This window comes from Arachis hypogaea, chromosome 19, assembly GCF_003086295.3.
Source record: "Arachis hypogaea cultivar Tifrunner chromosome 19, arahy.Tifrunner.gnm2.J5K5, whole genome shotgun sequence".
NCBI lineage: Eukaryota > Viridiplantae > Streptophyta > Magnoliopsida > Fabales > Fabaceae > Arachis > Arachis hypogaea.
In genome coordinates, this window is record NC_092054.1 from 73,798,629 (window position 1) to 73,870,717 (window position 72,089).

Sequence of the window (72,089 nt, forward strand, 5' to 3'; positions counted from 1 at the left end):
CTTATTTCTCTTCTAAGATATCCATTCGCACCCAAGAACGTGATGAAGGTGATGATTATGTGTGACGCTCATCATCCTTCTCCCTTATGAACGCGTGCCTGACAAACACTTCTGTTCTATATGAAATAAGCTAGAATGAGTATCTCTTAGATCTCCTAACCGGAATCTTCGTGGTGTAAGCTAGAATGATGGCGGCATTCAAGAGAATCCGGAAGGTCTAAACCTTGTCTGTGGTATTCCGAGTAGGATTCAATGATTGAATGACTGTGACGAGCTCCTAACTCGCGATTGCAGGGCGTTAGTGACAGACGCAAAAGGATAGTAAATCCTATTCCAGCATGATCGAGAACCGACAGATGAATAGCCGTGCTGTGACAGGGTGCTGAGCATATTATTCACTGAGAGGATAAGATGAAGCCATTGACAAGGGTGATGCCTCCAGACGATTAGCCGTGCCGTGACAGGGCATTGGATCATTTTCCCGTGAGATGACCGAAAGTAGCCATTGACAGTGGTGATGTATCACATAAAGCCAGCCATGGAAAGGAGTAAGACTGATTGGATGAAGATAGCAGGAAAGCAGAGGTTCAGAGGAACGAAATGCATCTCCATTCGCTTATCTGAAATTCCTACCAATGATTTACATAAGTACCTCTATCCCTATTCTTTTATTTATTATTCGAAAACTCCATAATTATTTTATATCCGCCTGACTGAGATTTACAAGGTGACCATAGCTTGCTTCATACCAACAATCTCCGTGGGATTCGACCCTTACTCACGTAAGGTATTACTTGGACGACCCAGTGCACTTGCTGGTTAGTTGTATCGAAGTTGTGACAAATTATGAGTGTGTAATCACGATTACGCGCACCAAGTTGCTCACGTTGCCAGGGATTGTTCTAGCCTGGACATCACAATTTCGTGCACCAAGTTTTTGGCGCCGTTGCCGAGGATTGTTTGAGTTTTCGGCAAGCTTTTGGTCCGGTAACATCAGTGCCAGATTCCCTTTTGATCCGGCAACAGCACAAGTTTTTGGCGCCGTTGCCGGGGATTGTTCGTGTTTGGACAACTGACGGTTCATCTTGTTGCTCAGATCAGGTAATTTTATTTTTGTTTTCTTTTCAAAAATTTTTCAAAAATATTTTCAAAAATCTCTCATCTGTTTTCGAAAAAAAAAAATATAAATAAAAATGTTTTCAAATATCTATTCAAAATTTTTAAGAATGAATTCTAGTGTTTCATGAAGCATGTGAAGCCTGGCTGGCTGTAAAGCCATGTCTAAATTCTTTTGGACTGAGGCTTCCAACCATCAGCTCTTACACGACTGTAGGGTATGTCAGGCGTGTCATGTCTGAATTACATGCTGAAGCTTGGCTGGCCATTGGCCATGTCTAGTGTTTTGGACTGGAGCTTTCATTGAAAGCTTGGCTGGCTAGTGAGCCATGTCTAATTCCTGGACTGAAGCTTTAGACTAACATGGCAAGATTCCTGGAATTCATATTAAAAATTTTGGAATCCTTATTTTCCTTTTTCAATTAATTTTCGAAAAATAACAAAAAAAAAAATTAGAAAATCATAAAAATCAAAAATATTTTTCTGTTTCTTGTTTGAGTCTTGAGTCATGTTATAAGTTTGGTGTCACTTGCATATGCATCTTGCATTTTTCGAAAATATCATGCATTCATAGTGTTCTTCATGATCTTCAAGTTGTTCTTGGTAAGTCTTCTTGTTTGATCTTGATGATTTTTTGTTTTGTGTCTTTTCATGTTTATCATATGCATTCTTGAATTCTTAGTGCTTAAGCATTAAAGAATTCTAAGTTTGGTGTCTTGCATGTTTTCTTTGCATTAAAAATTTTTCAAAAATATGTTCTTGATGTTCATCATGACATTCATAGTGTTCTTGGTGTTCATCTTAACATTCATAGCATTCTTGCATGCATCACATGTTTTGATCTAAAAATTTCATGCATTGCATTTTTTTGTGTTTTTCTCTCTCATCATAAAAATTCAAAAATCAAAAAAAAAAAATATCTTTCCCTTTTTCTCTCATCAAATTCGAAAATTTGGATTGACTTTTTCAAAAATTTTTAAAATCAAGTTGTTTCTTATGAGTCAAATCAAATTTTCAATTTGAAAATCTTATCTTTTTCAAAATCTTTTTCAAAAATCAAATCTTTTTCAAAATTCTTAGTTATTTTCGAAAATTCCAAAAATATTTTTCAAAAATCTTTTTCTTATTTTTTTATAAAATTTTCGAAAATAACTAATCAATTAATGTTTTGATTCAAAAATTTCAAGTTTGTTACTTACTTGTTAAGAAAGATTCAAACTTTAAGTTCTAGAATCATATCTTGTGATTTCTTATGAATCAAGTCATTAATTGTGATTTTAAAAATCAAATCTTTTTCAAAAACTAATTTCTATCATATCTTTTCAAAAATATCTTCTAATCTTATCTTTTTCAAAATTTGATTTCAAAATATCTTTTCTAACTTCCTAACTTCCTATCTTTTCAAAATTTGTTTCAACTAACTAACTAACTTTTTGTTTGTTTCTTAACTTTTTCAAAACCACCTAACTAACTCTCTCTCTCTCATTTTCGAAAATATCTCTCCCCTTTTTCAAAATTTCTTTTTAATTTATTAATTATTTTAATTTTTAAAACTTAATTTTCGAAAATTACTAACAATTTTTCAAAAACCATTTTCAAAAATCACTAACTCCTTTTCAAAAATAATTTTCGAAAATTATACCTCCCCCATCCTATTCTATTTATTCATTCATATCCTAACATCTCATCTCACATCTCTTCCATTCGTACAGTTGCATTTCTTCTTTTACATCACGTGCTTTGTCTCCCCCTCTTTTCTTCCACTCACAAAGGGATCCCTATACTGTGGTATAAAGGATCTCTATTATTATTATTATTTTTCTGTCCATTCTTCCTTGTCATATGAGCAGGAGCAAGGATAACAACATTCTTGTGGAAGCAGATCCAGAACCTAAAAGGACTCTGAAGAGAAAATTAAGAGAAGCTAAAATACAACAATCCAGAGATAACCTTTCAGAAATTTTCGAACAGGCAGAGGAGATGGCAGCCGAAAATAATAATAATGTAAGGAAGATGCTTGGTGACTTTACTGCACCTAATTCCAATTTACATGGAAGAAGCATCTCCATTCCTGCCATTGGAGCAAACAACTTTGAGCTGAAACCTCAATTAGTTTCTCTGATGCAGCAGAACTGCAAGTTTCATGGACTTCCATCTGAAGATCCTTTTCAGTTCTTAACTGAATTCTTGCAGATATGTGATACTGTTAAGACTAATGGAATAGATCCTGAAGTCTACAGGCTCATGCTTTTCCCTTTTGCTGTAAGAGACAGAGCTAGATTATGGTTGGATTCTCAACCTAAAGACAGCCTGAACTCTTGGGATAAGCTGGTCACGGCTTTCTTAGCCAAGTACTTTCCTCCTCAAAAGCTGAGCAAGCTTAGAGCTGATGTTCAAACCTTCAGGCAGAAAGAAGGTGAATCTCTCTATGAAGCTTGGGAAAGATACAAACAGTTGACCAAAAAGTGTCCTTCTGACATGCTTTCAGAATGGACCATCCTGGATATATTCTATGATGGTCTGTCTGAGTTATCTAAGATGTCATTGGATACTTCTGCAGGTGGATCCATTCACCTAAAGAAAACGCCTGCAGAAGCTCAAGAACTCATTGACATGGTTGCTAATAACCAGTTCATGTACACTTCTGAAAGGAATCCTGTGAGCAATGGGACGCCTATGAAGAAGGGAGTTCTTGAGGTCGATACTCTGAATGCCATATTGGCTCAGAATAAAATATTGACTCAGCAAGTCAATATGATCTCTCAGAGTCTGCATGGAATGCAAGCTGCATCCAACAGTACTCAAGAGGCATCTTCTGAAGAAGAAGCTTATGATCCTGAGAACCCTGCAATAGCAGAGGTAAATTACTTAGGTGAACCTTATGGAAACACCTATAACTCAACATGGAGAAATCATCCAAATTTCTCATGGAAGGATCAAAAGCCCCAACAAGGCTTTAATAATGGTGGAAGAAACAGGTTTAGCAATAGCAAACCTTTTCCATCATCAACTCAGCAACAGACAGAGAACTCTGAACAAAATGCTTCTAATTTAGCAAATCTAGTCTCTGATCTATCTAAGGCCACTGTAAGTTTCATGAATGAAACAAGGTCTTCCATTAGAAATCTGGAAGCACAAGTGGGCCAGCTGAGTAAAAGGATCACTGAAATCCCTCCTAGTACTCTCCCAAGCAATACAGAAGAGAATCCAAAAGGAGAGTGCAAGGCCATTGACATAAGCACCATGGCCGAACCTGTGAGGAGAGGAGAAGACGTGAATCCCAAGGAGGAAGACCTCCTGGGATGTCCAGTGATCAATAAGGAGCTTCCCTCTGAGGAACCAAAGGACTCTGAGGCTCATCTAGAGACCATAGAGATTCCATTGAACCTCCTTATGCCCTTCATGAGCTCTGATGAGTATTCCTCTTCTGAAGAGAATGAGGATGTTACTGAAGAGCAAACTGCCAAGTTTCTTGGTGCAATCATGAAACTGAATGCCAAATTATCTGGCATTGATGCTTGGGAAGTTGAACCTCCCTTGTTCATCAATGAACTAAGTGATCTGGATCAACTGACATTGCCTCAGAAGAGACAGGATCCTGGAAAGTTCATAATCCCTTGTACCATAGGCACCATGATCTTTAAGGCTCTGTGTGACCTTGGTTCAGGTATAAACCTCATGCCCCTCTCTGTAATAGAGAAACTAGGAATCTATGCAGTGCAAGCTGCTAAAATCTCACTAGAGATGGCAGACAGCTCAAGAAGACATGCTTATGGACAAGTAGAAGATGTATTAGTAAAGGTTGAGGGCCTTTACATACCTACTGATTTCATAGTCCTGGATACTGGAAAGGAAGAGGATGAATCCATCATCCTAGGAAGACCTTTCCTGGCCACAGCAAGAGCTGTGATTGATGTTGACAGAGGTGAAATAGTCCTTCAATGGAATGAGAACTCCCTTGTATTCAAAACTCAAGGATCTCCCTCTGCAACCATGGAGAGGAAGCTTGAAAAGCTTCTCTCAAAGCAGAGTCAACCAGAGCCCCCACAGTCAAACTCTAAGTTTGGTGTTGGGAGGCCACAACCAAACTCTAAGTTTGGTGTTGGAAAGTCTCAACAAAGCTCTGCACATCTGTGAGGCTCCATGAGAGCCCACTGTCAAGCTATTGACATTAAAGAAGCGCTTGTTGGGAGGCAACCCAATGTGTATCTAATTCTTATTTTTATTGTTTTTCATGTTTTCTTAGGTTCATGATAATGTGGAGTCACAAAATAAATAGAAAAATTGAAAACGGAATCAAAAACAGCAGAAGAAAAATCACACCCTGGAGGAGCATCTGTCTGGCGTTCAGCGCCAGAACAGAGCATGGTTCTGGCGCTGAACGCCCAAAATGGGCAGCTTCTGGGCGCTGAACACCAGAACAGGCATGGTTCTGGCGTTCAACGCCAGAAATGGCACACAAATGGGCGTTGAACGCCCAGAGTTGGATACAAAGGCATTTTTACATGCCTAATGGTGCAGGGATGTAAATGCCTTGACACCTCAGGATTTGTGGACCCCACAGGATCCCCACATACCTCCACTCACTTCTTCTCACCACTCTCTTTCACACAACCCCATAAACACTCTTCCCTAAAAGCCCTTCACCAATCACCTCAAACTCTCTTCCCAATCACCTATTCACCACTCACATCCATCCACTCTTCCCTATAAACCTACCTCATAAACTCCACCTACCTTCAAAATTCAAAACCAATTTCCCACCCAAACCCACCCATATGGCCGAACCAATACCCCCCTCCCTTCCCTATATAAAGCCCTCCATTCTTCATCAAATTCACACAACACACCCCTCTACACTCCTCTTGGCCGAAACCTCATCTCCCCCTCCCTCTCCATATTTCTTCTTCTTCTTCTATCCTTTTGTTTATTGCTCGAGGGCGAGCAATATTCTAAGTTTGGTGTGGTAAAAGCATAGCTTTTTTGTTTTTCCATTACCATTGATGGCATCAAAGACCGGAGAATCCTCTAGAAGAGGGAAAGGGAAGATAAAAGCTTCCACATCCGAGTCATGGGAGATGGAAAGGTTCATCTCCAAAGCACATCAAGACCACTTCTATGATGTTGTGGCCAAGAAGAAGGTGATCCCTGAGGTCCCTTTTTTACTCAAAAGAAATGAGTATCCGGAGATCCGACATGAAATTCAAAGAAGAGGTTGGGAAGTTCTAACAAACCCCATCCAACAAGTCGGCATCCTAATGGTTCAAGAGTTCTATGCCAATGCATGGATCACCAAGAACCATGATCAAAGTAAGAACCCGGATCCAAAGAACTATGTTACAATGGTTCGGGGGAAATACTTAGATTTTAGTTCGGAAAATGTGAGGTTGGCGTTCAACTTGCCATACATGGAAGAGAACGCACGCCCCTACACAAGGAGAGTCAACTTTGATCAAAGGTTGGACCAAGTCCTTATGGACATATGTGTAGAAAGAGCTCAATGGAAGATTGACTCCAAAGGCAAGCTGGTTCAACTAAGAAGATTGGACCTCAAGCCTATAGCTAGAGGATGGTTGGAGTTCATTCAATGCTCAATCATTCCCACTAGCAACCGGTCTGAAGTTACTATAGACCGGGCCATCATGATCCATAGCATCATGATTGGAGAAGAGGTGGAAGTTCATGAGATTATACCTCAAGAACTCTACAAGGTGGCTGACAAGTCCTCCACCATGGCAAGGTTAGCCTTTCCTCACCTCATTTTCCACCTATGCAATTCAGCTAGAATTGACATAGAGAGAGATATCCTCATTAAAGAGGAAAAGCCCATCACTAAGAAAAAGATGGAGCAAGCAAGAGAGCCCACTCATGGAGCTCAAGAGGCGTATGAAGCTCATCACCATGAGATTCCGGAAATGCCTCAAATGCACTTTCCTCCACAAAACTATTGGGAGCACATCAACACCTCCCTAGGAGAATTGAGTTCCAATATGGGACAACTAAGGGTGGAACATCAAGAGCACTCCATCATGCTTCATGAAATAAGAGAAGATCAAAAAGCAATGAGGGAGGAGCAACAAAGACAAGGAAGAGACATAGAAGAGCTCAAGGACATCATTGGTTCCTCAAGAAGGAAACGCCACCATCACTAAGGTGGATTCATTCCTTGTTTTTGCTTTCTCTGTTTTTCGTTTTCTATGTTATGTGCTTATCTATGTTTGTGCCTTCATTACATGATCATTAGTAGTTAGTAACTTTGTCTTAAAGATATGAATGTCCTATGAATCCATCACCTCTCTTAAATGAAAAATGTTTTAATTCAAAAGAACAAGAAGTACATGAGTTTCGAATTTATCCTTGAACTTAGTTTAATTATATTGATGTGGTGACAATGCTTCTTGTTTTCTGAATGTATGCTTGAACAGTGCATATGTCTTTTGAAGTTGTTGTTTAAGAATGTTAAATATGTTGGCTCTTGAAAGAATGATGACTAGGAGACATGTTATTTGATAATCTGAAAAATCATAAAAATGATTCTTGAAGCAAGAAAAAGCAGCAAAGAACAAAGCTTGCAGAAAAAAAAAAAAGGGCGAAAAAAAAAAAAGTTTAGAAGAAAAAAAAAAGAAAAAGCAAGCAGAAAAAGCCAATAACCCTTAAAACCAAAAGGCAAGGGCAAATAAAAAGGATCCCAAGGCTTTGAGCATCAGTGGATAGGAGGGCCTAAAGGAATAAAATCCTGGTCTAAGCGGCTAAACCAAGCTGTCCCTAACCATGTGCTTGTGGCGTGTAGGTGTCAAGTGAAAACTTGAGACTGAGCGGTTAAAGTCAAGGTCCAAATCAAAAACAAAGAGTGTGCTTAAGAACCCTGGACACCTCTAATTGGGGACTTTAGCAAAGCTGAGTCACAATCTGAAAAGGTTCACCCAATTATGTGTCTGTGGCATTTATGTATCCGGTGGTAATACTGGAAAACAAAGTGCTTAGGGCCACGGCCAAGACTCATAAAGAAGCTGTGTTCAAGAATCATCATACTGAACTAGCTGAGTCAATAACACTATTCGAAATCTGAAGTTCCTATAGATGCCAATCATTCTGAACCTCAATGGATAAAGTGAGATGCCAAAACTATTCAAGAGGCAAAAAGCTATAAGTCCCGCTCATATGATTGAAGCTCTGTTTCATTGATAGTTTAGAATTTATAGTATATTCTCTTCTTTTTATCCTATTTGATTTTCAGTTGCTTGGGGACAAGCAACAATTTAAGTTTGGTGTTGTGATGAGCGGATAATTTATACGCTTTTTGGCATTGTTTTTAGTATATTTTTAGTAGGATCTAGTTACTTTTAGGGATGTTTTCATTAGTTTTTATGTTAAATTCACATTTCTGGACTTTACTATGAGTTTGTGTGTTTTTCTGTGATTTCAGGTATTTTCTGGCTGAAATTGAGGGACTTGAGCAAAAATCAGATTCAGAGGTTGAAGAAGGACTGCTGATGCTGTTGGATTCTGACCTCCCTGCACTCAAAGTGGCTTTTCTGGAGCTACATAACTCGAAATGGCGCGCTTCCAATTGCGTTGGAAATTAGACATCCAGGGCTTTCCAGCAATATATAATAGTCCATACTTTGGCCAAAAATTGACGACGTAAACTGGCGTTCAACGCCAGCCTTCTGCCCAAATCTGGCATCCAGCGCCAGAAAAGGATCCAAAACCAGAGTTGAACGCCCAAACTGGCACAGAAACTGGCGTTCAACTCCAGAAATGGCTTCTGCACGTGCTACACTTAAGCTCAGCCCAAACACACACCATGTGGGCCCCGGAAGTGGATTTATGCATCAATTACTTACTCATGTAAACCCTAGTAGCTAGTTTATTATAAATAGGACCTTTTACTATTGTATTAGGCATCTTTTGATCATCTCAGGATCTTAGGATCATCTTTGAACGCATTGTTCTTAGACCATAGGGGCTGGCCATACGGCCATGCCTGGACCTTCACTTATGTATTTTCATACGGTAGAGTTTCTACACTCCATAGATTAAGGTGTGGAGCTCTGCTGTTTCTCAAAGAATTAATGCAAAGTACTACTGTTTTCTATTCAATTCTCCTTATTTCTCTTCTAAGATATCCATTCGCACCCAAGAACGTGATGAAGGTGATGATTATGTGTGACGCTCATCATCCTTCTCCCTTATGAACGCGTGCCTGACAAACACTTCTGTTCTATATGAAATAAGCTAGAATGAGTATCTCTTAGATCTCCTAACCGGAATCTTCGTGGCGTAAGCTAGAATGATGGCGGCATTCAAGAGAATCCGGAAGGTCTAAACCTTGTCTGTGGTATTCCGAGTAGGATTCAATGATTGAATGACTGTGACGAGCTCCTAACTCGCGATTGCAGGGCGTTAGTGACAGACGCAAAAGGATAGTAAATCCTATTCCAGCATGATCGAGAACCGACAGATGAATAGCCGTGCCGTGACAGGGTGCTGAGCATATTATTCACTGAGAGGATAAGATGAAGCCATTGACAAGGGTGATGCCTCCAGACGATTAGCCGTGCCGTGACAGGGCATTGGATCATTTTCCCGTGAGATGACCGAAAGTAGCCATTGACAGTGGTGATGTATCACATAAAGCTAGCCATGGAAAGGAGTAAGACTGATTGGATGAAGATAGCAGGAAAGCAGAGGTTCAGAGGAACGAAAAGCATTTCCATTCGCTTATCTAAAATTCCTACCAATGATTTACATAAGTACCTCTATCCCTATTCTTTTATTTATTATTCGAAAACTCCATAATTATTTTATATCCGCCTGACTGAGATTTACAAGGTGACCATATCTTGCTTCATACCAACAATCTCCGTGGGATTCGACCCTTACTCACGTAAGGTATTACTTGGACGACCCAGTGCACTTGCTGGTTAGTTGTATCGAAGTTGTGACAAATTATGAGTGTGTAATCACGATTACGCGCACCAAGTTGCTCACGTTGCCAGGGATTGTTCGAGCCTGGACATCACAATTTCGTGCACCAACTTCCACGTTAACTAAGTTAACGTGGGAGTTAACGTGGCTTATTAGGGCTTGTGTGGCTTCCTTCCAACGTTAGTGACAATGTTTGGTGTCACTAACGTTGTCGAACACTTTGTCTTCTCACGTTAGCTTCCACGTTAACTAGGTTAACGTGGGAGTTAACGTGGCTCAATGTGACTTGGCCAACGTTAGTGATAATGTTGAATGTCACTAACGTTGGCTTCCCCCCTTTTTTCTTAACGTTAGAGGCCACGTTAACTAAGTTAACGTGGTGACTAACGTGGCCACTTATGAGCTTGGTCCAACGTTAGTGATAATGTTTAGTGTCACTAACGTTGGCTCGATTTCCTTTCTTCCACGTTAGAGTTGACGTTAACTTAGTTAACGTGACTCTTAACGTGGGCAATGATGGCTTCGAGAGCGTTATTGGCAATCACTTTTTCTCATTATCTTTGAAAGTTACTCCCATTCCACGTTAGTGTTAACGTTAGTGTAACTAACATAGCCACTAATGTGGTTCTTCTTTGCTTCCTTTGTCCCAAAATCAAGCAATAAAGTGCATCAAAGTTCTAGTCCAAGTCATGAGAAATGCAACATCCAATTTGTCCTTAAATTCATGCAAAATCCTCATGAAATCATGTAAAGTGCACAATGTATGCTTGTATCAAGATGTAAGTGAATATCTACCCAAAACTAGCTTATTTCTTAAGGAAATACATTAAACTACCCTAAAAACAGTAAAAAAAAGGTCAGTGAAACTGGCCAAAATGCCTTGGCATCACAACACCAAACTTAAAGCTTGCTTGTCCCTAAGCAAGTACTGGAACAAGAGAATGATGAATGGAATGCCAAGAGAAATGAGTCATTCTTGTGGAAGTCATGTCCCTGGTTTTACGGTGGTTTCATGCATAGCAACTTAGGTTCATTCCTGGCTTTCAGACCTTTATCATGTCCTAGAATACTCACTGTGATTGCATCCCATGAGACTTTTATTCATTGATCCTTTTGTTGTCATTTCAGGGCTTATTTTTGTTCTTAAGCTAGGTGCTCTGTAAGGGGGCAACTCTTTAAAATAAGCTTTTAGCCAACACTCCCGAACCAGTTGGTTCAAGGTGCTAGGTGTTGAAGCACCCCTAAGGACTTACTTGCTCAAGTCTCTCCCCCATACATACACACCACAGGAATAAAGTTTATTTATTTTCTTTTCTTGAGACCTTGGTGTCCAGCACCTCTTTGGGTTACTAAATGCTCTGTATTGAGGGTTACTCTTGATAGTGGACTTTCAGCTGATAATCCGAAGTTAGTTAACCCAAGTTACCAAGTGATAAGGCACCCCTAAGAGCTTATTCATCCAAGTAGATCCCTCACACAGGAGCACCACAGACATATGCCTCAAGATTAAAAACCATTGGTGCCTAGCCTTATTGCTTGTTCTTTTTCTTTTATTCCTCAACTTTGATTGTTCTTTCCCTTTTTCTTATTAGGATCTTCTTAGGGTAAAGTATACTTTTTATCCCTGAAGTTTGACAAAAATTTCAAAAATATCCCTAAGTTTTATTTTGTTTCAATTTTGTCCCAAAAATTTTCGATTTGTATCAAATATACCCTTGACGGCTAATTTTTCAAAAAATTTAAGACCAATTCAACAACAATTTCATAAGAACAACCCTACAACATAAGCAAATCAAGCATCATTTTCATACATTATTGTTAGATTGGTCTTAAATTTTTTGAAAATTTAGCCGTCGGGGGTATATTTGATGCAAATCGAAAACTTCTAGGACAAAATTGAAACAAAATAAAACTTAAGGGTATTTTTGAAACTTTTGCCAAACTTCAGGGACAAAAAATATACTTTACCCGATCTTCTTATTTAGCTAGTCTCATGGGGTGTGTCTCAAGCATAGTATTCATGACAGATAGTTGTCCTCCCACCTTATGGTTGAACCAACTTAGCTAACTTATGACTATACCATAAACTCATGAACTTATTCCATAGTATGAACTCCTCTCTGGTCTTTAAAAACACTCATTCTCTTTTCATTTAATTTAAAGGGACAAGCATACAAGTAAGCAAAGTAAGGATGCGGTGACATAAAGACCAGCACACAGAGACCTCTTCAACACAAAAACTTAAGAGACAGAATTGAAAAAGGTTCCAACTACGAGTAACTATTAACCAAAAGTGCATTCGGACTTCCAATTTTCAACAATTCTGAGTATAATGGAATTAAGTAACAATGCAACCTTCGGGTGATGATTTCTAGTTGCCCTCTTTCTTTGTCATCATCCTAGTCCTTGCTACTTCACTTTCTTGGGTGAAGGTGCACCATTTCCTCATAAGATTCCTGCAAAGTTATTGAAAGTTGCTTGTTCCCAAAGCACTTGAGACATAGTTAGCTTGCATGTATGCTTCTGGCTTTTGAACTTAATTTGGTGTGTGAACACCAAACTTAGTTCCTTGCCCATTACAAACATTGCATATATGCAGAGAACCTCATATCTTGTTGTTAACAAAACAATTATTACTAAAGTCTAACTACATCTAAGTGGTTTCCCTTGATTGGTTGGAGCTAGCAATGTGTTTTGGGAGTGGGGTGTAATTCTAACTAATGTCTTTGGTGGAACACCAAACTTAGAATCACACTTTCACTCTTAAATTGTTTTGGTGTGGAACACCAAACTTAGCTCCTCGCAATACAGGGGAAAGAACTTGTGATCCTTATTGAAATAAAGACGAAAAGGAAACTACCTGAGGTTGGGTTGCCTCCCAACAGAGCGCTCTTTTATCGTCGCTATCTCGACGGTTCCTCCTTTACTTGAGATGGTAATTTACTCTGGGGTTTTCCCCCATGTTGCCTAGATAATGCTTGAGTCTTTGTCTTTTCACTGTAAAAGTCCTCTCTGAACCTTCATCCATGATTTCGATGTGTCCATATGGCGAAACTTTTGTGACAAGAAAAGGTCCGGACCACCTTGATTTGAGTTTTCCTGGGAATAGTCTCAATTTGGAATTGTAAAGGAGTACTCGCTGCCCCTTTTCGAAACTCCTGGTGCAAGATGCAGGTCATGTCTTCTTTTTGCTTTCTCTTTATACATCTTGGTATTTTCATAGGCTTGTGACCTGAATTCCTCCATCTCTTGCAGCTGCAATATCCTCTTTGCACCAGCAGCAATGCTGTCAAAATTTAGTATCTTGATAGCCCAGAGAGCTTTGTGTTCCAGCTCCAATGGTAAATGACAAGCTTTCCCATACACTAGTTGATATGGGGACATTCCAAGTGGTGTTTTGAATGCTGTTCTGTATGCCCAAAGAGCATCATCCAGCTTCTTCGACCAATCCTTTCTTGATGCACCCACAGTCTTTTCCAGAATCCTCTTTAGCTCTCTGTTGGATATCTCAGTTTGTCCACTTGTTTGGGGATGGTAAGGTGTGGCTACCTTGTGTTTTACCCCATATCGTAGGAGAAGAGCTTCTAGTGGTCTGTTACAAAAATGGCTCCCTCCATCACTGATGAGTGCTCGTGGGACTCCAAACTGGCTAAAGATATTCTTCCTGAGGAAGTTCATGACTACCCTGTTATCATTCGTTGGGGTTGCAATAGCCTCTACCCACTTGGAAACATAATCCACTGCTACCAAGATGTACTTGTTTGCATATGAGGTTGGGAATGGTCCCATGAAATCGATTCCCCACACATCAAACAATTCCAGTTCCAAGATAAAATTTTGTGGCATCTCATTTCTTTTGGGCAAGTTTCCAGATCTTTGGCATTCATTGCAGCTCTTTATTAGTTCTTTGGCATCCTTGAAAAGGGTGGGCCAAAAGAATCCGCTTTGTAACACCTTAGCTACAGTTCTATCCCCTCCAAAGTGGCCTCCATAGCATGAGCCGTGGCAATTCCATAGGACCTCTCGTCCTTCTTCTTCCGAAACACATCTTCTAAGGATTCCATCTGAATACTTCTTGAATAGATATGGCTCATCCCAGACAAAGTACTTTGCATCATTCATGAGATTCCTTTTTTGATGTTTATTGGTCTCTGGAGGCAATGCCCCAGTTGCCTTGAAGTTGGCAATGTCTGCGAACCATAGTGCTTTGTGAACTATCATCAACTGCTCATCAGGGAAGAACTCGTTCACACTTGTATCAGGTGTTCCATCTTTATCATGCGGAATCCTGGATAGGTGATCTGCTACCTTGTTCTCCACTCCTTTCTTGTCTCTGACTTCAATATTGAATTTCTGCAGCAATAAGATCCATCTTATTAGTCTTGGTTTTGATTCTTGCTTGGCAAACAAATATTTAAGTGCTGTGTGATTTGTAAAAACAATCACTTTAGCACTAATGAGGTATGATCTAAATTTGTCAAATGCAAAAACTATTGCTAGTAACTCCTTTTCGATAGTGGTATAATTTCTTTGAGTATCATTAAGGACTTTGCTAGCATAGTATATCACATGGACTAAGTTGTCTTTCCTCTGTCCTAACACTGCCCCAACTGCAAAATCAGATGCATCACACATCAATTCAAACGGTAAATTCCAATCAGGTGGGGAAATGATAAGAGCAGAAGACAACCTCATTTTTAAATTTTCAAAGGCTAACATGCATGTTTCATCAAAGATAAATGGTGTATCATATACAAGGAGATTGCTTAAGGGCATGGCTATCTTTGAAAAATCTTTAATAAACCTTCTGTAAAAACCAGCATGCCCCAAAAAGCTCCTAATTGCCTTGACATCACTGGGTGGAGGCAGTTTTTCAATAAGTTCTACTTTAGCTCTGTCAACCTCAATGCCTTGGTTAGAAACTTTGTGACCAAGGACTATTCCTCCTGTCACCATAAAGTGACATTTCTCCCAGTTCGAGACCAAATTGGTTTCTTGGCATCTTTTCAATACCAAGGCGAGGTGATGTAGGCAACTAGAGAAGGAATCTTCGAATACCGAGAAATCATCCATAAAAACTTCAATGAATTTTTCTATCATATCTGAAAAGATAGAAAGCATGCAGCGTTGGAAAGTCGCTGGTGCATTACATAGCCCAAATGGCATGCGCCTGTAGGCAAACACTCCATATGGGCAAGTGAATGAGGTTTTCTCTTGATCTCTGGGATCAACCACTATTTGGTTATATCTTGAATAACCGTCGAGAAAACAATAATATGCGTGCCCTGCAAGTCTTTCCAACATCTGATCCATGAATGGAAGGGGGAAATGATCTTTTCGTGTAGCTTCGTTGAGCTTCTTGTAGTCTATGCACATCCGCCATCCTGTAACTGTCCTTGTAGGAATTAGTTCGTTTTTCTCATTGGGAACCACGGTAATTCCTCCCTTTTTTGGGACGACATACACTGGGCTAACCCAGGGGCTGTCTGAGATTGGGTAAATTACCCCCCTTGCCATAACTTCATAACTTCCTTCTGTACCACTTCCTTCATGATTGGGTTCAGCCTCCTTTGGGATTGAATGGATGGTTTGGCATCATCTTCCAACAGTATCTTGTACATGCATATGGCCGAACTTATCCCCTTCAGGTCAGCAAGTGTCCAACCAATGGCATCCTTGTGTTGTCGCAGTACTTTGATCAGTTTATCCTCTTGATCTTTGCTGAGGTATGAGCTTATGATCACTGGGTAATTTTCATTTTCTCCTAAGTATGCATAATTGAGAGTGGGTGGCAGTGCTTTAAGTTCAAGTTTAGGTGCTTCTGACTTTTCGTTCTCTTCCTTTGGTGCACCTGGTGTGCCAATTTCTGTTGTTGCAACCTCTTCACTTGATGTACACTGTTCTTTTATTATTCTTTCGGGTTCTTCACACTCTTTTTCTTCAAAACTTTCTTGCACCTCCTCTTCAAGTGAGTCCAACCTCATACATTCCCCCAGTTGTTCTTGTGGGTAACTCATGGCTTTGAACACATTGATCGTCATCTTTTCATTGTGTAATCTCAGGGTGAGATCTCCTTTTTGTACATCAATGACAGCTCTACCAGTGGCCAAGATTGGCCTTCCCAGGATGATGGAAGCCTTGGCTTCCTCCTGCATGTCCATCACTACAAAGTCTGCTGGGAAGATAAAATCTCCCACTTTCACCAGCAAATCTTCTACGACGCCATGCAGGAACTTGAACTATCGGTCTGCCAATTATAAGGCCATCTTTGTTGGTTTAGCTTCCTCAATCTTCATCTTTCTCATCATAGCTACCGACATCAAATTGATGCTGGCTCCTAAGTCACAAAGAGCCTTTTCCACTGTGATTTTCCCTATAATACAAGGGATCTGAAAACTCCCGGGATGCTTCAATTTCTGGGGTAGTTTGTGCTGAATGATAGCACTACATTCTTCGGTTAATATCACAGTCTCGTTGTCCTTCCAGCTTCTTTTCTTAGTCATTAGCTCCTTTAAAAACTTGGCGTAGAGTGGCATTTGTTCTATTGCTTCAGCAAAGGGTATGTTGATTTGTAGTTTCTTGAAGATTTCCAAAAATCTCGAAAACTGGTTGTCATCCCCCTTCTTCTTTAATTGCTGAGGATATGGGACTCTTGGTATGTCTGGCTTCAGTACTCCTTTCCCTTTTTGTGAACTCAGATAAGGAACTTGAGCTCCATCCTGCTCTTCTTCCTCTTTATCTGAGTCCTTTTCTTGTGGTTTCTGGGGGGTTTTCTTCAGTTCCTTCCCACTCCTAAGGGTGATAGCCTGACACTCCTCCCTTTGTGTTGAGCTAGTCTTGCTGCGAAGGTTGTGGCTTGGAATTTGCTTGAATAAGTAGCCAATTTGTGTCTCCAGTTTCTTGATGGCAGCATCCTGATTCTGTATATTGGACATTATTTCTTCTCGGAACGCTTTACTATCTTGAATCTCCTTGCCTATGCCTTCAAGTAGATTCTCAATCTTTGAGAGTCTGTCATCCAAAGATTGTAGATTGGGATCAGAGGTGGAAGAATGAGGTAAGTTATTTTGGTTTTGATGTGGATGTGGAGAGGTGTTGTTATGGGAGTGTTGATATGGCCTAGATGTGAAATGTTGGTGAGCTGCATTGTTGGGATTTTGGCGTCTTTGATCAAGGCTTTGGTCTTGTTGATTTCCCCACCCAAAGTTTGGGTGATTCCTCCATCCAGGGTTGTAGGTCTTGGAGTATGGATCATGGTTTTGCCTAGGTGAATTCCCAATGTAGTTGACTTGCTCCTGACTTCCCTCTGCTTCTTCATTCACTCCTTCTTGGGTTGTTGATGAAGTGGTGATTGCTGCTACTTGCTTCCTCACCATCTTCTTGGTGAGGTCAGCCAGCTGCTGGGTAATGAGCTTGTTCTGAGCCAGCAGAGCATTTACATTGTTTAGCTTTATCACTCCTCTTGTGTTCCCTCTTTCGGAAGCATAGAAGTAGTTGTTCTCTACTACTGTTTCAATGACATCTATGGCCTCCTCAATGGTCTTCTTCTTGTTCAAAGATCTTTCGGATGAATGGTCTACGGCCTTCTTTGACTCATAAGAGAGCCCTTCATAGAAAATGTGCAGCTGCACCCATTCATTGAACATATCTGGTGGACACCTCCTTGTTAGGTCCTTAAACCTCTCCCATGCTTCATATAGAGTCTCACCATCTTGTTGCCTGAAAGTTTGGACCTCAGCTTTCAGCCTATTGATTCGTTGAGGGGGTAAAATCTTGCTAAGAATTTGTTCACCACATATTCCCAAGTTGTCAAGCTCTCCTTCGGGAAAGACTCCAGCCACTTGGCTGCCTTATCCTTGGGTGAGAATGGAAATAAGAGCAGTCTATAGGCGTCAGGATGAACACCATTAGACTTCACTGTGTCACATATTCTCAGGAAGGTGGTTAAATATTGATTGGGGTCTTCTTGGACACTTCCTCCGAACGAACAGTTGTTCTGAACAAGGGTGATGAGCTGTGGTTTTAGTTCAAAATTGTTGGCATGGATGGTTAGCTTTTGAATGCTACTTCCACAGTTTCCTGGGTTTGGATTGATGTAAGAGCCTAAAACTCTTCTATCCTCCCCAGCATGATTTGCTCGTCCTCTTCCGCCATGGTTGTGAGCTTCTTCTTCACGATGGTTTTCCATGTTTTCTTCCATGTTTGGTTCAAAGTATTCCTCAAGGTGTTCCTCCTCTTCTTCAGCACCAACTACACATTCTTGTCTTGCCTCTCTCCTTAGTCTAAGGAAGGTTCTCTCAGGTTCAGAATCAAAGGAAGTTGAAGCCCCGCTTCTTCTCCCTGTCATACAACCAAAGAGAATAGGTGCAGAAAGTATATCTGTTAGAATTACTGTTAGTGTGAGTGATGCAATATATCAAACAGTTAGTGGGTTAGTGAAATGAATGGTAAATAACAAAGAAAAAGTAGAGGGAAGGGAAGAAATTAACTAAAACAGAAAGTAAATGACTCTAACAGAAAATTAAATCAAACAAAAAATAAAATGCTCAATCTAGTTATCCTTCAATTTAATCATTGTTGATGCACAATCAATCTCCGGCAACGGCGCCATAAAGTTGATGCACGAAAAACTTGTCTCATAATAAATTTCCTTCGGGAAGTGTACCGAATTTGTCGTCAAGTAAGAACTCACAATAGAGTGAGGTCGAATCCCACAAGGATTGATTGATCAAGCCACTTTAATTAGAGGAATGTTCTAGTTGAGCGAATCAGAATTTGAGTTGAGAATTGTAGAAAATTAAATGGCGGGAAAGTAAATAACAGAAAAGTAAATGCTAGAAATAGAGCTGAACGTAAATGACGGAAAGTAAATTGCAGAATCTTAAATGGGTAATTGCTCATAAAAGTAAATGACAGATATTAAAGAGAATGGGTAAGATCAGAAATGGGGAGTTCATTGGGCTTAGGAGTTGTTGCATTCTCCGGATCAATTTCATTTTCATCTCTTCCTCAATCAATGCACTCATTGATCTCCTTGGCAATCTTAAGTAATTGAATTACAATTTCTTGTAATTCAATCTCTCAAATCTTGATCAATAGCTAATTCCTTGGTCAATTGCTCATGAGAAGAGATGAAGTATGGTCACTGATTATACCACATGCATTTCCCAAATCAAGTGTTGAGAGGATTATAGTCATATATCCATCCAAACCCAATTTGGTCCAGCATGAGAAAGCATTTCTAGCATTATCTCTTCATTCCTCTTTCAAGGTTCAGAAGAGATCCAAGTATGAATAGCTTTTTTTCCAAGATAACTACCCAATTGGATGAAGATCGAAAGCTTTCAAGTAAAATCAAGAGAAAATATAGAAGAAGAATAATGAAAACTAGTATTGATCTATCAAATTACAACAGAGCTCCCTAACCCAACGAAAGGGGTTTAGTTGTTCATAGCTCTGGAAAATGAAAACAAAGATGGAGAATACATGATGAAACTAGAAGTGCAGAGAAAGTAAATATAGAGAGTAATTCTATGCTCAGAGGCTCCCTATAATTTCCAACTCCCTTTTTAATTCAAAGCTACTCCTATATATACTACCCTTCTATTCTTCTAGTTGGCTCTTCAAGTCTTGGGTATGGGCCGTTGGATCTTGAGTTTGAAGCAGTTCTCTTCTTCATTAGGCTTGGCTTTACTTGCAGAGAGAAAGTGTGAAGTGGGCAGAGACTTTAGCTCCGGGCGTTAGTGGTGTTAAAGTTCAGTGAAAATATAGGTTCGAGAACGTTAGTGACAATCACCTTTTTCACTAACGTTCCTCACCCATGTAAGAGCCACGTTAACTTCAATATTAGTGGCACAAACGTTGCCACTAACATTGCCTCTATACCCTTCGCACACGTTACTAGGACTTACCTTTCCCAGTAACGTTGAGAAGTCTCCCCCCTTCCCTACGTTAGAGTCCACGTTAACTTAGTTAACGTGGCTCTTTTAACGTAGGCTTGCCAATCTTCGAGAGCGTTAGTGACACTTACCATTGTCACTAACGTTCCAATGTCCCCCTATTTCTTACGTTAGAGTCCACGTTAACTAGGTTAACGTGGCTTCTAACGTGGCCATGCTAGCCATCTCCAACGTTAGTGACAAAGTTGAGTGTCACTAACGTTGGCTCATCATTCCCTTATCCACGTTAGCTTCCACGTTAACTAAGTTAACGTGGCTCATGGTGGCATGTGTGGGCTCCTTCCAACGTTAGTGACAATGTTGGGTGTCACTAACGTTGGCGTCACCTCCCTTCTTCACGTTAACTTCCACGTTAACTAAGTTAACGTGGGAGTTAACGTGGCTTATTGGGGCTTGTGTGGGTTCCTTCCAACGTTAGTGACAATGTTTGGTGTCACTAACGTTGTCAAACACTTTGTCTTCTCACGTTAGCTTCCACGTTAACTAGGTTAACGTAGGAGTTAACGTGGCTTAATGTGACTTGGCCAACGTTAGTGATAATGTTGAATGTCACTAACGTTGGCTTCCCCCCTTTCTTCTTAACATTAGAGGCCACGTTAACTAAGTTAACGTGGTGACTAACGTGGCCACTTATGAGCTTGGTCCAACGTTAGTGATAATGTTAAGTGTCACTAACGTTGGCTCCATTTCCTTTCTTCCACGCTAGAGTTCACGTTAACTTAGTTAACGTGACTCTTAACGTGAGCAATGATGGCTTCAAGAGCGTTATTGGCAATCACTTTTTCTCATTAACTTTGCAAGTTACTCCCATTCCACGTTAGTTTTAACGTTAGTGTAACTAACATAGCCACTAACGTGGTTCTTCTTTGTTTCCTTTGTCCTGAAATCAAGCAATAAAGTGCATCAAAGTTCTAGTCCAAGTCATGGGAAATGCAACATCCAATTTGTCTTTAAATTTATGCAAAATTCTCATGAAATCATGTAAAATACACAATGTATGCTTGAATCAAGATGTAAGTGAATATCTACCCAAAACTAGCTTATTTCCTAAGGAAATGCATTAAACTACCCTAAAAATAGTAAAGAAAAGGTCAGCAAAACTGGCCAAAATTCCCTGGCATCACTTCTCTCTTGAAATTGAAACTAAAACCCATTAGTAATGACAAAAGAACCCCTTCACATTTCTTCTCATCAAGAGTAGTTTGGATTGCAACTGATGGGTGTCCCTTGGACACCAAACTTAATCATTTGGCATCTTAATAAATTGGTTCCATCATTGTGTATTTAACGTGTTCATAAGAATGGAATAACACCAATCTTTTCATTTTCTTTTGATTCCAATTCCTCTGAACTCATTAGACCACGTTCATGTTCTTACCCAAAACATTAAGTGCTTTCAAATTGGGTAACTTGCGCTTGCTAGGTGATCTTTGGTGGTGGCCACACCAAACTTAACCTCTTGACTTACTCTTCAAAATCATGCTACTAATTGGTTGTAAGCCTAGATTAAGTGGGTGAATGGCCACACCAAACTTAGCAATTTAGCAAGTTCTCAGCCCATTTACTCATCATTGGTCATGCCTTCATCAAGTTGCAATTCCAGAATAGAGAGAAATAGAAGAGTGTAAGAATATTCTAACTACTAAAGCTAATATCAAACTTTCTAACCTACTATTGCAATCTAATCCTAATTTGGTAATGTAACATAAATGTGAGACTGAAAATTAAACTATCTAAAGCAATAGATTTTAAACTACTTCTAAGAAAAGCAATAATTCAAAAAGGATAAGGTGTTGGGGTGCCTCCCAACTAACGCTTCTTTATTGTCACTAGCTTGACATTCCTTCATCTTTAGTTGAGCTTGTAGCTTACTCTCTGCTCCTCTAAGGAGCCTCCCAAGTAGTGTTTGAGTCTATAGCCATTGATAGTAAAAATTCTCTGAGTCTTGTCCTCCATGAGCTCTACATGACCATAGGAAAACACCTTGAGTATGGTGAAAGGTCCTGACCATCGAGACTTAAGTTTCCCCGGGAAGAACTTGAGTCTTGAGTTATAGAGTAGCACCTTCTGTCCTTCAGAGAACTCCTTTCTTGCTATCTTTTGGTCATCCCACCTTTTTGTGTTCTCTTTGTAGATTTTTGCATTCTCATATGCTTGATTTCTACACTCCTCCAACTCATTGAGTTGCATTAATCTCTTTTCTGTAGCAGCTTGCTCATCATAGTTTAACATTTTTAGAGCCCAAAATGCTCTATGCTCAAGTTCAACTGGTAAGTGATAAGCCTTGCCATATACCTGTTGGTATGGAGACATCCCAATGGGATTCTTATAGGCTATCCTGTAGGCCCATAGTGCATCATCTATCTTCTTAGACCAATCTTTTCTTGAGCTTCCAACAGTTTTTTCAAGGATTCGTTTTAGCTCTCTGTTAGAAATTTCAGCTTGCCCGTTGGTCTATAGGTGGTATGGAGTTACCACTTTGTGCTTGACTCCATATTTGAGAAGGAGTGTCTCAAGTTGTTTGTTATAGAAGTGTATCCCTCCATCACTAATGAGAGCTCTGGAAACTCCAAATCTGCTGAAGTTGTTCCTTCTCAAGAAGCTTATCACAATTTTGTTGTCATTTGTTGCAGTGGCTATGGCTTCTACCCACCTTGAGACATAATCAACAGCCACCAATATGTAGCTATTTGAGTAGGAGGTTGGGAAGGATCCCATGAACTCAATCCCCCATACATCAAATAATTTCAGCTCTAGTATGAATTGCTGTGGCATTTCATTTCTCTTGGTTAGATTACCAGCTCTTTGGCATTCATCATACCTTGACACCAATTCCTTAGCATCCTTAAACATTGTTGGCCAGTAAAATCCAGATTGAAGCACTTTTGTTGCTGTTCTTTCTCCACTGAAATGACCTCCATATGCAGATCCATGGCACTGCCATAATACTTCCTGCCCTTCTTCATAGGATATACACCTTCTTAGGATTCTATCAACACACTTCTTGAACAAATAGGGGTCATCCCAGATGTAGTGTTTGGCATCCTTGATTAGCTTCCTCCTCATGTGCTTATTGATGTTAGTTGGTAGTTCTCCAATAGCCTTGAAGTTAGCTATGTCTGCAAACCAAGGGGCTACTCGAATCATCATCAATTGTTCATCAGGAAAGCTCTCATTTACTGCTACTTGATGCATTTCTTCTTCTTGTGGGATCCTTGAGAGGTGGTCAGCTACCTTGTTCTCTGCTCCGCTTCTATCTTTAATCTCAATGTCAAATTCTTGGAGCAGCAGAATCTATCTTATTAGTCTGGGCTTAGATTCTTGTTTGGTAAGCAAGTTTTTGAGTGCTGCATGATCAGTGAACACAATTACTTTTGAGCCAATAAGATATGATCTAAACTTATCAAAAACAAAAACTATGGCTAAAAGTTCTTTCTCCGTGGTGGTATAGTTCCTTTGATTCTCATTAAGGACCTTGCTAGCATAGTAAATAACATGTACTAGCTTGTCTTTCCTCTGTCCTAGAACAGCACCAACAACAAAATCAGATGCATCACACATTAGTTCAAAGGGAAGATCCCAGTTTTGTGGTGCTATAATAGGTGCAGAGGAGAGTTTCTTCTTAAGTTCAGCAAAGGCTACCATGCATTCTCTATCAAAAACAAAGGGAGTATTTGAGACAAGTAGGTTACTAAGGGGTTTTGCAATCCTTGAAAAATCTTTGATAAACCTCCTATAGAACCCAGCGTGTCCCAAAAAACTTCTGATTGCTTTGACATTGCAAAGTGGAGGTAATTTCTCAATTACTTCCACTTTTTCCTTGTTCACTTCTATGCCATCTTTTGAGATCTTGTGACCAAGAACCACCCCTTCAGTTACCATAAAATGGCACTTCTCCCAGTTCGAAACCGGGTTGATTTCTTGGCACCTTTTTAGCACAAGAGCAAGATGGAATAGGCAATCAAAATATGAGTTCCCAAATACAGAAAAGTCGTCCATGAATATTTCTATGAACTTCTCAATCATGTCTGAAAAAATGGAGAGCATGCACCTTTGCAATGTTGCAGGTGCATTGCACAATCTAAAGGGCATTCTCCTATAAGCAAAGACACCATATGGACAAATAAATGAAGTTTTTTCTTGATCCTTGGTGTCTACAACAATTTGATTGTAGCCCGAATACCCATCCAGGAAGCAATAATACTCATGTCCTGCCAATCTTTCAAGCATCTGGTCCATGAAAGGTAGGGGAAAGTGATCTTTCCGGGTGGCTTCATTGAGTTTCCGGTAGTTGATGCACATACACCATCCAGTCACTATCCTTGTGGGTATCAATTCATTCTTCTCATTTACCACAACAATGATCCCTCCCTTCTTTGGGACTACTTACACCGGGCTTACCCAAGGGCTGTCTGAGATGGGGTAGATCACCCCTGCTTGCCACAATTTCAACACTTCTTTCTGAACCACTTCATTCATAGTTGGGTTCAGCCTCCTTTTTTACTACCTTGAAGGTTTGGCATCTTCTTCAAGTAGGATTTTGTGCATGCACATTAAAGGGTTGATCATTTTTAAATCTGCAAGTGTCTAGCCTATGGCATCCTTGTGTTGTCTCAGCACTTGGATAAGCTCCTCTTCCTGTTCCTTACTCAAACTTGAATTTATGATCACTGGGTGAGTGTTGTTGGCACCCAAATATGCATATTTTAAACTGGGTGGTAAGGGTTTCAGCTCTAGTTTTGGTGCCTCTGCATCTTTGTTGTCTATGGTAGTTGGCATGATTGAATATCTCATGGTTTCTTGTGGTGGTTCTCCATCTGGTGCTTGTTCCATCTCAATGGTTCCTTCACATTGTTCTTCTTCCAAGACTCCTTGAACTATCTGTTCCATGGTGTCTACCAGCATGCATTCTCCTATGGATTATTTGGGGTAACTCATTGCTTTAAAGACGTTGAAGACCATTTTCTCTTCATGCAATTTCAAGACTAGTTCTCCTTTTTGCACATCAATGATGGCTTCAGCAGTAGCTAGAAATGGCCTTCCTAGGATGATTGACGTGTTGGCCTCTTCTTCCATGTCCAGCACAACGAAATCAGCAGGGAAAATGAAATTCCCCACTTTCACTAGCAAGTCTTCCACCACCCCATGTAGAAACTTAAATGTTCTGTCAGCCAATTGAAGTGCCATTCTTGTTGGCTTAACTTCCTCAATCTTCATCCTTCTCATCATGGTTAGGGACATGAGATTTATACTAGCTCCCAAGTCACACAAAGCTTTCTCAGTAGTGATATCCACTATGATGTAGGGGATTTGAAAGCTCCCTGGGTCTTTCAGCTTTTGAGGCAGCTTCTTCTGTATGATGACGCTGCATTTCTCAGTCAATACTATGGTCTCTTTTGCCTCCCAGTTCCTCTTTCTTGTTATAAGCTCCTTCAAAAATTTGGCACAGAGTGGTATTTGTTCTAATGCCTCAGCAAATGGTATGTTGATTTGGAGCTTCTTGAAGATCTCTAGGAACTTAGAGAATTGGCCATCCTTCCCACCTTTTCCCAGTCTTTGTGGGTATGGTGCTTTTGGCACATAAGGCTTCAAGACTAGTTTTGGTGGAGGTGGAGCAGGGATCTCTTCTTCATCCTTATTCCCATACTTTTCAGCAACTTCTTCTTCATGGTTGTCTTTGTTTGGGGTTCCTTCCTCCACAACCTTTCCACTTCTTAGTGTAATGGCCTTGCATTCCCCTCTTGGATTAGCCATGGTGTCACTGGGAAATGTGTGTGTGGAAAGTGGGATTTGCTTGGATAAAATCCCACTTGTGCTTCCAACTTTGAGATTGCTACGCCTTGATTTTTCAGATTTGACCTGTATTCTTCTAGATTAGCATCTATCGTTCTTTCAGTTTGTGCTTGTCTGTCCATGAGGGTGGAGACTGCCCCTGTAATCTATGATGATAGTTGTGCTATTGCGGCCTCCATCCTTTCAAAGTTGCTCTTGATTTCACAAGGTTGCATAGTTGAGGGTGGTGTGTCTTGATTGAGGTTGTTGTGTATGGGTTGGTTGCTATGGTATGATGTGTTTTGTGAGTTAGTAGGGTTTATGGTTCCCTGTTTGATGGTTGGGATTGTGGGTGGAATGCTGATTTGATGGATAAGTTTTGTTGTGGTCCTGGTTGTGGTTTTGTTGGTTTTCCCACCCAAAATTTTGGTGGTTCTTCCAACCTGGGTTGTATGTCTTAGAGTGTGGGTCATATGGTGGTCTGGATGAGTTATTCACATAATTAGCTTGTTCCCAGTCACCTTTAGATTCTGGTGCATTCCCTTCTTGTTGAGGAGTTTGGTCTTGAAAGACTGAGGCTTGATTGGCCTCCATCCTCTTGGTTAAGGCTGCTATTTGAGCTGCAATTGCCTTGTTCTGAGCTAACAAGGAATCTACAGAGTTTAGTTCTAGCACTCCTTTCTTCTGAGTCCTTTCTGAAGCATAGAAATACTAATATTCAGCTATAGTCTCAATGACATCTATGGCTTCTTCAATGATTTTTTTTTTGTTGAGTGAGCCTCCTGAAGAATGATCCACGGCCTTCTTTGATTCATAGGATACCCCTCATAGAAGATATGTAGTTGTACCCACTCATTGAACATTTCTGGTGGGCATCTTCTTGTCAGATCTTTGAATCTCTCCCATGCCTCATAGAGTGTTTCTCCATCTTGTTGTTTGAAGGTTTACACCTCAGCTCTCAGCCTGTTGATTCTTTGTAGAGGGTAAAATCTTGCAAGGAATTTGTTCACGACCTCCTCCCATGTAGTTAGGCTATCCTTGAGAAATGATTTCAACCACTTTGCTGCCTTATCTCTGAGTGAGAAAGGGAACAAGAGTAGTTTGTAGATGTCAGGGGGTACCCCATTGGACTTTACAGTATCACATATCCTCAAGAATGTGTTGAGATGTTGATTAGGGTCTTCTTGGGCACTTTCTCCATATGAGCAATTATTCTGAACAAGTGTGATGAGTTGAGGCTTCAGGTCAAAATTATTAGCATGAATTGTTGGCTTTAAGATACTGCTGCCACAATTTCCTAGGTTTGGGTTGATGTAGGAGCCTAAGACTCTCCTTTCTTACCCAACATGATTGCCAGCTTCCTCTTCAACATGGTTATGTGCTTCTTCTTCCATGGTGGTTTCTAGATTTTTCTCCACTAGTTCCTCTCCAATTATGCCTTTGCCTCTTGCTTCTCTTCTTCGCCTAAGGAGGGTCATCTCAATTTCACTATCAAAGGGAGATGAAGTCTCTCCTCTTCTATCTGTCATACAATTGGCAAATAACCAGCAGAGAATAAGTGCAGTATGAAAAATCTTGTTGAGATTAGTGGTTAGCTTTGTTGATGCAATTAATCGAACAGTTAGAAGATTGAAAATATGGATGATGAATAACTAAAATAATCAAAGAAGAAAGAAATAAAACTCTGAGTAGAGATAGAAGAAAAGAATAAAAGATGCTAAATAAAAGAAAATAAAATAACAAGGAATTTAAATTGCTTAATCTAGTTCTCCAATCAATTTAATCACTGTCAAATTTAAGCCAATCTCCGGCAACGGCGCCATAAAACTTGAGGAGTCGACTTCACACCCCATTCGAAAAATTGGTAAATCCGTTCTTTGGCAAGCGCACCAAATATTATCTTCAAGTAATAACCCACAGTGGAGTGGGATCGTATCCACAGAGATTGGCAAATTCAAGCAGTTTTAATTGATTGATGAATTAGTCAAGCGGAACAAATAGATTGTGAATTTATAGAATTATAAATGACATAAACGTAAATGGCTAGAATATAAAGAAAAGCAATAAAGTGCAGAAATGGAAATGGCAGAATGTAAAGTGCAGAATCATAATTGACTTGAATGTAAATGGGAATGGAGAATTGCTGAATGTAAAATTAAGCTATAAAGAAAAGGGATAGATAAGAATGGGGAAATTCATTGAGATCAGGAGATGTTGTCTCTTTGGATCAAATCTAGCCTATATCCTCTTCAATCATGCAACTCATTGACCTCTTGGCAATCATGATTGATTGAGCCCCAATCCCTTGGTGACCTAATCTCTCAGATCTTGATCAACAGCCAATTCCTTGGTCTAATTGCTCATGAAGAGAGATATGCTTGGTCCCTGATTATACCACACACCATCATAGGTCCAAGTAGAGGGAGGATTATATGTCACATATCCAAACACCAAAACCCAGATTCTACTCAAGTGTGAGAAGGGATTTCAAGCATGGTTTCATGTTTCCTTTCCCAAGGTTCCCATGAAACCCATTTTGCATTTAATCTCTTTTCGAAGATAATTGAACACTAAGCATTAAGAACAAAATTCTTTCTAGCAAATCAAAGAGAAGATGAAGAGAAGAAGAATTTCACTATTATCAATCCATCAAGTACAACAGAGATCCCTCTCTCAATGAGAGGGAAGTTAGCTACTCATAGCTCAAAGAAAAGTACTCAAAAGTGAAGTGTAAAAGTAGATCTAAAACTAACTGCTTAACCCCCTCTTTAGTACTCCTTGGGGGTATTTATACTACTCCTAATAAAAATAAAAGAATTAAAAAATGAAAAAGGAAAATTACATTTTGGAGGGAAAAGAAGCTCAATAAGCGTGACTTCCCAGCTGGCGTGTGGTTGGCGCTCCAGTGGTGTGTCACGTGCTCTTCAATTCTAGCTTGGCATGCCACGCCCACCCCTTCAAGTGGCACGCTCGTCTTCACTAACAACCTTGGCGTGCCACGCCTTCGAGCTCAAGTGGCACACCCTAGCCTTTTTTTATTTCTCTTTGCCTCTGGAAACTTGAACTAGCGTGGCATGCCCAGGGTCTGGCGTGCCACGCCCTTGCTGTATGCTTGGCCAAGCTTCTCTGGAAAGTTGAACTAGCGTGGTGCGCCCAGGGTCTGGCGTGCCACGCCCCTTTGTGAATAAATGGTCCTCTGTTTGGCGTGCCACGCCACGAACTCAAGTGGCAGGCCCCAATGCTTCTTTGCTCTCTGAATGACACTGGCGTGCCACGCCTGCGATCCAAGTGGCACGTCCAAGTGAGGAATAGTGGATGGCGTGCCATGCCTTCGACACCAAGTGGCACGCCTCATGTATTTGGCCTTCTTCACCCTCTCTGGAAATTTATACCAGCGTGCCACGCCTAGAGGCTGGCATGCCACGCCCGTGATTTTGCCTTGGTTCCAGCAGCTGGCGTGCTACGCCTCAGCCTTCAAGTGGCACGCCATGTGAGATGCTTGGGTTGGTGTGCCACGCATTCGACACCAAGTAGCACACCCAGCCCTTGCTTTGGTCTCTTTGTTCACTGGCGTGCCACGCCTGGTTGCTCAAGTGGCACACCTAAGTGAGATTGAGAGGTTATCGTGCCACGCCTTCGACCTCAGGTGGCACGCCCAGTCCTCAATTGCCTTCAGCCCCTTCTCTGGATTATTGTACTAGCGTGCCACGCCATGCTGCTCAAGTGGCACGCCCATACATTTGTGAACTCCTCAAGCATGGCATGCAACGCCTGGGTTCTTGAGTGGCATGCCTAAGTGACTTCTTGGAGCTAGCGTGCCACGCCTTCGATACCAAGTGGCATGCCATAGTGAAGTTTCTTCCTGGAGTGGTCAGTTGGCGTGCCACGCCCCTTTACTCAAGTGGCACGCCCATAGTGGCTGATGGGTTAGGCGTGCCACGCCCAACCTGGCGTGCCATGCCCAATCCCTGGCATGCCACGCCCACATGCATGCTTAGAGTTTTCCCCTGAATTCAATACTGGCATGCCACGCCTAGCTCCTGGCGTACCACGCCAGTGCATTTTTGTGGCGTTTTCTCCCAAGTGGCATGCCAGTTTCACACGCCCAGCTTCTGGTTGTCTTCTACCCATTTTTTATGCCTGTTTCACCTGAAATTCAGCACAACTCATCTCAAAGTAATGTATCATAATATCCATCAAATAATGCATGAATTGTACTGAGCAAATGAGATTTATGCTCTTTTATGGTCTTTTTTATGCAAGAAAGAAGGGTAGATGATGCAAGTCATCAAAGACCTGGCGTTAAACGCCACCAGGGAGGTACCCTGGGGGTTCAATGCCGAATGAGGAATAGAGTCCTGGCATTGAACGCCACCAAGGGAGCACCCTGAGTGTTCAACGCCCAATGAAGGGCAAGGAGCTGGCGTTGAACACCACCAAGGGGGTTCCTGATTAGGGAAAATTGATTCCACACAAACTAACAGAAAGTGAGGTCGATCCCACAAGTAGTAAAACTCACGAAAGTGAGGTCGATCCCACCGGGATTGATGGATTAAGAAACTTTAGTATGGTGATGAATTTAGTTAAGCTAATATTGATGAATTGACTGAAATTTGGCTTAACAGAAAGTAAATTACAAGAAATCTAAATGCCGATTGTAAAGAACTTGGAAGGTAATTGGCAGGAAGCTTAAATAACTGAAACTTAAAGTGCAAGAAATTTAAAAGGACTAAATCTTAAATTGCAAGGAATGTAAATAGCTGAATCTTAAAGTACAGAAAAGTAAAAGTGCAGAAACTTAAATGGCAAGGAAGCTTAAACTTCGTGAATTATAAAGGGAATTGGGTGTTGGGACTCAAAACAGAAATGAACAACGTAAATTGCAGTGAAATTAGAGAGATCTAAGTTGAAGAAATTCAAAGAAAGTGATTCATCAGGGATTGGAGATATCATAATCCTTCATAAATCAAATAGATCTCAACTCCTTTCTCAATCATATGGGTAGATCTATAGCAGATTAAAATTGATTGGATCCCAATTCCTTGGTAATCCAATCTCTCTAATCACAATCAATCTTGCCAATTTCTTGATCTAATTGTCATGAGAAGAGGTTGAGTGCATGTCTTTCATCCATAAGCCACACTAACTCTCAGGATCTCAATTCCTCCCGAATGGTGTTGATCAAGAGAGTAGTGAAGGATAGAGCTCCAATTCTAATACAAGTGATTCCTCTTGCAAGGCTCACACAAGTATTCAATGGAATTTAACCCCCTTCCGGAGTGAGAAATTCACAATCAAAATAGAAGTTATCCTATAGCTACACAAATAAATTGAGAAGAAGAAGAATTTCATTGATTCATTGGAATTATAATAGAGCTCCTCCTCCTAATGAAGTTGGGGTTTAGTTCATCATTGCTCTAGTACAAAACAAAAAAGAAAAAAAATGCAGAACATGAAGAACAGAAGGAAAATGAAAATGAAATTCAGTGCAGAGTTTCCCGATCTGCTAGCTAACCCGCTAATTAAAATCAAATTCTCCTCTATCTATACACTTTCCTATTTAGTCTTCAAGTTCTTGGATTGGGCTTTTTGACCTTGATGCACGGAAAACTTGTCTCTCAACAAATCTCCTTTTGGCAAGTGTACCGAATTTGTCGTCAAGTAAAAACTCACAATAGAGTGATGTCGAATCCCACAGGGATTGATTGATCAAGCAACTTTAATTAGAAGAATGTTCTAGTTGAACGAATCAAGAATTTGGGTTGAGAGTTACAGAAAATAAAATGGCGGGAATGTAAATAACATAAAAGTAAATGCTAGAATTAAAGGACTGGAAGTAAATGACTGAAAATAAATTGCAGAATTGTAAATGGGAATGGGGGATTTGCTCATAAAAGTAAATGGCAGAAATTAAAGAGAATGGGTAAGATCAGAGATGGGGAGTTCATTGGGCTTAGGAGATGTTGCAATTCTCCGGATCAAGTTCATTTTCATCTCTTCCTCAATCAATGCACTCATTGATCTCCTTGGCAATCTTAAGTGATTGAATTACAATTTCTTGCAATTCAATCTCTCAAATCTTGATCAATAGCCAATTCCTTGGTCAATTGCTCATGAGAAGAGATGAAGTATGGTCACTGATTATACCACATGCATTTCCCAAATCAAGTATTGAGAGGGTTATAGTCACATACCCATCCAAACCCAATTTGGTCCAGCATGAGAAAGCATTTCTAGCTTGATCTCTTCATTCCTCTTTCAAGGTTCAAAAGAGATCCAAGTTTGAATAGCTTCTCTTCCAAGATAACTACTCAATGGGATGAAGATCGAAAGCTTTCAAGTAAAATCAAGAGAAAAGATAGAAGAAGAATAATGAAAATTAGTATTGATCCATCAAATTACAACAGAGCTCCCTAACCCAATGAAAGGGGTTTAGTTGTTCATAGCTCTTGAAACTGAAAATAAAGATGGAGAATACATGATAGAACTAGAAATTGCAGAGAAAGTAAAATACAGAGAGTAATTCTCTTTTTCCAACTTTCCGAACTCCCTTTAACAATTCAAAGCTACTCCTATATATACTACTCTTCTCATCTTCTAGTTTGCTTTTCAAGTCTTGGGCCTTTGGATCTTGAGTTTGAAGCAGTTCTTTTCTTCATTTGGGCTTGGCTTTACTTGCAGAGAGAAAGTACTAAGTGGGCAGAGACTTTAGCTCAGGACATTAGGGGTGTTAATATTCAGTGAAAGTATAAGTTCGAGAACGTTAGTGACACTTAACATTTTCACTAACGTTCCAATGTACCCCTTTGCCTCACGTTAGAGCCCACGTTAACTAGGTTAACGTGGCTTCTAACATGGCCTTGCCAAACTTCGAGAACGTTAGTGACACTCAACATTGTCACTAACGTTCCAGTGTGCCCCTATTTGCTTCACGTTAAAGCCCGTGTTAACTAGGTTAACGTGGCTTCTAACGTGGCCTTGCCAAACTTCGAGAACATTAGTGACACTCAACATTGTCACTAACGTTCCAATGTGCCCCTAGATCTCACGTTAGAGTCTACGTTAACTAGGTTAACGTGGCTTCTAACGTGGCCATTCTTAGCCATCCCAACGTTAGTGACAATGTTGAGTGTCACTAACGTTGGCTCATCATTCATTCCTCATCGTTAGCTTCCACGTTAACGTGGCTCCTTGGGGGGTTGTGTGGTTGCTTCCAACGTTAGTGACAATGTTGAGTGTCACTAACGTTGTCGACAACTCTCACTTCTCACGTTAGCTCCCACGTTAACCAAGTTAACGTGGGAGTTAACGTGGTGTGTTGCATCCTTAGGCCAACGTTAGTGACAATGTTGAATGTCACTAACGTTGGCTTCTCTTCCCCCTTTAACGTTAGAGGCCACGTTAACTAGGTTAACTAGTTAACGTGGGCTCTAACGTGGCCACTCATGAGTGTTTGCCAACGTTAGTGACAATGTTAAGTGTCACTAACGTTGGCTCAACTTCCCTTCTCCACGTTAGAGTGCACGTTAACTTAGTTAACGTGACTCTTAACGTGGGAAATGATGGCTTTGAGAGTATTATTGGCAATCACTTTTCTCATTAACCTTGCAAGTTGCCTCCTTTTCCTTGCTTCCTTTGGTCCTAAAATCAAGCAACAGAGTGCATCAAAGTTCTAGTCCAAGTCATGGGTAATGCAGCATACAATTTGTCACTAAATTCATGCAAAATTCTCATGAAATAATGTAAAATGCACAATGTATGCTTGAATCAAGGTGTAGGTGAATATCTACGCAAAACTAGTTTATTTCCTAAAGAAATGCATGAAACTACCCTAAAAACAGTAAAGAAAAGGTCAGTGAAACTGGCCAAGATGCCCTAGCATCAGACCTTTTTTTGAAGCAAGTCAGAATGGGTCTGTATTGGTATTTCCATGCAGCTTCAGGAGAACGTAGCATTCTCAAAGAGAGCACAGCGTTCATTCATCGACGCGTACGTGTCTCTCACGCGTGTACGTCGTTCTTTATTTTGGCTCTAGCGACGCGTACGCATCACCTATGCGTGCACGTCGTTTCTCTCTGCAAACCTTGTCACGTGTACGCGTGATACACGCTTTCGCATCCCTTGGTAGCGTTCTCTTTGAGAAGCCAAGAACGCTACCCCACATGTACGCGTCTTTCATGCGTACGCGTTGAAGTCAAATTATCAACTCCCCACTTCCGCGCCATCCACGCGTATGCGTGCTTCTTCAAAGATTCTACACCCACGCGTACGCGTCCCTTATTCATAGATGTCGATGGCCAAAGTTGAGTTTCAGATTTTGAAATTGTTGCAGGCATTCTTTGAAAGCGAACGTAGCATTCTTTTGTAACGAATGTTAATCACACCCACGTGTACGCGTGGATCTTCCAAAATCCATGTTCTACGTGTGCGCGTCTTGTACACGTATGCGTCGCAGCTCAGAAGCTAGAGAACGTAACGTTCTCCAAATGAACGTAGCATTCCTCTGCCCTGCTTCTCTCTCTGTTTCTTCCTTGCATCTTTTCATCTGTCATCAACCAAACATGCAATCAAGGCCTTGCTAAAATCATAAAATTTTGCATCATTCATAATAATCACATAATTCTTGCATAAATTTTGTGATAATGCACAAAAGTCATAATGTTTGATTGAATCCATACAAGCATAAAATTCCAATCCAATCACTTACTTATTGCCTAAGAAATGCATGAAACCTAATGAAAACAAGTAAAAATTGCTAAGAAAATATGCACAACATGACTTGTCATCACAACACCAAACTTAAATCTTGCTTGTCCCCAAGCAAGTAGTAGAAAGATGTAAGAAAACAGAAAAACATATTTGTTCTTATTTGAGAGCACTCAGTCTAGGTGCATGGGGTTTCATGCAGACTGTAATTGAAGCTCTACTTTTATTAGTTTTCAGGTTTGAGATATCCTTTAAGTGCTAACTAAGGTGCTACTGTGAAAACCTTTATTTATTGATCCTTGATGTTCAATTTTTTTTGTTTTTCTTCTGTTGAGAGGCTTACACTTTTATTTGCAGCTAAGTGTTATGTGTTGTAGTAGCTTTTTAGCTTTGTTTTTCAATCAACACATACCCACCACAGACACTTGGCTTACAATTTGTTCTTAAGACCATTGGTGCCCAGCACCTCTTTGGATTGCTAAATACCTTGTAGCTAGGCTGCTCTTGATAGTAGACTTTCGGTTGGTAATCCCGGATTAGTTAATCAAAGTTACCAAGTTTTAAAATACTCATCAGAACCTACTTGTCCAAGCAGATCCCAGTACAATAGCACCACAGGCATATATCTTAAGGTCCAAGCCGTTGGGGTCTAGTTTCATTTTCTTCCTTTCCTTCTTACTCTTTCTTTCTCCAAGAGTCTTTTACCAAGATTTCACAGATAGTTCTAAGTTCAGACTTAAAAAGAATACTCTACCCTTCTTCTTTATTAGTGAGCTTACTTGAACAATCTAGCATATACCACCACTGAACTTTATTCTCATTCCTATCAAATTGGACAATTTCATTTTCTGTTTTAACACTTTATTTTATTTATGCAAAAGGAAACAAGACATAAATTCAAGCAAATGCAAATGAGGAAGACATTCCAGCTTGACCACTTAATTGTAGAATAAAAGGACAGTAAACAAAACAGATTGCAAACAACTTAGACTAATCAGCAGGGGTACATTTAGACTTCCAACTAAAGCATTTCAAATCAGAGGGAATTAAGTAACAATACAACTGATGAGTGGATAATTTATACGCTTTTTGGTATTATTTTTACATAGTTTTTAGTATGATTTAGTTAGTTTTTAGTATATTTTTATTAGCTTTTAAATAAAATTCACATTTCTGGACTTTACTATGAGTTTGTGTGTTTTTCTGTGATTTCAGGTAATTTCTGGCTGAAATTGAGGGACTTGAGCAAAAATCAGATTCAGAGGTTGAAGAAGGACTGCAGATGCTGTTGGATTCTGACCTCCCTGCACTCAAGTGGATTTTCTGGAGCTACAGAAGTCCAAATGGTGCGCTCTCAATTGCGTTGAAAGGTAGACATCCAGGGCTTTCCAGCAATATATAATAGTCCATACTTTGCTCGAGTTTAGATGATGCAAACTGGCGTTCAACGCCAGCTCTCTGCCCTATTCTGGAGTTAAACGCCAGAAACAGGTTGCAAAGCAGAGTTAAACGCCAAAAACAGGTTACAAACTGGCGTTTAACTCCAAGAAAGACCTCTACACGTGTAAGCTTCAATTTTCAGCCCAAGCACACACCAAGTGAGCCCCGAAAGTAGATTTCTGCATCATTTACTCATTTCTGTAACCCTAGTAACTAGTTTAGTATAGATAGAACTTTTTACTATTGTATTCAGAGTCTTTGGGGGCTGATCTTTGATTAGTCTTATGCAATCTTAGACATTTATGGGGGCTGGCCATTCGGCCATGCCTAGACCTTGTTCTTATGTATTTTCAATGGTAAAGTTTCTACACACCATAGATTAAGGTGTGGAGCTCTGCTGTTCCTTATGAATTAATGCAAAATACTACTATTTTTCTATTCAATTCAAGCCTATTTCTTCTCTAAGATATCCATTCGCACACAAGAACATGATGAATGTGATGATTATGTGACGCTCATCATCATTCTCACTTATGAACGCGTGCCTGATGAACACTTCCGTTCTACATGCAAACAAGCTTGAATGTGTATCTCTTAGCCTTCTGATCGTGAGGTCAGAGTCTTCGTGGTATAGGCTAGAATTATTGGCGGCCATTCTTGAGATCTGGAAAGTCTAAACCTTGTCTGTGGTATTCCGAGTAGGATCCAGGAAGGGATGGCTGTGACGAGCTTCAAACTCGCGAGTGCTGCGCGTAGTGACAGACGCAAAAGGATTACTGAATCCTATTCAAGTATGATCGAGAACCGAAAGATGAATAGCCGTGCGGTGACAGTGCATCTTGGACCATTTTCACTGAGAGGATGGAAAGTAGCCATTGACAATGGTGATGCCCTACACAAAGCTTGCCATGGAAAGGAGTATGAAGGATTGGATGAAGACAGCAGGAAAGCAGAGGTTCAGGGGGAACGAAAGCATCTCTATACACTTATCTGAAATTCTCACCAATGAATTACATAAGTATCTCTATCTTTATTTTACGTTTTATTTGTCTTTTAATTATTAAAACTCTATAACCATTTGAATCCGCCTGACTGAGATATACAAGGTGACCATAGCTTGCTTTAAGCTGACAATCTCCGTGGGATCGACCCTTACTCACGTAAGGTTTATTACTTGGACGACCCAGTGCACTTGCTGGTTAGTTGTGCGAAGTTGTGACAAAGTGTGTGAATTACGTTCCGAGCACCAAATTTTTGGCGCCATTGTTAAGGATCACAATTTCGTGCACCAACAACCTCTTGGTGATGTCTCCTAGCTCTCCCTTTATCATCATCATCCATAGCTTTGTCTTCTTCTTTGTGTCCTTGGATGATGGTGCCTAGTTATTCCAAGAGATTGATTGAATTCTTGCAAAGTTGTTAGAAGCTGCTTGTTCCCCAAGCACTTGAAAGATGGTTAGCATGCATGATTGATTGTAGGCTTTTGAACTTACTTTGGTGTGTGAACACCAAACTTAGTTCCTTGCCAATGTCTCTTATGCAGCAGATTAACACACACATGAAACCTTGTGCATTTATTAAATAAAACAACTATGAACTAGAAAGCAAACAATGGTTATGTAGCTTCCCTGATTGTTTGGAGCCAGTGACCATTTATCCAGAGGGTTGAAATGTGTTTTTAATGAAATTTTTTGTGGAACACTAAACTTACCATCCTACATTCACCCTTAAATTGTTTTGGTGTGTAACACCAAACTTAGCTCCTTGCAATACAGATAAACTTACTTAACTCTTCTATTGAAATAGCTAGAAAAAGAAAACTACCCCTAGTTGGGTTGCCTCTCAACAAGCGCTCTTTTATTGTCACTAGCTTGACATCCTTCATTCTTGTTCATCCCAGCTCATGGATGCTCTCTTCTTTGTTCCAAGATCCTCCCAGATAATGTTAACTCTGTGACCATTTGCTATGAATGTGTCCTTTGTAGCTTTATTTAGAAGTTCAAGGCTTCCATATGGAGAAACTTTGGTCACCAGATAAGGGCCAGTCCATTTAGACTTGAGTTTCCCATGAAAAATTTTGAGCCTAGAGTTGTACAATAACACATGTTGCCCTCGCTCAAATTCTTTTCTTGTGATCTTCTTGTCATGCCATCTTTTAGCTCTCTCCTTGTATATCTTAGCATTCTCATAAGCTTCCAATCTAAACTCATCCTGCTCATTGAGTTACAAGAGCCTTTTCTCTCCTGCTGTTTGAGAGTCAATATTGAGAAGCTTAGTGGCCCATAAAGCTTCATGTTCGAGCTCAATAGGAAGGTGATTTGCCATAGATTAGCTGAAAGGGTGACTTTCTAATTAGAGTTTTGAATTCTGTTCTATATGCCCATAGAGCATCATCCAATTTTCTTGCCCAGTCTTTTCTAGTGATTCCTACTGTCTTCTCCAAGATTCTCTTTGGCTCCCTATTTTCCAATTTAGCTTGCCCATTAGTTTGAGGGTGGTATGGTGTGGCCACTTATGAATTACCCCATAGTTATGGAGCAACTTTCTCATGTGTTTATTACAAAAGTGGCTACCATCATCACTAATAAGACCCTTAGGCACCCCATATCTAGTGAAGATGTGTCTCTTAAGAAATTGAAGGACTATTGGTGCATCACAAGCAGTTGTTGCTATGGCTTCTACCCACTTGGAGACATATTCCACTGCTACCAGAATGTATTTAAAGGAATAGGAAGGGGAAAAGGGCCCCATGAAATCTATACCCCAGAGATTAAATAGTTCCACTTCCAAAAAGAAGCTTTGAGGCATTTTATTCCTCTTTGTTAGCCCTCCAGCTCTTTGACATTCATTTCATTGGTGCAAAAATTCTCTGGCATCTTTGAATATAGTTGGCCAATAAAATCCACTTTGAAGTACTTTAGCAGTTGTTCTTTCTGGCTTAAAGTGTCTACCATACGCTGAACCATGATAATGCTACAGTATGCCTCTCATCTCATTTTCAGGAATACGCCTTTTGATCATTCCATCTGGAAATCTCTTGAATAGGAAGGGCTCATCCCACAAAAATTTCTTGGCTTCATTAAGCAGCTTTCTCAGTTGTTGCCTGGTGAATTCTTGGGGAATCTTCCTTCCAACCTTGTAGTTTCCGATATCAGCAAACCAAGGTGCTTGTTGGACTTGAAGAAGATGTTCATCTGGGAACTTCTCATTCACTAGTTGTGGTGTATCTTGGCTGATCTCTTGTGGTAATCTTGATAAATGGTCTGTAACTTGGTTTTCACTTCCTTTCCTATCTCTCACTTCAATGTCAAATTCTTGTAGCAACAGCACCCACCTGATAGGTCTTGGCTTGGAATCCTGTTTAGACATGAGATACTTGAGAGCAGCATGATCAGTATACATTACAACTTTTGAACTAGTCATGTATTGTCTAAATTTGTCAAATGCATATACAATTTCCAAGAGTTCTTTCTCTATGGTGGTATAATTCGTTTGTGCCTCATTTTTAATCATGAGAGTTATTCTTTTTCTTGTCATCTAAGCAATTATGGCACAAAACTCATGAAAATGCATCAATTCATCCATGGTTGATTGAATTTAAGGAAACATGAAATTCCACCCAAATGGCTTACTTGTGACCCAAGAAAGTGCATAAAACCTATTGAAAATCAAAGAAAAAGACTAGTAAAATTAGGCTAAGATGACTTGTCATCACAACACCAAACTTAAAACTTGCTTGTCCTCAAGCAAGAAGATAATTATGCTCAAAAGTTATTTCCATCAGGATGGATTGAAGAATAACTTGTAATTTCCTGTGAGTGAAGTGATTAAGTGACAGTGGGGTGAACTCTAAATTATATGCTCATGCAAGGGCTTCAGTGCTTACTAGTCCCTATATCTTGGAAGTCTTAGGTCTTAGGACTTTCATCCAAATGATATCATGGAGATCTCTCTATAGGTAATCACCTTGAAGCAGCTTATGATTTCTATATCTTGGCCTTGACTCTAAGTGTCATGTCTCAAAGCGGCTTTTTAGATAAGCTTTCAATCAATACTCCTAAACCAGTTGGTTTTAAGGTATTAGGTGTTAAAGCACCCCTAAGGATTTACTTGCTCAAGCCTCTCTCTTTGACACAATTCGACCACAAGCATTTACTAGGATAACAACTCTTTGAGTTTTTGTTTCTTCCTTCTTTTCTGCCTAGTAATTGATGCTCAGAGCCTTGGGCCATGTTCTTTCATTTTTGTGTTTTCTTTCTTTTGTTTGCTGCTTCTTGGATCAATAAATGTTTGAGAATCTCCACAATACTTCTTTGAACTCTATGTCCTGCCTATGAGCTCCCAGGCAAGTTTTCATAAGCATGCAACCTCAATACATAATTATACAACTAGAACCACCACTTCTCCTAATCTTTTGCTTGCCTCAAAATGGTTTAATTCCTCAATCCTTCTTTTCAAAGAACTATCATGTGGTGCCTTTTTTTTTTTTGAAATCTTGAGTGCACGCCAGTTTGAAAAGTGTAGTGTTGTGAATAATCAAGCATCTTAGTTATTGAATTACAGAAAAACTATACTATGCAGACAGGCAGGGGTATTATATCACTTTCAATCATAGCAGTATCTGATATAAAATAGTCACTGAACAATACAACCTTTTGAAATTTACTTGCTGTCCTCCTCCTCATCATCATCATTGCTGGTCTTCACATTCCTCTTTCATCTCTTTGATTGATGATGCTTAATCTTTCCAAAAGTTTGTATGGTGCTCTGCAGTGATATTGAAAGTTGCTTGTTCTCCAAGCACTTAAAAAAAATGGTTAGCATGCATGATTTATTTGTGGGACTTTGAACTTACTTTGGTGTGGGAACACCAAACTTAGTACCTTGCCAATGGTTCTCATGCATCAGATTAACCATGTGTGAAACTCTTTTTTCTTTTTCAAAAGCAATAAAACTGAAAACTTAGGAAATAACAGAATAGTTAACTAGTTTATCTAAATGCTTGAAGCTAGCATTATGCAGAAAGTGAGAATGCGTTTTATGATAAAATTTTGGTGGAACACCAAACTTAGAATCCTTCGTTCTCCCTTACATTGTTTTGGTGTGTAACACCAAACTTAGCTCGTTGCAGTATAGACAAAACTAATTGACCCTTTTTTATTAAACTCGCTATGAAAAGATAACTACCTCACGTTGGGTTGCCTCCCAACAAGCGCTCTTTTATTCTCATTAGCTTGACATCCTTCATCCTCTGATCATGGAAGTTGAGGCTTCTGTTGCCTTTGGTTTCCTCCTCTTACTGTGGGCTTTTCCTTGATGATTGTTTCTTTTCCTGTAGCCCTCTCACCTTCCTCCATGACTGCTTTCCCTTTTTTCAACCTAGCAGCTTTTTCGCTGTTCTTTGGGTCGTCTTCGGTGGCCCTGAGAGACATATTTGCCATCCGCTCGCTTGTTTCTGCAAGGTTCTTAGCCAGTTGTTCCATTTGCCTCTCAATTTTTTTGAGTGAGGCTTCTTGGTTTCTGCTTATCATTTTTTGTTTTTTTCTTGCTTCTTCCTGTTCTATTATTGCCATCTCTTGAGCTTTCACGAATCTCTCCATCATCATTTCTAGAACATAGATTCTTTGAAAGTTTAGAGTTGGTTGTGGTTGTGTCAACTGTGATGGTTGATGAGAGTCGTTTTGGGCGAGTTGTGAGGTATGATGGGGTTGGGATTGTGTGCATTGGGGTGGTGCGTGATGGTTGTTGTTGTGAAAGTGGTTTTTATGCTGGTTTTTGAAGTTGGGGTAGTTGCAGTTAAAGTCCCTTGGTCTTTGATTTTGGTGTTTGATAAACAACTATTTCATGGTTTATCTTGTGCTCAATTGAGTGGTTTTTATTAACTCTTTACCCACTTATTCATACTATTTGCATGGTTTTATATTTCCTTCCTAATTATGTGCTTTAATTGAAAACATGCTTCTTTGGACTAATATTTGCTTATTATTAATCCTCTATTATTACCATTAGATGCCTTGATATGTGTGTTAAGTGTTTTCAGATATTATAAGGCAGGAATGGCTTGGAGAATGGGAAGAAAGCATGCAAAAGTGGAAGGAATGCAAGAAGTTGGAGAAATTGCTAAGCTGTCCAGCCTGACCTCTCTGCACTCAAAGGGCTATAACTTTGGCTACAGAGGTCCAAACGACGCGGTTCTAGTTGTGTTGGAAAGCTAACGTCTGGGGCTTCGATTTGATATATAATATGCTATAGTTCCCCTGACGCTAGGTGACGCGACCGCATGATCCATGCGGCCACGTCGCAGTGACGGAAATCAGCGCATTTAAATTCGAGACCAGCGATTTCTGGGCTGTTTCTGACCCAGTTCTCGGCCCAAAAAACACATATTAGAGTCTATAAAGTGGAGGAATGCATCTATTCATAAGAAGGCTTTCATATTCACAATTTTAGGAGTAGATGTAGTTTTTTAGAGAGAGAGGTTATCTCCTCTCTCTTAGGATTAGGATTTAGGATTTCTCTTAGTTTTAGATTGACTTTCAATCCCAAGTTCAATGTTCTTCAGTTATTATTTCTCTTCTACTTTTAGATACTCTAATACTTTTATTTGTTAATTACTTATGTTGCCCATTTGATTCATAAATCTTTCATGTTAGATTGGATTGCTTTTATTAATATAATTTGAGGAATTTTCAGATTTAATTTTGCTTTGCTTTATTTATATTGATGCTATTTAATTTAGATATTTTCTTCCTTTTGGCTTTGGTTAAGTAATTGGTAACGCTTGAGCTGTCAAATAAAGGAGTGGTTGAAATTGGAAGTTGCTCCAATAACTCTAGTCTTTCCATCGGAATTGACTAGGACCTGAGGATTAAGCTGATTAATCCACTTGATCTACCTTCATAGTTAGAGGTTAACAAAGTGAGATTAAAATCCAAATTTCATCACAATTGATAAGGATAGGACCTCCAGTTCTTATACCTTGCCAAGAGATTTTATTTTATTATTATTATTTTATTTTATTTGTCATATAACATATTCCCACCTTACTTCCTAAACCCCAATTTACAAACTCATAACCAATAATAAGAACATACTTCCCTGCAATTCCTTGAGAAGACGACCCGAGGTTTGAATACTCGGTTATCAATTTCAAAGGGGTTTGTTACTTGTGACAACCAAAACGTTTGTACGAAGGGATTTTTGTCGGTTTAGAGACTATATCTACAACGCGACTGTTTTTATGACATTCTTTACTGGCAAAAATCTTAACGTCAAAATGGCACCGTTGCCGGGGAATTGCAAATGTGTGCCTTATTATTGGTTATTGTAAATATTTTTTTGATTTTTGCTTGTTTATTTGTTTTTATTTTTGTTTTTATTTTTGCTTTTTCATAAATTAAGAGGTTATTTGTTTTTATTTAGTTATAAAAATTTTTTTTTTTAAATTTGTTCTTAGTGTTCATCTTGATCTTCAAGTTGTTCTTCGCGTTCATCTTGACCTTCAAGCTGTTCTTATTTGTTTTCTTCATTTTGATCTAAAAATTTGAAATTTGGTGTCATTTTATTGTTTTTCTCTTTCTTCATTAAATTCAAAAATATTTTTAATTAATTTTTTCGAAAAAAAAAATTTCAGATTTTTATTTTTAAAATTTTTATCTTATCTTATCTTATTTCAAAAATCAAATTTCAAAATTTAATTTTCAAATTCAAAATTTAAATAACCTTTTAATTTAAATTTGTTTTTATTTTTTTATTTGTTACATGAACTCTCACCCCTTTGGCTATGAGCGTGGTTACAATAATGTTGCAGGAAGAAGAAATTACAATGAGAACAGGCATCAAGGTTGGAACAATCAAAGATGGGAGGAGCCACAAGGATTTGATCAACCCTCATGGCAACAACCACCTCCAATGGACTATCAACAACCACCACCATATGCCTATGAACCCTTTCCTCAACATGACTTTGGACCACCATACTCACAAGCCCCTTTTCCGCCATTCACCTCCATAAGACCCTAACCCTCAACCACCATACCAACCACCTTATGAGCCATATGAACCATATATAGAACCACCCCAATTCCAATCCAATCACTCCCAACCACCACCACTTTCTTTTGTATCATGTCCAAGTCCGGCAACCTGAGAAGCAGAGGATCGCCTAAGGGAAACAGTAATTAAATTTCAGGCAACCGTTCAACAACTGGGGCAAGTATTAATTCAATGGGCTTCTAGATGCTTAAATACACAAGGATCAGCCACAGCCCCATGTGGACAGTCTAGTGAAGAGCATAGCGTGAAGGAGATACCAGAAACCCCAGTGGACAAGACAGAGAATGAATTCGTACTAGAACAAGTAGAAGAAGCTGTCATTGTTCAAGAAGAAGAAGAAGTGGTTGAAGACTTAGGAGATGCAGAACCTCCATGGGAAAGTCCAGTCATAGAGCCTCCTTCCGAGACTGAAATTGATGCTGAGGAGGGTGTACAACCTCCAAAGCATATCATAGTTGAAGACTTAGAAGAGGTTGATCAAGAGATGGAGATTCAAGAAGAAGAAGCACAACCTCCCATGCCCTTGGAAAGCAATGAAGAGGAGATTGAATTGATAGAGAGCTACCAAGAGGAAGAGGTTGAAATTGAAGAAGCTTGCAAAGAAGTGGTAGTTATCAGAAAAGAGCACAAGGGAGTGGAGCTTGCAATTTCATTAAAAATACCTCCCCCTAAGTTGCCATCATCCTTCACAACATTCAAGTGGGTAAAATTCATATCCCATAGCTTTCTAATCCCACCTGAATATGGGCTACTGGAGACGGATGGTCAACTTAGAGCTCTTTGTGGCATTAAGAGTAAGAGGAAGATAGCCAGTGACAAGAATTGTCAAGCAAGGTTCAACATGGTTGTGTGCTCAAAGTTTAAATGCAAAGGTTGGTGTAAAGCTCAACTGAATGGGTCTAGGACGCTGTTTGGTAGCTACAGTGAGAATTCAAATCACTTATCACCGAGTTGGAAAAATACAGATCCCGACATGGATGGGTGTAAAAGCAAGATTTGGGATCCTGGAATCTGCTTTGACACTTGTTATCCCGGGAGCCTAAGAATCTGTTTGAAGCTTCTTAAGGGCTTTACATGCTTAGTTTGGGACCCCGGAGGTTACTGGAATCACAAACACTGGTGGGGATTCCTGGATGAATTCAAGCATAAGCCACCATAATAGGAAGCTCATCAAATGTCCAACTTAAGGACTTTAACTAAAAGTGCTAGGTGGGAGACAACCCACCATGGTATGATCGTCCTTTTTCATTTTTATTTAGTTTTATTTGTTTTTGAATTTTATTTTATTTTGTTATATTGAACCTGGAGTTTTGCATCACATTCATATTAACACTGCATTCTGCATTTTTTAGATTACAAAAAAAAAAAAAAAGAGAGCGAGCACGCGACGCAGCTGCATCAGCGACGCGTCCGCGTCGCAAGGAGATGGGAGACAATATTAATATAAACAGAGAGTTTCGCAGGAGAAGCGCTGGAGGTGTGCCAATGGCACAAATCACCCCACGCGACCGTGTCGCTGACGCGACCGCGTCATATGGGAATAATGGCCTCCCACGCAACCGCATCACCCACGTAGCTGCGTTACCTGAAATCGGCGAAAAAAGGGTGTATGGCAGAAAGTTGAGATGGAATTGGGCTGGACCCGTGCTAGTAGCACAAGCCCTGCCACGCGAACGCGTCACCCACGCGTCCGCGTCACATTGGAAATAAGGCCACCCGCGCGATCGCGTCGACCACACGATCGCATCACCCTGGATTTTGGCAATACTGAGAGTTGAACAGAAAGTTGTGCGACCGCGAGGCTGCACTCGCGCTACTAACACAAATCAAGTCACGCGATCGCGTGCCCCACGCGTCCGCGTCACCCAACCTTATCGCGCACCATGCGACTGCGTCACCCACGCGACCGCGTCGCCAGCGTGCACAACCTATCCAGATTGGTGCCAATTTTCTTATCTTCTCTTTTCTAATCCTAATTTCTTCCTTCTCTCTCCTTTCTCACTTTCTTTTTCTTCTTCTCATCCCTTTTCCCTCTCATTTTATTTTACTTCATTTATTTGCATATTTCATTCATTGCATTATTCTCATTGGTGTTGGAGTTTTATTTGGATAAGTGCCTTATTTTATTTGAGCACGTGGCTACTCGGAGAAGAGATTTGACAATTAACATTTACTTATGGCTCTCATATACATTTGGATTACATTATTTTCATCCCTATTTTAACTTGCACACCCAATGTATTTGGGATTATCATTCACAATTGTCATCATTACACATGCTCTTTAATTTGGCACATTTATTACTTGATGCTTGAGCTATGCTTCTCATGCCTATTATTTGCATGTTTTACCCTCTTGCATCTAATTATTTTGAATTGCCCTTTTTAATCTTTATTTTTGTCTTACCTACATGTTGTAGCTACCATGTAGATGGACTATCATCTTTCCTTTGGCATTCCTTATCACTTGGAATTTCCTCCCTTCCGGTCTTAGTTTTCTATATTTCACACTCTTTCTTTTTCTTCTTCCTTAGGCATGGGTACCAAGAAAGGAAAAGAGAAGGCCACTGACAAGACACCAGCAAGGAAAGGAACTAAGAGATCTCCAACTAAGGCGCCTCCATCTACAAGGGTCAATTGGAGCAACCCGTCCACCTGCACATCTCAGCATGCACCAAGGACGGTGCAATCTTTAAGTGTGGGGAGGTCGATACCGATCTCCATGGGTTAGTACTTTCTTGTCTCAAACACCAATGTTTAAATTTTCTTTGTAGATTAGTTGTTGCATTTGCATGTTTGTTTGATTTTTGCATATTTTACCACTTGGTTGAAGTAATATTTTCTTTTTCAAGAAACCTTTTAGAGCATTTCACTAATTTGAATAAAATTTAATATTACACTTGTTTGAAGAAATATTATACTGGAACATGGTTTAGAGCTCGAACACACAAAACCTGCGAGATTTTTGAGCCTATTTGAATTGGTTGCATTTTACCAACCAATATTTTATTTTTTGATGTGTGTTTTTCTCTCTAAAATTGTGATCTTTTCTTGCTTAATTCTATATTTCCATGGTTTAATGTATGCATGCACTTACATGATTGAGGTCTTTGTTTCACTAAGCTTACATACCCATATGGCCTTACCTTTCATTATCCCTTGCAAACCAATGTTGAGCCTATTTTATCCCTTTGTTCTTTACTTTAGCTCATCACTAACTCTAAGCGAAAAAATAATAATGTCCTTAATTTGAATCCTTAGTTAGCTTAGACTAATGAAAATAATTATGATTTAAGTGTGGAAAAAGTGGGTTTGAAAATGTTAGGTTTAAGAATTGGGTGTTATATATCTTTATGAAAATGTGAAAGAAATAGGACATGTTCATGCATTCAATAAATTAATCATATGCATTGAGAAAAACAAAAGAAAAAATAATAATAATAATAATAAAAAGAAGAAAAAGAAGAAAAAGAGAGAGAAAAAGAAAAGAAAAAGAGCAATTAATAAAAGGGGACAAAATGCCCCAAAGTAAGTAGTGAAAGCAATGCATATGAGTTGTACTTGAAATTAGAATGCATGAATATGTGGAAAACATGGTTAATGGATGGTTAGATGTTGTATTATGATTACATGAATTGTTTAAGTTAGGTGGGAAAAGTTTAAGTTAATTAAGGATTCAGATTTTAGTCCACTTGACCAAATACAATCCTACCTTGACCCTAACCCCATTACAACCCTTAAAAGACCTCATGATTTGTGTATTTATGCATTAAATTTATGTTGATTGTTAGATGAAGAGCAAGCCTTAGAAAGTAAGGTTAGTAGAGAATTGAGAGAATCGAACCTAAAACACTTGAGTGATTAGAGTGTATACACTACCAGTGAGGGTTCGATGCTCAATTCCTTGTTCCCTACTTTCATGAGCTATTTTCTTCTTGAAAGTCTATTTGTACTTCATTTTTTTTATTTGAATTAGTGAAATCCAGTTCATATTTATTCTTGGAGAACTTATTTACTCTTAACCAAGTAAGTAAAAGCATTTAGCATGTAGTTGCATTCATAGGTTGCATTTCATACATTCTACCATTCCTCTTCATTTCTTTATAGCTTCTCTTGAGCTTAGCATGAGGACATGCTAGTGTTTAAGTGTGGGGAGGTTGATAACCCACTATTTCATGGTTTATCTTGTGCTCAATTGAGTGGTTTTTATTAACTCTTTACCCACTTATTCATACTATTTGCATGGTTTTATATTTCCTTCCTAATTATGTGCTTTGATTGAAAACATGCTTCTTTGGACTTATATTTGCTTATTATTAATCCTCTCTTATTACCATTAGATGCCTTGATATGTGTGTTAAGTGTTTTCAGATATTATAAGGCAGGAATGGCTTGGAGGATGGGAAGAAAGCATGCAAAAGTGGAAGGAATGCAAGAAGTTGGAGAAATTGCTAAGCTGTCCAGCCTGACCTCTCTGCACGCAAACGGCTAGAACTTTAGCTACAGAGGTCCAAACGTCCGGGGCTTCGATTTGATATATAATATGTTATAGTTCTCCTGACGCTAGGAGACGCGACCGCGTGATCCATGCGGCCGCGTCGCAGTGACGGAAATCAGCGCACTAAAATTCGAACCCAGCAAATTCTGGACTGTTTCTGACCCAGTTTGCGGCCCAGAAAACACAGATTAGAGGCTATAAAGTGGGGGAATGCATCCATTCATGAGGAAGGCTCTCACAATTCACAATATTTAGGAGTAGATGTAGTTTTTAGAGAGAGGTTCTCTCCTCTCTCTTAGGATTAAGATTTAGGATTTCTCTTAGTTTTAGAGTGACTCTCAATCCCAGGTTCAATGTTCTTCAGTTATTATTTCTCTTCTACTTTTAGATACTCTAATACTTTTATTTGTTAATTACTTATGTTGCCCATTTGATTCATAAATCTTTCATGTTAGATTGGATTGCTTTTATTAATATAATTTGAGGAATTTTCAGATTTAATTTTGCTTTACTTTATTTATATTGATGCTATTTAATTTAGATATTTTCTTCCTTTTGGCTTTGGTTAAGTAATTGGTAACGCTTGAGCTGTCAAATAAAGGAGTGGTTGAAATTGGGAGTTGCTCCAATAACTCTAGTCTTTCCATCGTAATTGACTAGGACCTGAGGATTAAGCTGATTAATCCACTTGATCTACCTTCATAGTTAGAGGTTAACAAAGTGAGATTAAAATCTAAATTTCATCACAATTGATAAGGATAGGACCTCCAGTTCTTATACCTTGCCAAGAGATTTTATTTTATTATTATTATTTTATTTTATTTGTCATATAACATATTCCCACCTTACTTCCTAAACCCCAATTTACAAACTCATAACCAATAATAAGAACATACTTCCCTGCAATTCCTTGAGAAGATGACCCGAGGTTTGAATACTCGGTTATCATTTCAAAGGGGTTTGTTACTTGTGACAACCAAAACATTTGTACGAAGGGATTTTTGTCAGTTTAGAGACTATATCTACAACGCGACTGTTTCTATGACATTCTTTACTAGCAAAAATCTTAACGTCAGTGTTCGACCCCACTCCAATTAGAATGAGTTCTCCAGGGTGGGCTGTACACATCATTCTGAGACTTATGTTGGAACATGCTAGAGGAACTATTTGGAGAGTGTGATTGCTCATAACTTTGTTGCTCATGGTTAATTGCTCCAAAACTTTGTTCAGATTGATTCCAACCGTATGAGTTTTGAGTTAGGTTGTATGCATGTACTACAGCAGTTCGCAGCTCATTGATTTTTATGACCATCATATCTTGGTGTTGTAGAGTCTGCTGATGCATCTACTTGTTTTGGTTCATGACTGCACGGACACCTTCAATTTCCTTCTCTTGTGTGAATGGTTGCACTTCTGCCTCTGGTTTAACAATTCCCTGACGTGGTTTCAACCTGGCCAGGAGTTCACTCATTAGTTCTTCCCATCCGATGATGCTTCCTTGTGGGAAAGCTTCAAACCATTGAGCAACATCGTTCATGGTGATGAGTGGGTGCTTCAAGTTATGGGTTGCATTATCATCTAAGGTGGGGACATTACTCCCATGATTACTGGAATTCGTTGAGTTCCCCTCCATGATCTGCACAATCACAAACGGTCCAGATGAAGATAGAGTATATTCATGCCAGAATATGATTGGAGAATTAGTTGACACAATGTGTCAAACAGTTGATAAACTTGAAAAATAAATAGAAGAAAATTGCTTCTCTCGTATATTCAATAAGCACAAGCATGAAAATCACACAAAGCCAGAGAATACCAAGAAAACTTCACTCTATTGCTAAAGTAAAGTTTCAGTTAGCTCAAGCAAAAATTCAAACAGTTAGTGGGTTAGTAAATAAAAATAAAGAAACAAAAAAGAAAAAGTGCTTGATCTAGATCTCCACTTCACTTAATCATTGTCAATCTATTTCAATCCCCGGCAACGGCACCAAAAACTTGATGTGTGGAAAATGATCCAACACAAAACTCAGCGGAAAGTGTACCAGGTCGCATCAAGTAATAATAACTCACGTGAGTGAGGTCGATCCCATAGAGATTGAAGGATTGAGCAATTTTAGTTTAGTGGTTGATTTAGTCAAGCAAATCAAGTATTGGTTGAGTGATTTGTAATTGACAGAAGCTAAATTGCATGAATTGTAAAGGGGAAGGGGAAATTGCAGTAAATTAAAGAGAAAAGCAAATAAAAGTGCTAAATCTTAAAGAGCAAGAAATTAAATTGCAGAAACTTAGATTGCAAGAAATGTAAATGACTGAAACTTAAAGTGCAAAAAATGTAAATTGCTTGAATTATAAAGGGAATTGGGAATTGGATTTGCAGAAATTAAACAAGGATAAGTAAATTGCAACAATCAGGGAAGTAAAAGATGAATTTAATTGCAGTAGATCTCAAACAGAAAATGTAAATTGACTTGAAGAAACGTTCAACAGAAGAATTAAAAGGAAGTTTTAGATCTCAGGGGTCAAGAGACTAGAAAACTAAGTCTAGATCTCACTACCTTCTTTGATCCAATTCATAAATCAATTGCAACAAATTAAAGATCAAAACAGTAAGAAAACTTGAATTCAAATCTCAATTCTGCAATAGTGCAGTGAAAGAAACAAAAAGAGATCTCAAGGTGAGATTGAAACAGAATTTCCTCAATTCTCCACACCCAAGACTCAAGTAAGATTTGCGGTAAAGAAAACAAGAAAATCAAAGAGGAAGAGAATTCAATTCTCCTCCCAGATCCAGGTAAGAAAAATCCTCCAAAAGGTGTAAATTCAAAAGTAAAAGTTGATGTGTTTTCCTAAATCAAACTAACTTCTATTTATACACTTTCTTCTAATGGTCTTAGAGCCTTGAGTTTAGGCCTTGGCCTTGATGAAATTGGATTGAAGATAGCCTCCATTGATTGCTCTTGGTGTTGGGAAGAAATCCACTTGTGAACCGGACCATGAACCATTCACGTTTGAGTCAATGTTTGAGGAAAACGTTGACTCAAACGTCTTCGTGTGTGACATTATGCAGCTCGGCCAAGTTGCTGTCATCCATGTTTGAGCCAACGTTTGAGGTCAAACGTGAGCTCAAACATGGCTTCTCCCATGCTACTCCTTTGGCCAACGTTTGGCCTAACGTTTGAGGCAAACGTTGGTGCAAACGTGGCTCACTCAATGCATCAAACAGAAGTGCTCTTCTTTGCTTTTATGGCGCCAACATTTGACCTCAAGTTTGATGCAAACGTTGGCGCAAACGTTGCTTCTTATGGGTGAAGAATCTTCAAGCCAACGTTTGACCTCAAGTTTGAGGCAAACGTTGGCGCAAACATGGTGTGCCTCCAGGGTGTGGTTGCTCTCTTCCTCACGTTTGAGTCCAAGTTTAAGGCAAACTTGAGTCCAAGTATGGTCACTGATTATACCATATGCATTTCCCAAATCAAGTGTTGAGAGGATTATAGTCACATATCCATCCAAACTCAATTTGGTCCAGCATGAGAAAGCATTTCTAGCATGATCTCTTCATTCCTCTTTCAAGGTTCAGAAGAGATCCAAGTATGAATAGCTTCTTTTCCAAGATAACTACCCAATTGGATGAAGATCAAAAGCTTTCAAGTAAAATCAAGAGAAAAGATAGAAGAAGAATAATGAAAACTAGTACTGATCCATCAAATTACAACAGAGCTTCCTAACCCAATGAAAGGGGTTTAGTTGTTCATAGCTCTGGAAAATGAAAACAAAGATGGAGAATACATGATGAAACTAGAAGTGCAGAGAAAGTAAATACAGAGAGTAATTCTATGCCCAGAGGCTCCCTATAATTTCCAACTCCTTTTTTAATTCAAAGCTACAACTATATATACTACTCTTCTGTTCTTCTACTTGGCTCTTCAAGTCTTGGGTATGGGCCTTTGGATCTTGAGTTTGAAGCAGTTCTCTTCTTCATTAGGCTTGGCTTTACTTGCAGAGAGAAAGTGTGAAGTTGGCAGATACTTTAGCTCCGGGCGTTAGTGGTGTTAACGTTCAGTGAAAATATGGGTTCGAGAACGTTAGTGACAATCACCTTTTTCACTAACGTTACTCACCCAAGTAAGAGCCACGTTAACTTCAACGTTAGTGGCACAAACATTGCCACTAATGTCGTCTCTATGCCCTTCGCACACGTTACTGGGACTTACCTTTCCCAGTAACGTTCAGAAGTCCCCCCCTTCCCTATGTTAGAGTCCACGTTAACTTAGTTAACGTGGCTCTTTTAACGTAGGCTTGCCAATCTTTGAGAGCGTTAGTGACCCTTACCATTGTCACTAACGTTCCAATGTGCCCCTATTTCTCACGTTAGAGTCCACGTTAACTAGGTTAACGTGGCTTCTAACGTGGCCATGCTAGCCATCTCCAACATTAGTGACAAATTTGAGTGTCACTAACGTTGGCTCATCATTCCCTTATCCACGTTAGCTTCCACGTTAACTAAGTTAACGTGGGAGTTAACGTGGCTCATGGTGGCTTGTGTGGGCTCCTTCCAACGTTAGTGACAATGTTGGGTGTCACTAACGTTGGCGTCACCTCCCTTCTTCATGTTAACTTCCACGTTAACTAAGTTAACGTGGGAGTTAACGTGGCTTATTAGGGCTTGTGTGGGGTCCTTCCAACGTTAGTGACAATGTTTGGTGTCACTAACGTTGTCGAACACTTTGTCTTCTCACGTTAGCTTCCACGTTAACTAGGTTAACATGGGAGTTAACGTGGCTCAATGTGACTTGGCCAACGTTAGTGATAATGTTGAATGTCACTAACGTTGGCTTCCCCCCTTTCTTCTTAACGTTAGAGGCCACGTTAACTAAGTTTACATGGTGACTAACGTGGCCACTTATGAGCTTGGTCCAACGTTAGTGATAATGTTTAGTGACACTAACGTTGGCTCGATTTCCTTTCTTCCACGTTAGAGTTCACGTTAACTTAGTTAACGTGACTCTTAACGTGGGCAATGATGGCTTCGAGAGCGTTATTGGCAATCACTTTTTCTCATTAACTTTGCAAGTTACTCCCATTCCACGTTAGTGTTAACGTTAGTGTAACTAACGTAGCCACTAATGTGGTTCTTCTTTGCTTCCTTTGTCCTGAAATCAAGCAATAAAGTGCATCAAAGTTCTAGTCCAAGTCATGAGAAATGCAACATCCAATTTGTCCTTAAATTCATGCAAAATCCTCATAAAATCATGTAAAGTGCACAATGTATCCTTGAATCAAGATGTAAGTGAATATCTACCCAAAACTAGCTTATTTCTTAAGGAAATACATTAAACTACCCTAAAAACAGTAAAAAAAAAGGTCAGTGAAACTGGCCAAAATGCCCTGGCATCACAACACCAAACTTAAAGCTTGCTTATCCCTAAGCAAGTACTGGAACAAGAGAATGATGAATGGAATGCCAAGAGAAATGAGTCATTCTTGTGGAAGTCATGTCCCTGGTTTTATGGTGGTTTCATGCATAGCAACTTAGGTTCATTCCTGGCTTTCAGACCTTTATCATGTCCTAGAATACTCACTGTGATTGCATCCCATGAGACTTTTATTCATTGATCCTTTTGTTGTCATTTCAGGGCTTATTTTTGTTCTTAAGCTAGGTGCTCTGTAAGGGGGCAACTCTTTAAAATAAGCTTTCAGCCAACACTCCCGAACCAGTTGGTTCAAGGTGCTAGGTGTTGAAGCACCCCTAAGGACTTACTTGCTCAAGTCTCTCCCCCATACATACACACCACAGGAATAAAGTTTATTTATTTTCTTTTCTTGAGACCTTGGTGTCCAGCACCTCTTTGGGTTACTAAATGCTCTGTATTGAGGGTTACTCTTGATAGTGGACTTTCAGCTGATAATCCGAAGTTAGTTAACCCAAGTTACCAAGTGATAAGGCACCCCTAAGAGCTTATTCATCCAAGTAGATCCCTCACACAGGAGCACCACAGACACATGCCTCAAGATTAAAAACCATTGGTGCCTAGCCTTATTGCTTGTTCTTTTTCTTTTATTCCTCAACTTTGATTGTTCTTTCCCTTTTTCTTATTAGGATCTTCTTAGGGTAAAGTATACTTTTTGTCCCTGAAGTTTGACAAAAATTTAAAAAATATCCCTAAGTTTTATTTTGTTTCAATTTTGTCCCAAAAATTTTCGATTTGTATCAAATATACCCTTGGCGGCTAATTTTTCAAAAAATTTAAGACCAATTCAACAACAATTTCATAAGAACAACCCTACAACATAAGCAAATCAAGCATCATTTTCATACATTATTGTTAGATTGGTCTTAAATTTTTTGAAAATTTAGCCGTCGGGGGTATATTTGATGCAAATCGAAAACTTCTAGGACAAAATTGAAACAAAATAAAACTTAAGGGTATTTTTGAAACTTTTGCCAAACTTCAGGGACAAAAAATATACTTTACCCGATCTTCTTATTTAGCTAGTCTCATGGGGTGTGTCTCAAGCATAGTATTCATGACAGATAGTTGTCCTCCCACCTTATGGTTGAACCAACTTAGCTAACTTATGACTATACCATAAACTCATGAACTTATTCCATAGTATGAACTCCTCTCTGGTCTTTAAAAATACTCATTCTCTTTTCATTTAATTTAAAGGGACAAGCATACAAGTAAGCAAAGTAAGGATGCGGTGACATAAAGACCAGCACACAGAGACCTCTTCAACACAAAAACTTAAGAGACAGAATTGAAAAAGGTTCCAACTACGAGTAACTATTAATCAAAAGTGCATTCGGACTTCCAATTTTCAACAATTCTGAGTATAATGGAATTAAGTAACAATGCAACCTTCGGGTGATGATTTCTAGTTGCCCTCTTTCTTTGTCATCATCCTAGTCCTTGCTACTTCACTTCCTTGGGTGAAGGTGCACCATTTCCTCATAAGATTCCTGCAAAGTTATTGAAAGTTGCTTGTTCCCAAAGCACTTGAGACATAGTTAGCTTGCATGTATGCTTCTGGCTTTTGAACTTAATTTGGTGTGTGAACACCAAACTTAGTTCCTTACCCAGTACAAACATTGCATATATGCAGAGAACCTCATATCTTGTTGTTAACAAAACAATTATTACTAAAGTCTAACTACATCTAAGTGGTTTCCCTTGATTGGTTGGAGCTAGCAATGTGTTTTGGGAGTGGGGTGTAATTCTAACTAATGTCTTTGGTGGAACACCAAACTTAGAATCACACTTTCACTCTTAAATTGTTTTGGTGTGGAACACCAAACTTAGCTCCTCGCAATACAGGGGAAACAACTTGTGATCCTTATTGAAATAAAGATGAAAAGGAAACTACCTGAGGTTGGGTTGCCTCCCAACAGAGCGCTCTTTTATTGTCGCTAGCTCGACGGTTCCTCCTTTACTTGAGATGGTGATTTACTCTGGGGTTTTCCCCCATGTTGCCTAGATAATGCTTGAGTCTTTGTCTTTTCACTGTAAAAGTCCTCTCTGAACCTTCATCCATGATTTCGATGTGTCCATATGGCGAAACTTTTGTGACAAGAAAAGGTCCGGATCACCTTGATTTGAGTTTTCCTGGGAATAGTCTCAATTTGGAATTGTAAAGGAGTACTTGCTGCCCCTTTTCAAAACTCCTGGTGCAAGATGCAGGTCATGTCTTCTCTTTGCTTTCTCTTTATACATCTTGGTATTTTCATAGGCTTGTGACCTGAATTCCTCCATCCCTTGCAGCTGCAAGATCCTCTTTGCACCAGCAGCAATACTGTCAAAATTTAGTATCTTGATAGCCCAGAGAGCTTTGTGTTCCAGCTCCAATGGTAAATGACAAGCTTTCCCATACACTAGTTGATATGGGGACATTCCAAGTGGTGTTTTGAATGCTGCTCTGTATGCCCAAAGAGCATCATCCAGCTTCTTCGACCAATCCTTTCTTGATGCACCCACAGTCTTTTCCAGAATCCTCTTTAGCTCTCTGTTGGATATCTCAGTTTGTCCACTTGTTTGGGGATGGTAAGGTGTGGCTACCTTGTGTTTTACCCCATATCGTAGGAGAAGAGCTTCTAGTGGTCTGTTACAAAAATGGCTCCCTCCATCACTGATGGTGCTCGTGGGACTCCAAACTGGCTAAAGATATTCTTCCTGAGGAAGTTCATGACTACCTTGTTATCATTCGTTGGGGTTGCAATAGCCTCTACCCACTTGGAAACATAATCCACTGCTACCAAGATGTACTTGTTTGCATATGAGGTTGGGAATGGTCCCATGAAATCGATTCCCCACACATCAAATAATTCCAGTTCCAAGATGAAATTTTGTGGCATCTCATTTCTTTTGGGCAAGTTTCCAGATCTTTGGCATTCATTGCAGCTCTTTATTAGTTCTTTGGCATCCTTGAAAAGGGTGGGCCAAAAGAATCCACTTTGTAACACCTTATCTGCAGTTCTATCCCCTCCAAAGTGGCCTCCATAGCATGAGCCGTGACAATTCCATAGGACCTCTCGTCCTTCTTCTTCCGAAACACATCTTCTAAGGATTCCATCTGAATACTTCTTGAATAGATATGGCTCATCCCAGACAAAGTACTTTGCATCATTCATGAGCTTCCTTTTTTGATGTTTATTGGTCTCTGGAGGCAATGCCCCAGTTGCCTTGAAGTTGGCAATGTCTGCGAACCATAGTGCTTTGTGAACTATCATCAACTGCTCATCAGGGAAGAACTCGTTCACACTTGTATCTGGTGTTCCATCTTTATCATGCGGAATCCTGGATAGGTGATCTGCTACCTTGTTCTCCACTCCTTTCTTGTCTTTGACTTCAATATTGAATTCCTACAGCAATAAGATCCATCTTATTAGTCTTGGTTTTGATTCTTGCTTGGCAAACAAATATTTAAGTGCTGTGTGATCTGTAAAAACAATCACTTTAGCACTAATGAGGTATGATCTAAATTTGTCAAAAGCAAAAACTATTGCTAGTAACTCCTTTTCGATAGTGGTATAATTTCTTTGAGTATCATTAAGGACTTTGCTAGCATAGTATATCACATGGACTAAGTTGTCTTTCCTCTATCCTAACACTGCCCCAACTGCAAAATCAGATGCATCACACGTCAATTCAAACGGTAAATTCCAATCAGGTGGGGAAATGATAGGAGCAGAAGACAACCTCATTTTTAAATTTTCAAAGGCTAACATGCATGTTTCATCAAAGATAAATGGTGTATCATATACAAGGAGATTGCTTAAGGGCTTGGCTATCTTTGAAAAATCTTTAATAAACCTTCTGTAAAAACCAGCATGCCCCAAAAAGCTCCTAATTGCCCTGACATCACTGGGTGGAGGTAGTTTTTCAATAAGTTCTACTTTAGCTCTGTCAACCTCAATGCCTTGGTTAGAAACTTTGTGACCAAGGACTATTCCTCCTGTCACCATAAAGTGACATTTCTCCCAGTTCGAGACCAAATTGGTTTCTTGGCATCTTTTCAATACCAAGGCGAGGTGATGTAGGCAACTAGAGAAGGAATCTCCGAATACCGAGAAATCATCCATAAAAACTTCAATGAATTTTTCTATCATATCTGAAAAGATAGAAAGCATGCAGCGTTGGAAAGTCACAGGTGCATTACATAGCCCAAATGGCATGTGCCTGTAAGCAAACACTCCATATGGGCAAGTGAATGAGGTTTTCTCTTGATCTCTGGGATCAACCACTATTTGGTTATATCTTGAATAACCGTCGAGAAAACAATAATATGCGTGCCCTGCAAGTCTTTCCAACATCTGATCCATGAATGGAAGGGGGAAATGATCTTTTCGTGTAGCTTCGTTGAGCTTCTTGTAGTCTATGCACATCCGCCATCCTGTGACTGTCCTTGTAGGAATTAGTTCGTTTTTCTCATTGGGAACCACGGTAATTCCTCCCTTTTTTGGGACGACATACACTGGGCTAACCCAGGGGCTGTCTGAGATTGGGTAAATTACCCCCCTTGCCATAACTTCATAACTTCCTTCTGTACCACTTCCTTCATGATTGGGTTCAGCCTCCTTTGGGATTGAATGGATGGGTTGGCATCATCTTCCAACAGTATCTTGTGCATGCATATGGCCGAACTTATCCCCTTCAGGTCAGCAAGTGTCCAACCAATGGCATCCTTGTGTTGTCGCAGTACTTTGATCAGTTTATCCTCTTGATCTTTGCTGAGGTATGAGCTTATGATCACTGGGTAATTTTCATTTTCTCCTCAGTATGCATAATTGAGAGTGGGTGGCAGTGCTTTGAGTTCAAGTTTAGGTGCTTCTGACTTTTCGTTCTCTTCCTTTGGTGCACCTGGTGTGCCAATTTCTATTGTTGCAACCTCTTCACTTGATGTACATTGTTCTTTTATTACTCTTTCGGGTTCTTCACACTCTTCTTCTTCAAAACTTTCTTGCACCTCCTCTTCAAGTGAGTCCAACCTCATACATTCCCCCAGTTGTTCTTGTGGGTAACTCATGGCTTTGAACACATTGATCGTCATCTTTTCATTGTGTAATCTCAGGGTGAGATCTCCTTTTTGTACATCAATGACAGCTCCACCAGTGGCCAAGAATGGCCTTCCCAGGATGATGGAAGCCTTGGCTTCCTCCTGCATGTCCAGCACTACAAAGTCTGCTGGGAAGATAAAATCTCCCACTTTCACCAGCAAATCTTCTACGACGCCATGCGGGAACTTGAACTATCGGTCTGCCAATTGTAAGGCCATCTTTGTTGGTTTAGCTTCCTCAATCTTCATCTTTCTCATCATAGCTACCGACATCAAATTGATGCTGGCTCCTAAGTCACAAAGAGCCTTTTCCACTGTGATTTCCCCTATAATACAAAGGATCTGAAAACTCCCGGGATCCTTCAATTTCTGGGGTAGTTTGTGCTGAATGATAGCACTACATTCTTCGGTTAATATCACAGTCTCGTTGTCCTTCCAGCTTCTTTTCTTAGTCATTAGCTCCTTTAAAAACTTGGCGTAGAGTGGCATTTGTTCTATTGCTTCAGCAAAGGGTATGTTGATTTGTAGTTTCTTGAAGATTTCCAAAAATCTCGAAAACTGGTTGTCATCCCCCTTCTTCTTTAATTGCTGAGGATATGGGACTCTTGGTATGTCTGGCTTCAGTACTCCTTTCCCTTTTTGTGAACTCAGATTAGGAACTTGAGTTCCATCCTGCTCTTCTTCCTCTTTATCTGAGTCCTTTTCTTGTGGTTTCTGGGGGGTTTCCTTCAGTTCCTTCCCACTCCGAAGGGTGATAGCCTGACACTCCTCCCTTTGTGTTGAGCTAGTCTTGTTGTGAAGGTTGTGGCTTGGAATTTGCTTGAATAAGTAGCCAATTTGTGTCTCCAGTTTTTTGATGGCAGCATCCTGATTCTGTATATTGGACATTATTTCTTCTCGGAACGCTTTACTATCTTGAATCTCCTTGCCTATGCCTTCAAGTAGATTCTCAATCTTTGAGAGTCTGTCATCCAAAGATTTTAGATTGGGATCAGAGGTGGAAGAATGAGGTAAGTTATTTTGGTTTTGATGTGGATGTGGAGAGGTGTTGTTATGGGAGTGTTGATATGGCCTAGATGTGAAATGTTGGTGAGCTGCATTGTTGGGATTTGGGCGTCTTTGATCAAGGCTTTGGTCTTGTTGATTTTCCTACCCAAAGTTTGGGTGATTCCTCCATCCAGGGTTGTAGGTCTTGGAGTATGGATCATGGTTTTGCCTAGGTGAATTCCCAATGTAGTTGACTTGCTCCTGACTTCCCTCTGCTTCTTCATTCACTCCTTCTTGGGTTGTTGATGAAGTGGTGATTGCTGCTACTTGGTTCCTCTCCATCTTCTTGGTGAGGTCAGCCAACTGCTGGGTAATGAGCTTGTTCTGAGCCAGCAGAGCATCTACATTGTTTAGCTCCATCACTCCTCTTGTGTTCCCTCTTTCGGAAGCATAGAAGTAGTTGTTCTCTACTACTGTTTCAATGACATCTATGGCCTCCTCAATGGTCTTCTTCTTGTTCAAAGATCTTTCGGATGAATGGTCTACGGCCTTCTTTGACTCATAAGAGAGCCCTTCATAGAAAATGTGCAGCTGCACCCATTCATTGAACATATCTGGTGGACACCTCCTTGTTAGGTCCTTAAACCTCTCCCATGCTTCATATAGAGTCTCACCATCTTGTTGCCTGAAAGTTTGGACCTCAGCTTTCAGCCTATTGATTCGTTGAGGGGGTAAAATCTTGCTAAGAATTTGTTCACCACATATTCCCAAGTTGTCAAGCTCTCCTTCGGGAAAGACTCCAGCCACTTGGCTGCCTTATCCTTGGGTGAGAATGGAAATAAGAGCAGTCTATAGGCGTTAGGATGAACACCATTAGACTTCACTGTGTCACATATTCTCAGGAAGGTGGTTAAATATTGATTGGGGTCTTCTTGGACACTTCCTCCGAACGAACAGTTGTTCTGAACAAGGGTGATGAGCTGTGGTTTTAGTTCAAAATTGTTGGCATGGATGGTTGGCTTTTGAATGCTACTTCCACAGTTTCCTGGGTTTGGATTGATGTAAGAGCCTAAAACTGTTCTATCCTCCCCAGCATGATTTGCTCGTCCTCTTCCGCCATGGTTGTGAGCTTCTTCTTCACGATGGTTTTCCATGTTTTCTTCCATGTTTGGTTCAAAGTATTCCTCAAGGTGTTCCTCCTCTTCTTCAGCACCAACTACACATTCTTGTCTTACCTCCCTCCTTAGTCTAAGGAAGGTTCTCTCAGGTTCAGAATCAAAGGAAGTTGAAGCCCCACTTCTTCTCCCTGTCATACAACCAACAAGTACAAGCAAAGAGAATAGGTGCAGAAAGTATATCTGTTAGAATTACTATTAGTGTGAGTGATGCAATATATCAAACAGTTAGTGGGTTAGTGAAATGAATGGTAAGTAACAAAGAAAAAGTAGGGGGAAGGGAAGAAATTAACTAAAACAGAAAGTAAATGACTCAAACAGAAAATTAAATAAAACAAAAAATAAAATGCTCAATCTAGTTATCCTTCAATTTAATCATTGTTGATGCACAATCAATCTCCGGCAACGGCGCCATAAACTTGATGCAAGAAAAACTTGTCTCATAATAAATTTCCTTCGGCAAGTGTACCGAATTTGTCGTCAAGTAAGAACTCACAATAGAGTGAGGTCGAATCCCACAAGGATTGATTGATCAAGCCACTTTAATTAGAGGAATGTTCTAGTTGAGCGAATCAGAATTTGAGTTGAGAATTGCAAAAAATTAAATGGCGGGAAAGTAAATAACAGAAAAGTAAATGCTAGAAATAGAGCTGAACGTAAATGACGGAAAGTAAATTGCAGAATCTTAAATGGGGATGGGTAATTGCTCATAAAAGTAAATGACAGATATTAAAGAGAATGGGTAAGATCAGAAATGGGGAGTTCATTGGGCTTAGGAGTTGTTGCATTCTCCGGATCAATTTCATTTTCATCTCTTCCTTAATCAATGCACTCATTGATCTCCTTGGCAATCTTAAGTAATTGAATTACAATTTCTTGTAATTCAATCTCTCAAATCTTGATCAATAGCCAATTCCTTGGTCAATTGCTCATGAGAAGAGATGAAGTATGGTCACTGATTATACCACATGCATTTCCCAAATCAAGTGTTGAGAGGATTATAGTCACATATCCATCCAAACCCAATTTGGTCCAGCATGAGAAAGCATTTCTAGCATTATCTCTTCATTCCTCTTTCAAGGTTCAGAAGAGATCCAAGTATGAATAGCTTTTTTTCCAAGATAACTACCCAATTGGATGAAGATCGAAAGCTTTCAAGTAAAATCAAGAGAAAAGATAGAAGAAGAATAATGAAAACTAGTATTGATCTATCAAATTACAACAGAGCTCCCTAACCCAACGAAAGGGGTTTAGTTGTTCATAGTTCTAGAAAATGAAAACAAAGATGGAGAATACATGATGAAACTAGAAGTGCAGAGAAAGTAAATACAGAGAGTAATTCTATGCTCAGAGGCTCCCTATAATTTCCAACTCCCTTTTTAATTCAAAGCTACTCCTATATATACTATTCTTCTATTCTTCTAGTTGGCTCTTCAAGTCTTGGGTATGGGCCGTTGGATCTTGAGTTTGAAGCAGTTCTTTTCTTCATTAGGCTTGGCTTTACTTGCAGAGAGAAAGTGTGAAGTGGGCAGAGACTTTAGCTCCGGGCGTTAGTGGTGTTAAAGTTCAGTGAAAATATAGGTTCGAGAACGTTAGTGACAATCACCTTTTTCACTAACGTTCCTCACCCAAGTAAGAGCCACGTTAACTTCAACGTTAGTGGCACAAACGTTGCCACTAACATTGCCTCTATACCCTTCGCACACGTTACTGGGACTTACCTTTCCCAGTAATGTTGAGAAGTCTCCCCCCTTCCCTACGTTAGAGTCCACGTTAACTTAGTTAACGTGGCTCTTTTAACATAGGCTTGCCAATCTTCGAGAGCGTTAGTGACACTTACCATTGTCACTAACGTTCCAATGTGCCCCTATTTCTTACGTTAGAGTCCACGTTAACTAGGTTAACGTGGCTTCTAACGTGGCCATGCTAGCCATCTCCAACGTTAGTGACAAAGTTGAGTGTCACTAACGTTGGCTCATCATTCCCTTATCCATGTTAGCTTCCACGTTAACTAAGTTAACGTGGGAGTTAACGTGGCTCATGGTGGCATGTGTGGGCTCCTTCCAACGTTAGTGACAATGTTGGGTGTCACTAACATTGGCGTCACCTCCCTTCTTCACGTTAACTTCCACGTTAACTAAGTTAACGTGGGAGTTAACGTGGCTTATTGGGGCTTGTGTGGGTTCCTTCCAACGTTAGTGACAATGTTTGGTGTCACTAACGTTGTCAAACACTTTGTCTTCCCACGTTAGCTTCCACGTTAACTAGGTTAACGTAGGAGTTAACGTGGCTTAATGTGACTTGGCCAACGTTAGTGATAATGTTGAATGTCACTAACGTTGGCTTCCCCCCTTTCTTCTTAACATTAGAGGCCACGCTAACTAAGTTAACGTGGTGACTAACGTGGCCACTTATGAGCTTGGTCCAACGTTAGTGATAATGTTAAGTGTCACTAACGTTGGCTCCATTTCCTTTCTTCCACGCTAGAGTTCACGTTAACTTAGTTAACGTGACTCTTAACGTGAGCAATGATGGCTTCGAGAGCGTTATTGGCAATCACTTTTTCGCATTAAGTTTGCAAGTTACTCCCATTCCACGTTAGTTTTAACGTTAGTGTAACTAACATAGCCACTAACGTGGTTCTTCTTTGCTTCCTTTGTCCTGAAATCAAGCAATAAAGTGCATCAAAGTTCTAGTCCAAGTCATGGGAAATGCAACATCCAATTTGTCTTTAAATTTATGCGAAATTCTCATGAAATCATGTAAAATACACAATGTATGCTTGAATCAAGATGTAAGTGAATATCTACCCAAAACTAGCTTATTTCCTAAGGAAATGCATTAAACTACCCTAAAAATAGTAAAGAAAAGGTCAGTGAAACTGGCCAAAATGCCCTGGCATCACTTCTCTCTTGAAATTGAAACTAAAACCCATTAGTAATGACAAAAGAACCCCTTCACATTTCTTCTCATCAAGAGTAGTTTAGATTGCAACTGATGGGTGTCCCTTGGACACCAAACTTAATCATTTGGCATCTTAATAAATTGGTTCCATCATTGTGTATTTAACGTGTTCATAAGAATGGAATAACACCAATCTTTTCATTTTCTTTTGATTCCAATTCCTCTGAACTCATTAGACCACGTTCATGTTCTTACCCAAAACATTAAGTGCTTTCAAATTGAGTAACTTGGGCTTGCTAGGTGATCTTTGGTGGTGGCCACACCAAACTTAACCTCTGGACTTACTCTTCAAAATCATGCTACTAATTGGTTGTAAGCCTAGATTAAGTGGGTGAATGGCCACACCAAACTTAGCAATTTAGCTAGTTCTCATCCCATTTACTCATCATTGGTCATGCCTTCATCAAGTTGCAATTCCAGAATAGAGAGAAATAGAAGAGTGTAAGAATATTCTAACTACCAAAGCTAATATCAAACTTTCTAACCTACTATTGCAATCTAATCCTAATTTGGTAATGTAACACAAATGTGAGACTGAAAATTAAACTATCTAAAGCAATAGATTTTAAACTACTTCTAAGAAAAGCAATAATTCAAAAAGGATAAGGTGTTGGGGTGCCTCCCAACTAACGCTTCTTTATTGTCACTAGCTTGACATTCCTTCATCTTTAGTTGAGCTTGTAGCTTACTCTCTGCTCCTCTAAGGAGCCTCCCAAGTAGTGTTTGAGTCTATAGCCATTGATAGTAAAAATTCTCTGAGTCTTGTCCTCCATGAGCTCTACATGACCATAGGAAAACACCTTGAGTATGGTGAAAGGTCCTGACCATCGAGACTTAAGTTTCCCCGGGAAGAACTTGAGTCTTGAGTTATAGAGTAGCACCTTCTGTCCTTCAGAGAACTCCCTTCTTGATATCTTTTGGTCATCCCACCTTTTTGTGTTCTCTTTGTAGATTTTTGCATTCTCATATGCTTGATTTCTACACTCCTCCAGCTCATTGAGTTGCATTAATCTCTTTTCTGTAGCAGCTTGCTCATCATAGTTTAACATTTTTAGAGCCCAAAATGCTCTATGCTCAAGTTCAACTGGTAAGTGATAAGCCTTGCCATATACCTGTTGGTATGGAGACATCCCAATGGGAGTCTTATAGGCTATCCTGTAGGCCCATAGTGCATCATCTATCTTCTTAGACCAATCTTTTCTTGAGCTTCCAACAGTTTTTTCAAGGGTTCGTTTTAGCTCTCTGTTAGAAATTTCAGCTTGCCCGTTGGTCTATAGGTGGTATGGAGTTACCACTTTGTGCTTGACTCCATATCTGAGAAGGAGTGTCTCAAGTTGTTTGTTACAGAAGTGTATCCCTCCATCACTAATGAGAGCTCTGGAAACTCCAAATCTGCTGAAGTTGTTCCTTCTCAAGAAGCTTATCACAATTTTGTTGTCATTTGTTGCAGTGGCTATGGCTTCTACCCACCTTGAGACATAATCAACAGCCACCAATATGTAGCTATTTGAGTAGGAGGTTGGGAAGGATCCCATGAACTCAATCCCCCATACATCAAATAATTTCAGCTCTAGTATGAATTGCTGTGGCATTTCATTTCTCTTGGTTAGATTACCAGCTCTTTGGCATTCATCATACCTTGACACCAATTCCTTAGCATCCTTAAACATTGTTGGCCAGTAAAATCCAGATTGAAGCACTTTTGTTGCTGTTCTTTCTCTACTGAAATGACCTCCATATGCAGATCCATGGCACTGCCATAATACTTCCTGCCCTTCTTCATAGGATATACACCTTCTTAGGATTCTATCAACACACTTCTTGAACAAATAGGGGTCATCCCAGATGTAGTGTTTGGCATCCTTGATTAGCTTCCTCCTCATGTGCTTATTGATGTTAGTTGGTAGTTCTCCAATAGCCTTGAAGTTAGCTATGTCTGCAAACCAAGGGGCTACTCGAATCATCATCAATTGTTCATCAGGAAAGCTCTCATTTACTGCTACTTGATGTATTTCTTCTTCTTGTGGGATCCTTGAGAGGTGGTCAGCTACCTTGTTCTCTGCTCCGCTTCTATCTTTAATCTCAATGTCAAATTCTTGGAGCAGCAGAATCCATCTTATTAGTCTGGGCTTAGATTCTTGTTTGGTAAGCAAGTTTTTGAGTGCTGCATGATCAGTGAACACAATTACTTTTGAGCCAATAAGATATGATCTAAACTTATCAAAAACAAAAACTATGGCTAAAAGTTCTTTCTCCGTGGTGGTATAGTTCCTTTGATTCTCATTAAGGACCTTGCTAGCATAGTAAATAACATGTACTAGCTTGTCTTTCCTCTGTCTAGAACAGCACCAACAACAAAATCAGATGCATCACACATTAGTTCAAAGGGAAGATCCCAGTTTTGTGGTGCTATAATAGGTGCAGAGGAGAGTTTCTTCTTAAGTTCAGCAAAGGCTACCTTGCATTCTCTATCAAAAACAAAGGGAGTATTTGAGACAAGTAGGTTACTAAGGGTTTTGCAATCCTTGAAAAATCTTTGATAAACCTCCTATAGAACCCAGCGTGTCCCAAAAAACTTCTGATTGCTTTGACATTGCAAAGTGGAGGTAATTTCTCAATTACTTCCACTTTTTCCTTGTCCACTTCTATGCCATCTTTTGAGATCTTGTGACCAAGAACCACCCCTTCAGTTACCATAAAATGGCACTTCTCCCAGTTCAAAACCGGGTTGATTTCTTGGCACCTTTTTAGCACAAGAGCAAGATGGAATAGGCAATCAAAATATGAGTTCCCAAATACAGAAAAGTCGTCCATGAATATTTCTATGAACTTCTCAATCATGTCTGAAAAAATGGAGAGCATGCACCTTTGGAATGTTGCAGGTGCATTGCACAATCCAAAGGGCATTCTCCTATAAGCAAAGACACCATATGCACAAATAAATGAAGTTTTTTCTTGATCCTTGGTGTCTACAACAATTTGATTGTAGCCCGAATACCCATCCAGGAAGCAATAATACTCATGTCCTGCCAATCTTTCAAGCATCTGGTCCATGAAAGGTAGGGGAAAGTGATCTTTCCGGGTGGCTTCATTGAGTTTCCGGTAGTTGATGCACATACACCATCCAGTCACTATCCTTGTGGGTATCAATTCATTCTTCTCATTTACCACAACAATGATCCCTCCCTTCTTTGGGACTACTTACACCGGGCTTACCCAAGGGCTGTCTGAGATGGGGTAGATCACCCCTGCTTGCCACAATTTCAACACTTCTTTCTGAACCACTTCATTCATAGTTGGGTTCAGCCTCCTTTTTTACTACCTTGAAGGTTTGGCATCTTCTTCAAGTAGGATTTTGTGCATGCACATTAAAGGGTTGATCATTTTTAAATCTGCAAGTGTCTAGCCTATGGCATCCTTGTGTTGTCTCAGCACTTGGATAAGCTCCTCTTCCTGTTCCTTACTCAAACTTGAATTTATGATCACTGGGTGAGTGTTGTTGGCACCCAATATGCATATTTCAAGCTGGGTGGTAAGGGTTTCAGCTCTAGTTTTGGTGCCTCTGCATCTTTGTTGTCTATGGTAGTTGGCATGATTGAATATCTCATGGTTTCTTGTGGTGGTTCTCCATCTGGTGCTTGTTCCATCTCAATGGTTCCTTCACATTGTTCTTCTTCCAAGACTTCTTGAACTATCTGTTCCATGGTGTCTACCAGCATGCATTCTCCTATGGATTCTTTGGGGTAACTCATTGCTTTAAAGACGTTGAAGACCATTTTCTTCATGCAATTTCAAGACTAGTTCTCCTTTTTGCACATCAATGATGGCTTCAGCAGTAGCTAGAAATGGCTTCTAGGATGATTGACGTGTTGGCCTCTTCTTCCATGTCCAGCACAACGAAATCAGCAGGGAAAATGAAATTCCCCACTTTCACTAGCAAGTCTTCCACCACCCATGTGGAAACTTAAATGTTCTGTCAGCCAATTGAAGTGCCATTCTTGTTGGCTTAACTTCCTCAATCTTCATCCTTCTCATCATGGTTAGGGACATGAGATTTATACTAGCTCCCAAGTCACACAAAGCTTTCTCAGTAGTGATATCCACTATGATGTAGGGGATTTGAAAGCTCCCTGGGTCTTTCAGCTTTTGAGGCAGCTTCTTCTGTATGATGGCGCTGCATTTCTCAGTCAATACTATGGTCTCTTTTGCCTCCCAGTTCCTCTTTCTTGTTATAAGCTCCTTCAAAAATTTGCACAAAGTGGTATTTGTTCTAATGCCTCAGCAAATGGTATGTTGATTTGGAGCTTCTTGAAGATCTCTAGGAACTTAGAGAATTGGCCATCCTTCCCACCTTTTCCCAGTCTTTGTGGGTATGGTGCTTTTGGCACATAAGGCTTCAAGACTAGTTTTGGTGGAGGTGGAGCAGGGATCTCTTCTTCATCCTTATTCCCATGCTTTTTTGCAACTTCTTCTTCATGGTTGTCTTTGTTTGGGGTTCCTTCCTCCACAACCTTTCCACTTCTTAGTGTAATGGCCTTGCATTCCCCTCTTGGATTAGCCATGGTGTCACTGGGAAATGTGTGTGTGGAAAGTGGGATTTGCTTGGATAAAATCCCACTTGTGCTTCCAACTTTGAGATTGCTACGCCTTGATTTTTCAGATTTGACCTGTATTCTTCTAGATTAGCGTCTATCGTTCTTTCAGTTTGTGCTTGTCTGTCCATGAGGGTGGAGACTACCCCTGTAATCTATAATGATAGTTGTGCTATTGCGGCCTCCATCCTTTCAAAGTTGCTCTTGATTTCACAAGGTTGCATAGTTGAGGGTGGTGTGTCTTGATTGAGGTTGTTGTGTATGGGTTGGTTGCTATGGTATGATGTGTTTTGTGAGTTAGTAGGGTTTATGGTTCCCTGTTTGATGGTTGGGGTTATGGGTGGAATCCTAATTTGATGGATAAGTTTTGTTGTGGTCCTGGTTGTGGTTTTGTTGGTTTTCCCACCCAAAATTTTGGTGGTTCTTCCAACCTGGGTTGTATGTCTTAGAGTGTGGGTCATATGGTGGTCTGGATGAGTTATTCACATAATTAGCTTGTTCCCAGTCACCTTTAGATTCTGGTGCATTCCCTTCTTGTTGAGGAGTTTGGTCTTGAATGACTGAGGCTTGATTGGCCTCCATCCTCTTGGTTAAGGCTGCTATTTGAGCTGCAATTGCCTTGTTCTGAGCTAACAAGGAATCTACAGAGTTTAGTTCTAGCACTCCTTTCTTCTGAGTCCTTTCTGAAGCATAGAAATACTCATATTCAGCTATAGTCTCAATGACATCTATGGCTTCTTCAATGGTTTTCTTTTTGTTGAGTGAGCCTCCTGAAGAATGATCCACGGCCTTCTTTGATTCATAGGATAGCCCCTCATAGAAGATATGTAGTTGTACCCACTCATTGAACATTTCTGGTGGGCATCTTCTTGTCAGATCTTTGAATCTCTCCATGCCTCATAGAGTGTTTCTCCATCTTGTTGTTTGAAGGTTTACACCTCAGCTCTCAGCCTGTTGATTCTTTGTAGAGGGTAAAATCTTGCAAGGAATTTGTTCACGACCTCCTCCATGTAGTTAGGCTATCCTTGAGAAATGATTTCAACCACTTTGCTACCTTATCTCTGAGTGAGAAAGGGAACAAGAGTAGTTTGTAGATGTCAGGGGGTACCCCATTGGACTTTACAGTATCACATATCCTCAAGAATGTGTTGAGATGTTGATTAGGGTCTTCTTGGGCACTTTCTCCATATGAGCAATTATTCTGAACAAGTGTGATGAGTTGAGGCTTCAGGTCAAAATTATTAGCATGAATTGTTGGTTTTAAGATGCTGCTGCCACAATTTCCTAGGTTTGGGTTGATGTAGGAGCCTAAGACTCTCCTTTCTTACCCAGCATGATTTCCAGCTTCCTCTTCAACATGGTTATGTGCTTCTTCTTCCATGGTGGTTTCTAGATTTTTCTCCACTAGTTCCTCTCCAATTATGCCTTTGTCTCTTGCTTCTCTCCTTCGCCTAAGGAGGGTCATCTCAATTTCACTATCAAAGGGAGATGAAGTCTCTCCTCTTCTATCTGTCATACAATTGGCAAATAACCAGCAGAGAATAAGTGCAGTATGAAAAATCTTGTTGAGATTAGTGATTAGCTTTGTTGATGCAATTAATCGAACAGTTAGAAGATTGAAAATATGGATGATGAATAACTAAAATAATCAAAGAAGAAAGAAATAAAACTCTGAGTAGAGATAGAAGAAAAGAATAAAAGATGCTAAATAAAAGAAAATAAAATAACAAGAAATTTAAATTGCTTAATCTAGTTCTCCCAATCAATTTAATCACTGTCAAATTTAAGGCCAATCCCCGGCAACGGCGCCATAAAACTTGAGGAGTCGACTTCACACCCCATTCAAAAAATTGGTAATCCGTTCTTTGGCAAGCGCACCAAATATTATCTTCAAGTAATAACCCACAGTGGAGTGGGATCGGTATCCACAGAGATTGGTAAATTCAAGCAGTTTTAATTGATTGATGAATTAGTCAAGCGGAACAAATAGATTGTGAATTTAATCGAATTATAAATGACATAAACGTAAATGGCTAGAATATAAAGAAAAGCAATAAAGTCCAGAAATGGAATGGCAGAATGTAAAGTGCAGAATCATAATTGACTTGAATGTAAATGGGAATGGAGAATTGCTGAATGTAAAATTAAGCTATAAAGAAAAGGGATAGATAAGAATGGGGAAATTCATTGAGATCAGGAGATGTTGTCTCTTTGGATCAAATCTAGCCTATATCCTCTTCAATCATGCAACTCATTGACCTCTTGGCAATCATGATTGATTGAGCCCCAATCCCTTGGTGACCTAATCTCTCAGATCTTGATCAACAGCCAATTCCTTGGTCTAATTGCTCATGAAGAGAGATATGCTTGGTCCCTGATTATACCACACACCAACATAGGTCCAAGTAGAAGGAGGATTATATGTCACATATCCAAACACCAAAACCCAGATTCTACTCAAGTGTGAGAAGGGATTTCAAGCATGGTTTCATGTTTCCTTTCCCAAGGTTCCCATGAAACCCATTTTGCATTCAATCTCTTTTCAAAGATAATTGAACACTAAGCATTAAGAACAAAATTCCTTCTAGCAAATCAAAGAGAAATGAAGAAGAAGAATTTCACATTATCAATCCATAATACAACAGAGATCCCTCTCTCAATGAAGGGAAGTTACTACTCATAGCCAAAGAAAGTACTAAAAGTGAAGTGTAAAAGTAGATCTAAACTAACTGCTTAACCCCTCTTCAGTACTCCTTGGGTATTATATACTAAAAAAAAAAAAATTAAAAGTAAAAGGAAAATTCATTTAGAAAAGTCAAAGGGACTAGTCGGTTTAGGAGTGAAGCCAGCCAGCCCAGCCCTTCAAGTGGCAACGCTCGTCTTCACTAACAACCCTTGGCGTGCACGCCTTCGAGCTCAAGTGGCACACCCTAGCCTTTTTTCATTTCTCTTTGCCTCTGGAAACTTGAACCTGCGTGGCATGCCCAGGGTCTGGCGTGCCAACGCCCTTGCTGTATGCCTTGGCCAAGCTTCTTTGGAAAGTTGAACTAGCGTGGTGGCGCCCAGGGTCTGGCGTGCCACGCCCCTTTGTGAATAAATGGTCCTCTGTTTGGGCGTGCCACGCACGAATCAAGTGGCAGGCCCCAATGCTCCTTCTCTCTGAATGACACTGGCGTGCCCGCCCTGCGATCAAGTGGCACGCCCAATGAGGAATAGTGGATGCGTGCCAGCTTCGACACCCAATACACGCCTCATGTATTTGGCCTTCTTCACCCTCTCTGGAATTTATACCAGCTGCCACCTAGAGGCTGGCATGCCACGCCCGTGTTTTGCCTTGGTTCCAG